The sequence below is a fragment of the Hevea brasiliensis genome, chromosome 9 (assembly GCF_030052815.1).
Source record: "Hevea brasiliensis isolate MT/VB/25A 57/8 chromosome 9, ASM3005281v1, whole genome shotgun sequence".
NCBI lineage: Eukaryota > Viridiplantae > Streptophyta > Magnoliopsida > Malpighiales > Euphorbiaceae > Hevea > Hevea brasiliensis.
Window position 1 is genome coordinate 59,590,763 of NC_079501.1, and position 72,089 is coordinate 59,662,851.

Below are 72,089 nucleotides of genomic sequence, written 5' to 3' on the forward strand. Positions count from 1 at the left end.
AATTGACCTGAAATTTTAACCATGAATAGTTAAGACCCATACCTACAAGTCTTATGAAGACACCAAAAGCCAGAAATTACCAGAAGCAAGTCAAAAAGCTTGCACAAGTTCGGGTCCAAAAACTGGCCGAACCAAAGTTGACCAAATTGACCTAAAATTGACCTAATTTGATGCCATTTGACCAGTAATAGTATAATGACCATAACTTGGTCTACTTAACTCGGATTGACCTGAAATTTTGCCCCGCATGCAATAAGACATAGATCTACAAGTTTGTAGTTTTGACCAAAACCCGAAAACCGAGGGAACTAGATCGTCCGGCTAGGTCAAACTAGTATCCCGAAATCCAGCAATTTACAATGAAATGCAAGAAAACGCAATATACATAGAATTGAGTTTGGTAACACGTACCAACCCTAAAACCCTATCGAATGTGACATATAAAGGACACTAAAACCTAATTTACCTAGAAAACATCGAGGGTCGGTATATTAGGTGATTAAGCAAATAAAGGTATTGAGTGAATTGTTTATCGAACATTATCGTTAGAGGCAAATTAATTTAGCACTGAAACACTTCAAATTGTGTTTCTCAGTTAACAAGGACTCAGCAAAAGGGAAAGAAATACTGAGTCAAGACCAGGAGACAAATATCAGAGGTTTGTGCACAACAACTGTTTCTTTTGAATTATTTTCAATTGAAATAAATATTGACTATTTGTATATTATTGTTTTAAATTGTGGAAATGTATTTGAATGAATATTTATTGCTTGAAAAGCATTGTAAATGATTTGAAACTGTGAGAAATTGTTTGAATGACATTGATGGATACTTATTGATTTAAAAGCATTGGAAATGGTTTGAAACCACAGCTATTATGTATATTGATTGTATTCCTCATTAGCTTGTCTAGTGGGACGAATTGAATTCCCTCTCTGGCTGAAGTGTTGAGGTGTGTGCCTGTTGAGGACGAATTGGATGAGTACTCATATTTTTGCTAGCTAGCCATGTTATTCCTCATTAGTCATCGACTTTTGGGACGAATTGAATACCTCATTAGCCATTTGCTTTTGGGATGAATTGAACTATGGATCATGATTAAGCTGTGTGTGATTTATTAATATGTATTGTGAGATTGTGAAATGGATTTAAACTCTCATTGACATATACTGTCTTTTGAATTCAAACATGATCTAACTTATGAAAATTATTGTGATATTGACAAATGGAGTTTAAATTCTTGTTGACAATTACTGTCTTGAATTTAACTATGATTTTAAGTATCCACTATTTACATGACTTATGAATTGTGAATTAAATTGTATTTGGTTAATGTTGTGCACCACTAAGACATTGTCTCAGCGATAGCTTTTTATTGCTGTCGCAGGTAGAGAGACAGACAAGGCAGCAGACTAGGCTGCATATACATCCAACGAGGGATTATCTGGTATAATGAGTATACCAATATTTTGCATTTTGTACTGTAATGTATGACACTGTATGTACATTTTGTTTTTGGTTTTGAGCAGTTATAAATTCAAATTGTACCTTGAAGTTGTAAATTAATTATGAGTTATTTGACTTGTGAAAATTGTATTATATTTTTCTTATCTCAGACTTTGAAAAATTTCTATGGAATTGAGTTGATAAATTGTTGTGTTGAGAAATGTATTGGAGTTGAGATTTGGAAAATTATTGAAGTGCTTTTTACAGGTTTTCTGAAGAACTGTTTTGTCCAAAATACAGATGGCACTCTGCCAAAATTTTTACAGAAATTCCAAATAAACCAAATGAGTTAGTTGTTTCACTTTAGTTCACCAAAGTCTTTAACACCTGTAAATAGTGCTAACCACTGTAAAAGAAGTAAGAAAAGTTTTTAAAATCCCTTGTAGTGTATTTAATGGGTTATCAGTAGACGAAGTTGGTAATTCATTAGGTATACTACGGGATCATGTTATGCCTTACAGAGGGGTAGGGTGTGACATGTTTTAGTGGTATCAGAGCAAAGTTTTTAAACTCTGTTTTCACCTGTTACTTGAATGTTCTGTCTTCATAGTACAACTGCTCAATATCATTTTTTGATACATACAGTACATTACATTATAAAAATGCACTAACAGGAGGAAATCTCTTTGTGTTATTTGTTCAGGAGATCTTAAATCCTCGCATTGAATATGGAAGAGGGTGATCATTCAGTCAATCAATCTATTGAGGCTGAGGTGCAAGGGGATGCCCCAGGCCTACATAATGTTAGTGGTTCAGTGACACCCCCTGATCAGCATTTCTGCTCGATTCGCTCGTCAGATGGTCGCAATGTTCCAACAAATGGTCGGCAATGTACCTACTCAAGTCCCAATACGACACACGATGGTACAACCACAGTCTCCTACTAGGCAGTATGATAAATTGATGAAGTATGGGGCTACAGAGTTTAAGGGGACAGTAGATCCTCTAGAAGCTAAACAATGGTTAGAGAGGATGGATAGGGTGTTCAAGAAGCTACATTGTACAGAAGAGCTTAGATTTGAATACTCAGTGTCCTTACTATAGGGGGATGCTTATGACTGGTGGAAAACCATTCCCCACAGTCTAGTAGAACCTGCAGTGCTAACATGGAATGACTTCCTCAGGGAATTCAGGCAGAAATATGTCCCTGATGCTTATGTAGACATGAAGCTGCAAGAGTTCCTAAGTTTGAAATAGGGGAACAGATCAGTGGCTAAGTAAGAAAGAGAATTTTCCCGCCTTAGCCATTATGTAGTGAGTCTACTCTCTACCAGCAGGGAGAGATGCAAGAGGTTTGAAACTGGCTTGAAGCCCAGTATCAGAGTACAAGTGATCGGCTTCAAACACACTAACTTCTCTAAACTTGTTTCTCAAGCCCTAGAGTTGGAAAGAGTTGAGTTTGAGACTGCTCCAGAGAAAAAGAGATCAGAGAAGACAGAGAAAGAGGGAAAGTCAGTAGAACAGAGTTCCAGTGGTCATACTGGGAAGAGGAAAAACTATGGGGGACATGGCAGAGGTGGCAAGAAATCTGGTAGGGGAAGATATTCAGGACAGAGACCTCCCCTATCTGGTCAGCAGAGTACCAGAGGTTCCTACCCTCCCCGCCAATGTGAAACTTGTGGAAAAAATCATGGTGGGATATGCTATAAGGCTATTGGAGCCTGTTATAACTGTGGAGGCACAGGACACTTTGCCAAGGACTGCACCAGTAGTCGCAGAGTTGGACCACCTCCTACTACTGCAGAAGGGTCAGTTCAGAGCCCTGTCACCAGAAGTTCACAACCACCCAGCAGAGGTAGAGGCAGGGGTAGAGGTAACCCAGCAGGCAGCCAAGGCACAGTAAAACATTCAGAGCAAGATAGTGCTCCAGTCAGAGTCTATGCCATGAGACAGAGGGAAGAGGCCGAGACATCTGATGTTGTGGCTGGTACCTTCTCAACTTTTAACCAAAATGTATTTGTGTTATTTGATCCGGGTTCTACCCATTCTTATGTGAGTGCTAGCATCATTGATTGCATTGCTGTTCCATGTACAAAAATGGACTTTGAGGTGCTAGTAACAAGTCCACTAGGACAGGAAGTCAGAGTTAATAGAATGTATAGAGATTGTCCTTTGGTGATCCAAGGACACACTTTCCTGTCTGATTTCATTGAAATGCCCTTCAGAGATTATGATATCATCTTGGGCATGGATTGGTTAGCTAGGCATCATGCCATGATTGACTGTAGGCTGAAGACAGTCACTTTTGGCCTTCCTCAGTACAGTGATGTGGTGATACAAGGGGAGAGGCAGTTATTGCCATCAAACATCATTTCGGCTGCACTAGCCAGAAAAATGATCAGAAAGGAGTGTGAAGCCTACTTGGCACATGTGATAGACACCCAAGTGGGGAGTCCAGCGTTGAAGGGCATCCCTACAGTACATGGCTTTCTAGATGTGTTTCCTGATGAATTGCCATGATTACCTCCGGAAAGAGAAGTGCAGTTTGAAATTAATGTTATGCCTGGTGTGGATCCAATCTCCATAACGCCATACAGAATGGCACCAGCAGAGTTGAAGGAGTTGAAGATACAATTGCAAGAATTACTTGAAAAGGGCTTCATCCGCCCTAGTGTGTCACCTTGGGGAGCACCAGTGTTGTTTGTTAAGAAGAAGGATGGTACTCTCCGCTTGTGCATTGACTATCGATAGTTGAATAAGGTGACAATAAAGAACAGATATCCATTGCCTCGCATTGATGATCTGTTTTATCAGTTGAAGGGTACAGCTGCATTCTCCAAAATTGATTTGCGATCTGGTTATTATCAGTTGAAGGTGCAAGAGCAGAGTATTCCAAAAACTGCTTTCAAAACTCGATATGGCCACTATGAGTTTCTAGTAATGCCATTCGGGTTAACAAATGCTCCAGCTGCTTTTATGGATCAGATGAACACTATCTTCAGACCATATCTTGATCAATTTGTGGTGGTGTTTATTGATGACATTTTGATATATTCAAGGAATACAGAGGAGCATGACAGACATCTGCGGATTGTACTGCAGACTTTAAGGGAGAAACAACTATACGCCAAATTATCGAAATGTGAATTTTGGTTGAAAGAAATCTCCTTTTTGGGACATCTTGTGTCAGCTGAAGGGATCAAGGTAGATTCCAGCAAGGTAGAAGATATCCTTAATTGGAAGCCGCACAGGAACATCACAGAAATTCGCAGTTTTCTGGGTTTAGCTGGATATTACCGTCGGTTTGTGAAGGGGTTTTCTATGTTATCTTCTCCACTGACTAAGCTGCTTCGGAAAGATGTAAAATTTCAGTGGACTGATATGTAACATCCTCCCGGTAGCAACTCCGTACAGTCTACTGTTCCGGTGACCGGTGTCGGTCCGGACAGCTAGAACGTCCGAAAAAATATTTAAACTAAAGTCAGGAATCATAATTAACTCAAATATTAATAAGAAAAATTTAGTAAAAATTTTAGAAATAAAATACAACTAAGTCAAATGAGCCGGTGCCCAAGCGATGGGTAACCCAGAGGTAAGTTGCGGTTCTCGCAACGAGGAGCTCTAGACCCGGAGAAAAATTCATAAAATAATTTTTAGGACTCCAGAGAAGGGTCATTGAGGTTCCTATGGCATTAGAATGCCAAGAAAATATTTAGAAAAAATTTCCAATCGGTACAAACAATGTTAACCCGTTAAGCCAAACGGAGGGCATTTTGGTCATTTCGCCTTCAGAGGTGATTTTTGGCCAACTTGTCCAGTTGAGTAAATAATTATTATGACATAAAATATGAATAAACATCACTAAAAATTGAATTGAAAATGAGTAGAGAAAAGAAGAAAAGAAAATGAAGGAAAATGCTTAGTTATGACATAAGGTGATGTCATTTAAAAGCTCTCCACCAATCACCATGAGACAACCATTTAATAAACAAATAAAAATGAGATAAATGAGTCAAAAAAAAATGAAAAGTCCATCTTCTTCTCCAGCATTCTCCCGTCCAACCCTCACTTTCTCCATTTCCTCTCAAATTCTTTCATTTTCCTATCATTAAAACACCATTTCAAGCTTCCAAATCATTACTTTCCTTCACAAAAATAGTTGGCAGCCTTGATAAACCTCCATAGCCAGCCATAAAACCCAAGGAAAGTGGGAAGAAAGGTGAAAAGAAAATCTGGTTGGCAACCCTACAAAGAGGTTAGTGCACATATGTATTTAAAACACATTAATTCCATGTTAGAGATGTGTAATAGGTAAGAAATTGTGGAATAAATGAACCAAACCCATGTGTATGAATGCCATGAATTTTGGCAGCCATATTGAAGGAATAGAAATGAGGGTTTTGTTGGACTTAGAGTGGATTAGAAATGATGTTTAAGATACATATACACAAGGATAATAAATTGGTATGCTAACTAAGGCATCTTGTAGAAAACATAAGGTGAAGCTAGGGTTTTGGGGGAGTGAAAATTGATTTAGCTTATGAAATTGTTAGAGCACATTTTAATGGTCAATTAGTGACCATTTTAGGTAAGTTGACCATATTATGGACTGAAAAATAGGATTGCAAAGTGAAGTTGTAGGTCGCCCTAGACAAGAGCAGAGGGACTGAAAATTCAGTCCACTTGCACTGCCATAACTTGGGCTGTGTTGGTCCAATTGGTGTTTGGCCAATTGGACATGAAACTAGGCTTATAAAGGCACATTTTTGCTGAAGAAACCATGCCCAAAAGACCAAAGCAAGAGGACCAAAAGTTGGCCCCAATCCGGATACCCTGCAAACAGCCCCTGCAGAAATGACCAAATGAACAGTATATTGGCCATAACTCACTGTAGATATGGTCAATTGACCTGAACTTTTTACAGAAACAAGTTAAGATATAGACAAACAACTTTCATGAAGAAACCTACCTCAAATTATGACCAGAACCTAATCAAATCATTGAGCGAAGTGAAGTTTACTGTACTGAGAATTCCAGAATTTTCATTTGAGCAGCAAGGTTTGGAGGACTATAACTCTCTCTAGAAAACTCAGATTTAGGCGATTCTTATACCGATGGAAACCTAAGGCATAGTAGAACATTTCATATGAAGAAATTTAGACCAAATTATGAACTTAACTTGATCAAATTACTGACCAAAGTTGGACCAAAAATCTGCCAGACCCAAAATCTCAGCATGAGCGATTGCGTGAACAGTAAACTTATTTTGGCCATAACTTGAGCTAAAAAACTCCAAATGGAGTGATTCAAAAAAGGAAATTCAACTAGACAAAATAAGGAACAACTTTCATGTTTACCATTTCCTCAAATTCCCACTGTAAAAATAACAAATGGAACAGTAAAAATGAAGCATGAAAACCGAAAATTTTGCTCAATTAGCATTAAGCTTAAAAATGGTATTGGCAACCAATACCAACAAGTTTGAAATACAAAATGTGGTATGTTTGAGGTGTTAAGACCAATACACCTATTTTCTATCCAAAAGTCAACATTTTTGTTGACCAATGAGGTGAATAGTGACACCAAAACCAAAAATTGGCAATTTTGCCAAAATGACCTAAGCTTTGAGAAAGTGACCAAAACTAACAAGTTTTGAATACAAAATGTGGTATGTTGGGAGTATTAAAACCAATGTACCTATTGTTTATGCAAAAGTCAACCTTTTAGTTGACTAATGAAATGAATAGTGACATGAAAACTTGAAATTCAAAAATTGTGAAACTTAAAAATGCAAAATGCCCTAGTAGGCCTAATGTGATTGGTTTGGATAGTTTGGCATGCCAATAGGGTATTGTTTTAGCAGTACTGCGAAAGGAAAGGCTTTATGCCTGTATTCATGGCTTTATGCCCGTATTCATGGCTTTTATGCCCGTATTCATGGCTTTTATGCCGATTATGTGATATCATGGCTTTTTAGCCATACTGACTGCATACGTGGTTGACGTTCTGCGTCCCATGGTATGATGGCCCGAGGCACCGCGGTGTCCAGTGCCAACGACCCGTTATCCAGTCCAGTCGTCCAGTATAGGTTACTTGGGCATGGAAAAGTATAACTGTGATTGAACTGATCATTAAAGAAAATACGAAAATTAAGTATCAGGAATGATTACAAAAGTACAAAGAAACTCAAGATCATGAAGAAAATAATTAACAAAATACATGAAGAAGTTAATATCATAAAACGTAATTAGCCCTCGACTAAACATTAAGTTGGTAATTATTCAGTTCTTATGAACACAATGGCTAAGAAATTATGATTTTTATTTGCATATTATATTTTCTTGTATTATTTGCACCACTAAGCTTTATGCTTAGCACGTCGCTTTTGCAACGCGTAGTAATCAAGATTTGGACAGAGGGCCCGGTAGACCACAGTTGGGTAAGGCCGTTCACGATTACGCATAGTGTCTGTGTCACCTCACATCTGCGATTGCATTGGTAGGACGCTAGATGTCATTTTGGTATTTTGTAATTGATTTTATTTTCTCATATGTATTTGAAACTTATGTAATGTATTTTGATATTCATGTAAATAATGAAAAGTGTGGTTGTAAATGGAAAAGTGAATGTTTATCTATGATATATGCATGGTATCATATGAGATGGATGAATGAGAACTGAGATTGAACATTGTTGAGAATTTGATAAATGGAGTTGAGATGATGGAAAATGAATATAGGAAGTGTTTTTCACAGGTTCCGAAGAACTGTTTTCTCCATTTTTAGCCGGTACTTTGCCGGATTTTCTATAAAATTCTCGGAACCTCAAATAAATTATAATTTCGATAAATGGCTTAAATAAATTATATTTGACAAGTTATATTCAAAAGGAAGAATAAAAATGAATTAAGAAAAAATAGAGTGCTCGGCACACTGAGTGGCATAACTTGCTCGGCTACACTGTAGTCGGGTAAGGGGTGTCACATTTAGTGGTATCAGAGCGCGGTTTAGGCGTTTCTGGACCTAGATAGATTGCATATCATGCATTGCATTCATAAGAGTTGAAGTGACACTATTGCAGATCTGTATTTCCTGTTTATTTTAGGTTAAGGTATGGAATAAGAGAGTGAAGAGACAATGAGATAGCGAATGGAGATGAGAAGGAGACTATATTTAAGATGAAAAAGGATGAGTACATAACTGTTTGAGGATAGGATTGAGACTAAGAAGAAAGTGAAGTAGGATAACACGGAAAGGTGAAGAAATAAAGAGGTATTAGCTCCTTGGCTATTTACATTGGGTAAATTTCGAGGACGAAATTTAAATAAGAGGGGAAGAGTTGTAACATCCTCCCGGTAGCAACTCAAATCTGATCTCATTCCGGTGACCGGTGTCGGTCCGAACAGCTAGAACGTCCGAAAAAATATTTAAACTAAAGTCAGGAATCATAATTAACTCAAATATTAATAAGAAAAATTTAGTAAAAATTTTAGAAATAAAATACAACTAAGTCAAATGAGCCGGTGCCCAAGCGATGGGTAACCCAGAGGTAAGTTGCGGTTCTCGCAACGAGGAGCTCTAGACCCGGAGAAAAATTCATAAAATAATTTTTGGGACTCCAGAGAAGGGTCATTGAGGTTCCTATGGCATTAGAATGCCAAGAAAATATTTAGAAAAAATTTCCAATCGGTACAAACAATTTTGACCCGTTAAGCCAAACGGAGGGCATTTTGGTCATTTCGCCTTCAGAGGTGATTTTTGGCCGACTTGTCCAGTTGAGTAAATAATTATTATGACATAAAATATGAATAAACATCACTAAAAATTGAATTGAAAATGAGTAGAGAAAAGAAGAAAAGAAAATGAAGGAAAATGCTTAGTTATGACATAAGGTGATGTCATTTAAAAGCTCTCCACCAATCACCATGAGACAACCATTTAATAAACAAATAAAAATGAGATAAATGAGTCAAAAAAAAATGAAAAGTCCATCTTCTTCTCCAGCATTCTCCCGTCCAACCCTCACTTTCTCCATTTCCTCTCAAATTCTTTCATTTTCCTATCATTAAAACACCATTTCAAGCTTCCAAATCATTACTTTCCTTCACAAAAATAGTTGGCAGCCTTGATAAACCTCCATAGCCAGCCATAAAACCCAAGGAAAGTGGGAAGAAAGGTGAAAAGAAAATCTGGTTGGCAGCCCTACAAAGAGGTTAGTGCACATATGTATTTAAAACACATTAATTCCATGTTAGAGATGTGTAATAGGTAAGAAATTGTGGAATAAATGAACCAAACCCATGTGTATGAATGCCATGAATTTTGGCAGCCATATTGAAGGAATAGAAATGAGGGTTTTGTTGGACTTAGAGTGGATTAGAAATGATGTTTAAGATACATATACACAAGGATAATAAATTGGTATGCTAACTAAGGCATCTTGTAGAAAACATAAGGTGAAGCTAGGGTTTTGGGGGAGTGAAAATTGATTTAGCTTATGAAATTGTTAGAGCACATTTTAATGGTCAATTAGTGACCATTTTAGGTAAGTTGACCATATTATGGACTGAAAAATAGGATTGCAAAGTGAAGTTGTAGGCTGCCCTAGGACAGCAGCAGAGGGACTAAAAATTCAGTCCACTTGCACTGCCATAACTTGGGCTGTGTTGGTCCAATTGGTGTTTGGCCAATTGGACATGAAACTAGGCTTATAAAGGCACATTTTTGCTGAAGAAACCATGCCCAAAAGACCAAAGCAAGAGGACCAAAAGTTGGCCCCAATCCGGATACCCTGCAAACAGCCCCTGCAGAAATGACCAAATGAACAGTAACTGTTCATTTGGCCATAACTCACTGTAGATATGGTCAATTGACCTGAAATTTTTACAGCAACAATTTAAGACATAGAAAAACAACTTTCATGAAGAAACCTACCTCAAATTATGACCAGAACCTAATCAAATCATTGAGCAAAGTGAAGTTTACTGTACTGAGATTTCCAGAATTTTCATTTGAGCAGCAATGTTTGGAGGACTATAACTCTAGAAAACTCGGATTTAGGCGATTCTTGAACCGATGGAAATTTAAGGCATAGTAGAACATTTCATATGAAGAAATTTAGACCAAATTATGAACTTAACTTGATCAAATTACTGACCAAAGTTGGACCAAAAATCTGCGGACCAAAATCTCAAAGCATGAGCGATTGCGTGAACAGTAAACTTATTTTGGCCATAACTTGAGCTACAAAACTCCAAATGGAGTGATTCAAAAAAGGAAATTCAACAAGACAAATAAGGAACAACTTTCATGTTTACCATTTCCTCAAATTCCCACTGTAAAAATAACAAATGGAACAGTAAAGATGAAGCATGAAAACCGAAAATTTTGCTCAATTATCATTAAGCTTAAAAATGGTATTGGCAACCAATACCAACAAGTTTGAAATACAAAATGTGGTATGTTTGAGGTGTTAAGACCAATACACCTATTTTCTATCCAAAAGTCAACATTTTTGTTGACCAATGAGGTGAATAGTGACACCAAAACCAAAAATTGGCAATTTTGCCAAAATGACCTAAGCTTTGAGAAAGTGACCAAAACTAACAAGTTTTGAATACAAAATGTGGTATGTTGGGAGTATTAAAACCAATGTACCTATTGTTTATGCAAAATTCAACCTTTTAGTTGACTAATGAAATGAATAGTGACATGAAAACTTGAAATTCAAAAATTGTGAAACTTAAAAATGCAAAATGCCCTAGTAGGCCTAATGTGATTGGTTTGGATAGTTTGGCATGCCAATAGGGTATTGTTTTAGCAGTACTGCGAAAGGAAAGGCTTTATGCCTGTATTCATGACTTTTATGCCCGTATTCATGGCTTTTATGCCGATTATGTGATATCATGGCTTTTTAGCCATACTGACTGCATACGTGGTTGACGTTCAGCGTCCCATGGTATGATGGCCCGAGGCACCGCGGTGTCCAGTGCCAACGACCCGTTATCCAGTCCAGTCGTCCAGTATAGGTTACTTGGGCATGGAAAAGTATAACTGTGATTGAACTGATCATTAAAGAAAATTCGAAAATTAAGTATCAGGAATGATTACAAAAGTACAAAGAAACTCAAGATCATGAAGAAAATAATTAACAAAATACATGAAGAAGTTAATATCATAAAACATAATTAGCCCTCGACTAAACATTAAGTTGGTAATTATTCAGTTCTTATGAACACAATGGCTAAGAAATTATGATTTTTATTTGCATATTATATTTTCTTGTATTATTTGCACCACTAAGCTTTATGCTTAGCACGTCGCTTTTGCAACGCGTAGGTACTGAAGATTTGGACAGAGGGCCCAGTAGACCACAGATTGGGTAAGGCCGTTCACAGTTCTGCATAGTGTCTGTGTCACCTCACTGTCTGCAGTGCATTGGTAGGACGCTAGATGTCATTTTGGTATTTTGTAATTGATTTTATTTTCTCATATGTATTTGAAACTTATGTAATTTATTTTGATATTCATGTAAATAATGAAAAGTGTGGTTGTAAATGGAAAAGTGAATGTTTATCTATGATATATGCATGGTATCATATGAGATGGATGAATGAGAACTGAGATTGAACATTGTTGAGAATTTGATAAATGGAGTTGAGATGATGGAAAATGAATATAGGAAGTGTTTTTCACAGGTTCCAAAGAACTGTTTTCTCCATTTTTAGCCGGTACTTTGCCGGATTTTCTATAAAATTCTCGGAACCTCAAATAAATTATAATTTCGATAAATGGCTTAAATAAATTATATTTGACAAGTTATATTCAAAAGGAAGAATAAAAATGAATTAAGATAAAATAGAGTGCTCGGCACACTGAGTGGCATAACTTGCTCGGCTACACTGTAGTCGGGTAAGGGGTGTCACATGATAAATGTCAGTAGAGTTTTGATGAGTTGAAGAGGTGTTTAACTGAAGCTCCAGTTCTCACTTTACCTACTCCGGGTAAAGAATACACAATTTATAGTGATGCTTCTCACAATGGGTTAGGCTGTGTACTGATGCAAGATCGGAATGTCATTGCTTATGCATCACGCCAGCTGAAACCGCATGAGAGGAACTACCCAACACATGATCTGGAGTTAGCAGCTATTGTTTTTGCTCTGAAGATCTGGAGACACTATTTGTATGGGGAGAAATGCTACATTTACACAGATCACAAGAGCTTGAAGTACTTAGGCACCCAGAAGGAATTGAATTTGAGGCAGAGGAGATGGTTAGAACTCATTAAAGATTATGATTGCTTAATAGACTATCAGCCAGGGAAAGCAAATGTAGTGGCTGACGCCTTAAGTCGCAAGACTATGGCAAGTCTCAGAGTTTTTGCTTTGTCCATGGTATATGAATTGAAAGCACAGCATGCCAGTTTAGAGATTGATGATGAGGGACAGACAGTAGTTGCTTGGCATGTACAGCCAGTGTTGATTGATCAGATCAGAATGGCTGCTCAGAGTGATGAAAAGTATCAGAAGCTACTGAAAGAAGTCCAGCAGGGCAAGAAACCTGAATTCTCTGTGAGAGATGATGGTTTATTGCTACATCAGGGCAGAATGTGCGTTCCTAGTGATGTGGAATTGAGACAAATCATTATGAAGGAAGCACATGAGTCTCCATTTGCTATGCACCCTGGTGGAACTAAAATGTCTGAGAGGGTGAAAGAGCATTACTGGTGGATGGGTATGAAGAGAGACATAGCTAAATTTGTTTCCAAATGCCTAACTTGTCAGCAAGTAAAGGCAGAACATCAAGTTCCAGCTGGTTTGTTACATCCTTTGTCAGTACCAGAGTGGAAATGGGAACGAATAACTATGGATTTTGTTACAGGACTTCCAAGGACACAGAGTAGTCATGATGCAGTATGGGTTATAGTTGACAGATTGACCAAGTCTGCTCACTTTTTGCCAGTTCAGAAGGATTATAGCTTGGAAAGATTGGCTAGATTGTACATATATGAAATTGTAAAACTGCATGGAGTGCCAGTATCAATTGTGTCTGACAGAGATCCTAGGTTCACTTCTAGATTCTGGGGTAGTCTTCAGAGAGCCTTAGGAACTAGATTGAACTTCAAAGACAAGATTCCACCCAGACGGATGGCGATGCGAGAGGGTTATTCAGATATTGGAGGATATGCTACGGGCTTGTGTGATTGAATTTGAAGGTAGTTGGGATACACACTTGCCTTTGATTGAGTTTGCTTATAACAACAGCTACCAATCAAGCATTGGGATGCCTCCATATGAAGCTTTGTATGGCAGGAAGTGCAGAACTCCCTTATGTTGGGATGAAGTAGGTGAAAGGAAGATGATTGGGCCAGAAATTGTCCAGTAGACAGAGGAAAAGATTAGATTGATTAGAGATAGACTCAAGGCTCCATCAGACCGTCAGAAGTCCTATGTTGATCTAAAGAGAAGAGATATTGAATATGTAGTGGGTGATAAGGTATTCCTCAAAGTTTCTCCTTGGAAGAGGATTATGAGATTTGGCAGAAAGGGGAAACTGAGTCCTCGTTTCATCGGACCATATGAGATTCTGGAAAGAGTGGGTCCTTTGGCATATCGGTTGGCATTACCTCCAGAGCTGGCAAGGATACACAGTGTCTTCCATGTGTCCATGTTAAGGAGGTACAGATCTGACCCATCTCATGTACTATCAGTTGAAGAGATTGAAGTAAATCTAGACCTCTCGTATGAGGAAGAACCCATAAAAATTCTGGCATATGAGGTGAAGCAGCTGAGGAACAAATAGATACACCTGGTTAAAGTGCTGTGGAACCATCATTCAGGCCAGGAAGCTACTTGGGAACGTGAAGAGGATATGAGGACACAGCACCCACAGCTGTTCAGAGACTAATGCCAGGTAAAATTTCGAGACGAAATTTATTTTAAGGGGGAGAGAGTTGTAACACCCCAAAGTTCGGTAGTGCGTTCTGCTACTTCGGTGACCAGTGTTGTCCGGACAGCTAGGATGCCTAGAACTACACTTTGACATGAGAGAGGAGACATAAAATAATGAAATACAAGAAAATAAAATACAAGAAAAACAAAGGAAAAATAATAGCAAAGAAAGGTAATCAAGTTAAACGAGCCGGGAAACCTAACGATGGGTGACCGCACTGGGAAGTCACGGCGTGGACCGTTGGTAGCCTGGACTGCGGGAACCTCAGAAACATTTTTAGGACTTAAATAGACCCTTATTGAAGAATAAATATCATTAGAAAGATCAAAGAAAAATTAAATAATTAGTACAAAGAAAAGTGAGAAATCGAAAAACAGACAAAACCCGGTGTTACCGAAAAATCGGGAATGCAACCCGAACAGGGGCATTATGGTCATTTGACATCCCGAAGTGTCTTTTGACCTAAATGTCCATTAAAAATAAATAATATTACACTTAGAAAATAAAATGAAAAATTAGTTTAGTGGTACCTAAAGTAAATAGCTAAAATCATGGGTTAATGTGGGATTAAGTGAACAATTAGATTATTATATGATTATTTGGAGTTAGTGGACCATTAATGGATTAATTAAACACTAAATGGGGGCTGATGTAAGTCCACTAACCAGATGAACTTCATCTTCCTCAAGGTTCTCTCAACATTGCCGAATTGAAGGGAGAGGAAACTCCATGGGCATTTTGCATGAGCTTACTTAACCTCTCCATTTTCAACTCCAATCCCTTAAGTGGCTTCATGAAAGTTTGTCTACTCATCACAAGGAAGAGTTTGATACCAAATTTGAGAAGTTTAAGCAAGGTTTAACAAGCTTCAACCATAAGGTAAGTTAGTATTTTTGAAGATAGCTTTGTTAAGTTTTGTCTGCATGTTATGGGTGTTGGATTTGTGAAGAAAATTTTTGAGTTTGAAGAGTTATTGTTGTGTTCATTTTGGACAGCCATGGAGTCATGTAGTTGATGAAATAATTGTGCATATATTTGATGAGAAATGGTGTTGATCATGATGATTTAATAACCTAGTGAATTACTTCATATTTATATGGTGATTTTTGGCACTTGGATGGGAATTGATGAATTGTAGGACAATTTGGTGTTGAAGAAGATTTTCGGCAGCTTGGGGACACTTGAATAAATGTATGTATTCATGGAAGTGTTGGCAGAATATTGACATAGAAGGATTGATGGATATGTATATGAACTTGTTGTGTAAAGAGTATGTAAAAACTAGTAATGTTATGTGTATGTGTAATTGTGTTTGGACTTTGGGAATTAGAGTTATATTTGGTGTATTGAAGATAAATGTAATCTGCCCAAAGTGATGTTAATGTAAAGTAATATATAGTTTTGGTAATGCACCAGAACAGATTTGGTAGGGAAGTAAACATATTGCAAGGTAAATGTGTGTAATTGATGTGTGTTAAGCAAAGTAACCAAGGGCAGTGTATATTTTAGCCAATAAGTTTAAATGTGTAACCTCAATTGGTATGAGACCAATTGGAGGTGGAACTAGGCACAAAATGTGCCAACTTTCATTGAGAAAACATACCAAAATTCTGCTTGCAAGGTGACCTAAGAAAATGACCAATTCGGATTAGGTACAATTAGGACCTGAAAAATGACCAATTGGGCAGCAATGAGTGTTTAGGCCATAACTCACTCAAAACAGGTCCAATTGACCTGAAATTTTAACCATGAATAGTTAAGACCCATACCTACAAGTCTTATGAAGACACCAAAACCCAGAAATGACAAGAAGCAAGTCAAAAAGCTTGCACAAGTTCGGGTCCAAAAACTGGCCGAACCAAAGTTGACCAAATTGACCTAAAATTGACCTAATTTGATGCCATTTGACCAGAAGTAGTATAATGACCATAACTTGGTCTACTTAACTCGGATTGACCTGAAATTTTGCCCCGCATGCAATAAGACATAGATCTACAATTTTGTAGTTTTGACCGAAACCCGAAAACCGAGGGAACTAGATCGTCTGGCTAGGTCAAACTAGTATCCCGAAATCCAGCAATTTACAATGAAATGCAAGAAAACGCAATATACATAGAATTGAGTTTGGTAACACGTACCAACCCTAAAACCCTATCGAATGTGACATATAAAGGATACTAAAACCTAATTTACCTAGAAAACATCGAGGGTCGGTATATTAGGTGATTAAGCAAATAAAGGTATTCAGTGAATTGTTTATCGAACATTATCGTTAGAGGCAAATTAATTTAGCACTGAAACACTTCAAATTGTGTTTCTCAGTTAACAAGGACTCAGCAAAAGGGAAAGAAATACTCAGTCAAGACGAGGAGACAAATATCAGAGGTTTATGCACAACAACTATTTCTTTTGAATTATTTTCAATTGAAATAAATATTGACTATTTGTATATTATTGTTTTAAATTGTGGAAATGTATTTGAATGAATATTTATTGCTTGAAAAGCATTGTAAATGATTTGAAACTGTGAGAAATTGTTTGAATGACATTGATGGATACTTATTGATTTAAAAGCATTATAAATGGTTTGAAACCACAGCTATCATGTATATTGATTGTATTCCTCATTAGCTTGTCTAGTGGGACGAATTGAATTCCCTCTCTGGCTGAAGTGTTGACGTGTGTGCCCGTTGAGGACGAATTGGATGAGTACTCATATTTTTGCTAGCTAGCCATGTTATTCCTCATTAGTCATCGACTTTTGGGACGAATTGAATACCTCATTAGCCATTTGCTTTTGGGATGAATTGAACTATGGATCATGATTAAGCTGTGTGTGATTTATTAATATGTATTGTGAGATTGTGAAATGGATTTAAACTCTCATTGACATATACTGTCTTTTGAATTCAAACATGATCTAACTTATGAAAATTATTGTGATATTGACAAATGGAGTTTAAATTCTTGTTGACAATTATTGTCTTGAATTTAACTATGATTTTAAGTATCCACTATTTACATGACTTATGAATTGTGAATTAAATTGTATTTGGTTAATGTTGTGCACCACTGAGACATTGTCTCAAATGATAGCTTTATTCTTTATCGCGGTAGAGAGACAGAGCAGGCGAGACTAGGCTGCATATACATCCAGCGAGGGATTATCTGGTATAATGAGTATACCAATATTTTGCATTTTGTACTGTAATGTATGACACTGTATGTACATTTTGTTTTTGGTTTTGAGCAGTTGTAAATTCAAATTGTACCTTGAAGTTGTAAATTAATTATGAGTTATTTGACTTGTGAAAATTGTATTATATTTTCCTTATCTCAGACTTTGAAAAATTTCTATGGAATTGAGTTGATAAATTGTTGTGTTGAGAAATGTATTGGAGTTGAGATTTGGAAAATTATTGAAGTGCTTTTTACAGGTTTTTTGAAGAACTGTTTTGTCCAAAATACAGATGGCACTCTGCCAAAATTTTTACAGAAATTCCAAATAAACCAAATGAGTTAGTTGTTTCACTTTAGTTCACCAAAGTCTTTAACACCTGTAAATAGTGCTCACCACTGTAAAAGAAGTAAGAAAAGTTTTTAAAATCCCTTGTAGTGTATTTAATGGGTTATCAGTAGACGAAGTTGGTAATTCATTAGGTATACTACGGGATCATGTTATGCCTTACAGAGGGGTAGGGTGTGACAATCCTTCATACCAATTACCCTCTTTCAAGGCATAAGGGTTCCAATAGCTGCCTGCTTAGAACTTGCTCTCCCTTCATGGTGTTTCAACTAGTTATTCCTCTATGTAAGGCTATTAATAAGTCACAAATAACCTGTTTCATCAGAATGGAATTAAGAAATACCTACTCCCTCAAATTGCCTCTATTATGGATAATTGTGATGAAGTGACTTAATTCCAACTCCATAGGCATATCCTAATTTTCTATCTCCACTAATGTAGCAAATACTTTTCAAAAGATCAAAAGGTCTTTAAAAGGGTTGTAATAGGGCTAAAGAGATAATGACTTGGTTGCCAATGAAAGGTTTTTAGGGAATGCAAATATGAGGATAACATGTATGCATAAAATATCAAGTATACTAAGTTTATTCTACTAATTTTGTATAGAGAGGAAGGGCTTTTGGTTTCTTATAGTGCCAAGCATGCTTCCATGATACTTATCTTGGGACTTCTTCTTCTCTCTCTCTCTCTCTCTCTCTTTTTCCCTTTTTTTTTATGTCCCTTTTCTCCTCTCCCCCAAACTCATTGCTTTTGTTGGGTTAGAAAGGCAAATTTTGATTTGATTTCAATTGCACACTTGCACTCTTTCCTGAGTTCTACATCCTCTCTCCATTTTTTTTTATTGCACTTAATATACTTTTTACTTATGCATTTAGCTTCCTCAAAAGGGTAGGGTAGGTGTTTAATCTAGGGGCTAGGTAAATAATATAGGTAAGCAATAAATTCTAAGGGATAGATATGGGTTTCAAATTGACTACAATGGATATATATTTTAATTAAGGGTGGCTAAGGCTTAGTGAGATTATATCAAAGAATGCCTTAATCATCTCTTCATCAAGCATATACTAGGATTTCACTTTAAAAGCTATGAAGGGGTTTAACTATTTTAGCTCCATTAAGGTGATTTAGTTTTTCACAAACAACATATTGAAGCCTTTTCATCAAGCATATAGTAGGATTTTACTTTGATAGGTCCAAGAGACATGTTCTAGAGCTGGTAAGGCATTTTTAGGTTTGCTTGTGTTTCAAAACTTTTCTCTTAATTTTACAAGTCCAATGTGATAAATTAATAGCTATGAAGGGGTTTAACTAGTTTAGCTCCATTAAGGTGATTTAGTTTTTCACATTGGACTTTTTGCCTATCCAGATATGTTCATTCCTCTATCCCATGGAGCCCAATTATTAGCTCACTAGAATTTTTAGTTATAATTCTAAGTTTTAGAAACTCAAGGTTCAAAATTTGCAAAATTTTTCTAGAATTTTGATACACAAGTATAATATATATAATTTTAGGCAATGTAATGATATGCAATACATGGAATGACCTTGTACCCCCAAACTCAAATTAGACAATATCCTAAATGTCAACACAATATGCAAAATTAAAAGATAGCATAGAAATTATGAGAAAGCATATTATGTATTAAAAATTTGAAAGTTAAAACAAAAAGCAAGTAAAGCAGACTTAAGAGTGCAGTTTAGGACTGTGGTATATGAAATTATACAATAAAGAAGCTATCCTATACTCCTAATGTAACACCCTCACTATAGGTAGTCCATTCGTTTTACTGTTCTGATAACTAATGTCTGTTCGGATAGTCAAAATGCAACACTCCTCACCCGTCTACAGTGTAGCAGAGCAAGGCATGTCACACTCAGTGCCGGAGCACTCTTTTTTTATCTTACTTTATTCCTTTAAAAATTTTGTTCTCGTTATATTTTAATATTAATTATTTTTCTATGGGGAAACCAGTAGAGTTTCCCTTGTTTCTATTACCATTTGGCGTATTTCACTATTCACCTGCTTGAAATTTCAACAATATTTTCACAACAAAATCTCATCAGTTATTTTTATAATTATCTCATCACACATTCAATTCTTGCAACTCATTTGCATACATATCCATTCATAATCAATTTATATATCAAAATTCTCAAACTTCATAATTTACATGATGTACAAATTAATTACAATACCATAATTTATATTACAATTAATAACTAATTATAAATACATAAAATAACTTTTGTAAGCCCTATCTACATGCATTGCTGAGGAGGTGACAACCTTGAGTACTTCTGACACTTCTGCAGATCTGGACTCCAAAAATCTCAGTCAAAGTACCTGCGCGAGGAAACAAATCCATCGCGCTAAGCATTGCTACTTAGTGGTGTAATAATATAATAAGAAAATAATATATACAAATTAAGAAAGAATCAAGCATTCTAAATATTCAAGTATCAATTTGATTTAAAATGATATTTCTAGTATTAACTATCTTATATGCTAATTTGTTCCTCTTTGGAAGTACTGAGTTTATAGGCTTACAGTAATAATATTCAATATACATTATATTTTAAGAGTATTGTATTTGAGGTCTCTCTACAATTCTGCAAATTGTATTTTTATTATGTTTCTATTGCTAATCTTTTTTTTTTCTCATTTCATTCAGTAATTTCTAATGTTTTTAATTACTAATGTTCTTAAATAATTTCAATAATTTACACTGTCCAGGTAACCTATAAAAGGCTAACGAAACTGGATAACAAGTCATTGGCACTAGACACCGCAGTGCCTTGGGCCGTCATACCATGGGACGTGGAACGTCAACCACGTATGCAGTCAATATGGCTAAAATGCTATGATAACACATAATCAGGCATAAAGCCATGAGTGCAGGCATAAAGCCATGAGTGCGGGCATAAAGCCATGAATACAGGCATAAAGCCTTACGCAGTATTGCTAAAATAATACCCTATTGGCATGCCAATCTATCCAATTTGACACACATGTCTAGGCAATACAATGGCAAATAATATCATTAAATATTAATATATTGTGTTTTATGACTTCATTATTTCATGACAAATTCCATAATTTATATATTCATTTGATCATTCATATGATCACAATTCTCATCAATTATCCTTATGTCCCATTGTACTCAAAGTATATTTCCTTTGTCTAATAATGAGAATTACTATTTCATTCATACATTAACATAATTCATTTATATAGTTTACTATTTATCAATCTTACTTTCTGTTTATCACTTACAATTTCTTATCTAATTTATTACACCAATTTACATATACCTATATTCAAGCAAATTTCATTTATATGTACCTAGATTCAAGCAAATTTCATTTATATTCATAAAAGGAATCTAAGTCTCAAATATTATTTGCACATCCTTTATACCTTTAATATTTCATTTATAGTCATTTATAAATCACATTTCAAATTAAATTAACAATATCCCCTAAGTTTTATTTGTGATGAGAATACAAACCTCATCTACACATTTACATAATTTAAACCTTCATTAAATAATTTAAGTGGAGTACCATTGACCCCATCAGCAACTTATGTTTTTGGTAGTTACTATTCACTTGACCATTTCCCTTCAAAAGTTGACTTTTTAATTCATAATATGCGACACCTCTTATCCGTCTACAGTGTAGCCGAGCAAGATATGCCATATAGTGTGCCGAAACATCATATCTTATCTCATTTATATATTTCTCATTTCTTAATTTATTTATTTAGGATCACTATGTGAAATTTATGAAATTGATATCATTTACATCATTTATTGAAATTATAAATTTATTGGAGATTCCAAAAATTTTATAGAAGATCTGGCAGAGTGCCGGCTAAAAATGGAGAAAATAATTCTTCGGAACCTGTAGAGAATACTCCCAATATTTGTTCAAATCCACAACTCCAAATATCACATCAATTCTCAATAATTTCTCAATTTGTCATTCATTCAATTCATATCATAATCATACTCAAATCATAAAAAAATACTCAAACTTTTATTTATAAACACAAATTTACAAGTAATTACATTAATACAAGATTACATTACAGAAGTTTCAAATATACATGATAAAATAAAAGTTTAATTACAAAGTTTGCAAAATTACAAAATACAAAATGTAACCTAGTGTCCTACCAATGCACTGTAGCCGTGAGATGACATAGGACATTCGTAGATCTAATCCTCACTCAGACTAGGGTCTACAGGAATCACGCTCTGTATCTCCAGTACCTACGCGTTGCAATAGCAACACGCTAAGCAATACTGCTTAGTGGTGCCAATAATAAAATAAAAAGAACTAAAAAGAAATAAACATGCAGTATATATATTGATTTCTCATACAAACAAATTTTTGGAAATTATTTGTAGTATTATTTATTTGGTACTTTTTATATCAATAATTGATTAAAATTTATCAATATTTATTTTTGATTGTCCAAGTAACCTATACCAATTGACTGGACTGAATAATGGGTAAACTAGCACTGGGTACCAAGTACCTCGGGCCGTCACACCATCGGTCCCAATGTGTCTCCCGGTGTGCAATAAAACAGCTAATAAGCTATAATAAATATTAGGCACAAGGCCAAGTATCACAATAGTGTCAAAATGGCTAAAAGCCATAAAATCACAGAATGGCCATTTAAGCCATGAATCACAGAATGACATGATGCCATATGCAGTACTGTTACCAGAACCCTATTGGCATGCCAACCTATCCAAACCAATCACACTAGGCCTACTAGGGAATTTAACATTTTTAATTATACAATTCTTTAAAATTGAATTTAATTATTACTATTCATTCAATCAGTCAACTAAAATGTTGACTTTTTCAAAGACAATAGGTATATTGGTTCTAATATCCCCAACATACCACATTTTGCATTCTAAAATTGTTAGCTTTGGTTGCCAATGCCATTATAAAGCTTAGTGTTAGTTATTTTAATATTTTTAGATTTCAAGCTCTAAGTTTACTGTTCCATTGGTCATTTGTACAGTAGGAATTTGATAAAATTCTCTTCATAAAAGTTGTTCCTTTATGTGTCTTCTTTAATTTCCTTTTTGAATCACTCCATTTGGAGTTTTCTAGCTCAAAATATTCCAATTTGAATAAGGCTGGCCGGATTGATATCTGCCCATAATTTCTAGGCAGAATCCCATTCTGCTAGATTTAGTAGTTCAAATTTGGCTAACAATTTCCTTTGGTTAAGTCCAGAATTAGAGTTTGTGTTCTACATGAAAGTTGTTGTAAATTGTCTAAGCATTTCATTGATAAAAATTTTAGGTCAATTAGACCTTTCTACACTGAGTTATGACCAAATGAATGAACACTGTTCATTTGGTTATTTTGCCCAGGCAGAATGTATACCATCTGGATTAGGTCAATTTTTTGGGCTACTTAGTTAGTTTTCTGGGACAAGTTCCTTTATCAAAGTTGTTGCATTTTGTGTCTAATTTAACCTCCAATTGGCCTTGCACCAATTGGAGTTACCTAGCTTGAGTTATAACCCTAAGAGTACACTGGACTCATAGGGTCCAGAATGCACACTTAGGGCAATCCACTTCTTTACCTTACTTAAGGTCACAATTCACTTAATTTCCTATTCAAACTACAACAAATGGTCTTTAATTGACCAATTAAACATCAATGGAATATCAATTCAAACAAACCCTACTTAGCTCAAAACCCTAAATTCCCAATTTTGAATTCTTGCCTTTCTACTCATAAATCAAGTTCTAACCTTGAAATTCATATCAAGGGCAGCCTAAATACCACATTTATTCAAAGGAAACAATCAAAACTCTAACCCACACATGGCTGCCAAAAATTGAAGGACATCAATCATGCACAATTTGTTTAATTTCTCTCAAATTCACACTCAATTTATACTCCCAATGATGCATACATAAAATTTTAAAGGGTTAATTGACACTAACCTTGTTGTGTGCCAACCCAAGCTTGACAAACTCCTTTGTTTTCACTTGTTTTTGCTGCCCAAGTCTTGCTCTAGTAGTGATGACCAATTTTTGTGAAGGAAAAATGGGGTTTTGAGGTGGTTTTGTAGGTGGAATCAAACTCAATCAAAGCTTTCATGGAGGTTTCTCTCCTCTCTCTCTCTCTCTCTCAATCATTTCGGCTGTCCACGTTAAAGATGGCAGCTGATTTTTTTTTTCTTTTTTTTTATCTTATTTTGTTTCACTTTTATCCCTTTAGTCATTTTGTTAAGTTGTGATTGGGTGGAAGTTTTTAATTACTTAGGCATGAGGTCATAATTCCCAATTTAACTCATATTCTCTTCTTTTCTTTTCTACTCATTTTCAAATTAATTTTTAGCAATACTTATTCATATTTTATGTAATAATAATTATTTATTTAACTGGACAAGTTGGCCAAAAATCATCTCTAAAAATGAAATGACCAAAATGCCATTCGTTTGACTTAGTGAGCCAAAATCGTCTGTACCGATCTAAAAATTTTTGTAACCATTTTCTTGGCATTCTAATGCCATTGAAACCTCAATGACTCTTCTCTGGAGTCTCAAAAATTATTTCACGAATTTTCCCCCCGGGTTTAGGGCTTCTAGCTGTGAAAACAGTAACTTCCAAGTTACCCATCACTAGGGCACCGGCTCATTTAACTTGGTTGTATTTTATTTTTAAAATTTTTCTTAGATTTTTCTTACTATTATTTGAGTTATTTATGACTCCTCACTCTAGTCTAGATATAGTTCTAGACATTCTGGCTATCCGGACCGACACCGATCACCGGAATAGTAGAATGTACGGAATGGCTACAGTGAGGGTGTTACAACTCTTCCCCTCTAATTTAAATTCCATTCGCGAAATTTATCTGATGCAAACAGTTGAGTGAACTGTTGCCTCATCGTCTCTTTGCTTTCCCAAGTTGCCTCCTTAGTGTTGTGGTGCCTCCAAAGTATTTTCACCAGTGGAATTTGCTTGTTCCTCAGTTCTTTCACTTCTCGAGCCAGGATCCGTATAGGTTCTTCTTCATATGTCAAGTCTGGTTGAATTTCAATCTCTTCCATGGAGATGACATGTGAAGGGTCTGATCTATATCTTCTCAGCATAGATACATGAAACACATTATGGATCTTGTCCAGCTCTGGTGGTAAAGCTAGCCTGTAGGCCACTGGTCTCACACGTTCAATGACTTCATATGGGCCAATGAACCTAGGACTTAACTTACCCTTTCTTCCAAACCTCAGTACCTTCTTCCACGGTGATACTTTGAGGAATAATTTATTGCCAACTGCATATTCTATCTCTTTTCTCTTCAAGTCGGCATAAAATTTCTGTCTTTCTGAGGCAACCTTCAAATTATCTTTTATCAGTTTAACCTTCTCCTTAGTCTGTTTCACCAGGTCTGGGCCTACTAGCTTGTCTTCACCCAATTTAGTACAACACACTAGGGTTCTGCACTTCCTCCCATACAATGCCTCATACGGAGCCATTTGGATGCTAGCTTGATAGCTATTGTTATATGTAAATTTTGCCAGTGGGAGGTATCTATCCCAACTTCCCTCAAACTCGATGATAAAACTCCTCAGCATATCCTCAAGGACCTAACATATATTTCATGTTATTATTATAATTTCAATTTAATATCTGTACTAATTCAATTGGTTTCGATGTTTACCTATATTACTCTTTCTAATTGTCCATCTGTTTGAGGATGAAAAGCTGTGTTAAAGTGGAGTTGTGTGCCTAAGGATTCTTGCAACTTCTTCTAAAATCTCGATGTAAACCTTGGGTCTCGATCAGATATGATGAAAAGTGGAATTCCATGCAGTCTAACTATCTCACTGATATACAATTCTGCTAGCTTCTTCAGTGAGTAGTCAGTCCTAACTGGCAGAAAGTGTGTTGACTTTGTCAATCTATCCACTATCACCCATACTGCATCATGCTTCTTTTGGGTGAGAGGTAGACTACTTACAAAATCTATGGTGACCCGGTCCCATATCCATTCAGGTATGCTTATAGGCTATAGCAATCCTGATGGTACTTGATGTTCTGCTTTAACTTGCTAACATGTGAAGCTCTTGGTAACATAGTCAGTTATATCCTTCTTCATACAAGGCCACTAATAGTGAGGTTTCAGATCATGATACATTTTTGTGCTTTCAGGATGCATAGCATAAGCAGTAGTGTGTGCCTCTTTCAGAATACTGGTCTTCAATTCTCCATCATCTGGTACACACACTCTTTCTTTGTAGTACAAACACCCATATGCTTTCACCTCATAGTCAGTTTCCTTCCCTTCTGAGATTTTACCTATAATAGCCATTAGCTTCTGATCTGCCTTCTGCCCATCTTGTATTTGCTGTAGTAGGTTTGGCTTCACTTGCAACTCAACCAAAATAGCTCCATCTCGACCCAAGGACAGATGAGCATTTAGTGATCTCAAAGTTGTGATGGACTTTCTGCTCAAAGCATTAGCAACTACATTTGCCTTCCCAGGATGATAATCAATCACACAGTCATAATCCTTCAGGAACTCAATCCATCACCTCTATCTAAGTTTGAGCTCCTTCTGGGTTGGCAAGTATTTCAGACTTTTGTGGTCTATGTAAATATAGCACTTTTCACCATACAAGTAGTGCCTCCGTATCTTCAGTGCGAAGATAATTACTATAAGTTCTAGATCATGGGTAGGGTAGTTCTATTCATGTGGCCTTAGCTGCCTGGAAGCATAGGCGACCACCTTTGCCTTTTGCACCAATACACATCCTAACCCATTATGCGAGGCATTACTGTAGACCACAAAGTCCTTTCTTGACACTGGCTATTTTAACACTGGTGCCTCTGTCAATATAGCCTTCAGCCTTTCAAAACTGGCTTGACACTTATCGTTCCAGTCAAATCTAACATTCTTATGTAACAACTTGGTCATTGGAGCAACTATTAGAGAAAATCCTTTCACAAATCTTCTATAATACTCAGCTAGCCCCAAGAAGCTTATGACCTTAGTTGTATTTCTGGGAGGCTTCCATTCCATTACTTCTTCTATCTTCTTGGGATCCATTCTAATCCCATCAGCTGATACTATGTATCTAAGGAATGCAATCTCACTTAACCAGAAGTCACACTTGGATAGCTTAGCATATAGTTTCTTTTCTCTCAGGGTTTGCATAACAATCCTCAAATGTTCATCATGTTCTTCCCTGGTCTTGGAATACACCAAAATATCATCAATAAAGACCACTATGAACCGATCTAGGTATGAATGGAAGATACGGTTCATAAGGCCTATGAATGCTGCTGGTGCATTTGTTAGGCCAAAGGGCATCACTAGAAACTCATAATGCTCATACCGGGTCCTGAATGCAATCTTTGGCACATCTGCATCCTTTAACCTCAGCTGATGATACCCTGATTTGAGATCAATTTTGGAAAATACTACTGCTCCCTTCAACTGATCAAATAGATCATCAATTCTAGGCAACGGATACTTGTTCTTCACAGTCATTTTATTTAACTACAGGTAATCAATGCATAGCCTTAAAGTCCCATCCTTTTTCTTCACAAACAACACTGGAGCTCCCCATGGTGACACACTGGGGCATATATACCCCTTGTCCAATAACTCCTGCAACTGGATTTTGAGCTCCTTCAATTCCATAGGTGCGATCCTATACGAAGCAATGGAAATTGGTGTTGTACCCAACAGCACCTCAATAGCAAATTCGACTTTCCTTCCTGGTAGTAACCCAGGCAATTCTTCAGGAAATACATCTGGGAAGTCTTTTACTATGGGTATATTACACAGGTTTGGCTTAGCCTATCTAGTATCAACCACATGTGCTAGGTAGGCTTCACAGCCCTTTTTCATTAGTTTTCTTATAGTAGTAGCTGAGATGACAATGGACAAGAAATTTTTCCTTTCCCCATAACTATAATCTCATTTTCCTCAGGAGTTCTCAAAGAAATCCTCTTCAGTTTACAGTCAACCATTGCCTAATGACGTGACAACCAGTCCATTCCCAAAATCACGTCAAACTCGTGGAAAGGCAATTCAATCAGGTCTGTCAAGAATTCATACCCCTGAATCCTTAATGGGCAACCTTTGTACACCTTATTCACCACCTCACTGTGGCCTAATGGATTAGTGACTAGAATGTCTTGGTCACTCTCCTCTTCTAGTATCCCCCTTTCTATAGGTAGCTTGATGCAGATATATGAATGGATAGATCCTAGATCCACCAATGCATGTATAGAGATGTTGTAAAGGAAAAACGTACCCCTGATGACATCTGGTGTATCTTGCTCCTCCTAAGCTCTCATGGCATAAGCCTTGGTAAGTACTCTGACCTCTGGCCTCTCGGCTGTCTTAGATGTAGGTCTCTATGATGGACCAGTTGCCTCAGATTTACTAGGCCTTCTACCCCTTTGAGGTGCATGGGCAGGCCTGTCTGCTTGTGCTGGAGCAGCTATAGTAGTTCTGCGTGAACAGTTTCTTAGCTGATGCTCTGTAGACCCACACCTTAGGCAAGCACCCATCACTCTCCAACACTCCCCCTTATGCCAATTCAGATAGTGTGGATAGGCAGAAGATGCTGGGGCTAGTCTCCTGAACACTATCCCTAGAGAGCTGCCCACTGATGCGGTGGACTGGCCTCTCCTAGGTTTGAACTGTGGTCTGGGCCCCTAGGACTGACCCTGACCTTGAGGTTGACCCAAACACTGAGCAGGTGGACCTCTAAATTTCTTCCCAGGTGTAGAGGATGAACTAGACTGACCTGGACCCCTCTTATACTGTCTCTCCCTTCTATTCTGCTCATTTATTCTGACTTTCTCAACTTTTAATGTAGCTTCAATTAATTTTATGAAGTTCGTAATCCCTAAGGCAGTGATCATGAGTTTAATATTGTCATTTAACCCCCTCTTCAAACCTTTTGCACCTTTTTGCTTCTGTGGAGACTATCTCTCTCCCATACCTACTCAGTCTCACAAATTCCCATTCATATTCTACTACAATCAGCTGTCTCTGCCTTAAGCTAATAACATCTCTTCTTCTATCTTCTAGGTACACACTTCCCACATACTTCTTCCTGAACTCAATGACAAAGAAATCTCAAGTTACCAGTTCTGGTCAGACTTCACTAGATACAGTGTCCCACCACTGATAGGCATCGTCTTGTAGTAGAGACACTGCACCCTCCAAGTTCTGCTCTGGGTTGCAATGCAGTTGCTTCAATACCTGGATGGTTCTGTCTAACCAATTTTCAGCTGCCACTGAGTCGTTTTCTCTCTTACCCAAAAAGTCCATAGCTCTAAATTTCCTCAGTTTTTCCAAGTGAGATTTCTATTGTGGAGGTGGTGGTGGTGGCATAACCCCAGCCATTTGTCTGAAGAAATTCGCCATGTGCTGGAACATAGCCGGTGGAGGCTGTGTAGGCACCTATGGTGCTGGTGGAGTAGGTTCTCTCTTGCCTCTAGTCTCAGCTACAGGTGGAGCATGACTTTCCACCTTCGCATCAACTGCTCTCTGTGATGTGATATCCATATCCTAATCAAAATAAGAAAAACAAACAGATCTGCATTAGTGTCACCTCAACTCTTACAAATACAATGCATGTTATGAACTCTATCTAGACCCAGAAACGCACTAAATCGTGCTCTGATACCACTAAATGTGACACCCCTTACCCATCTAGAGTGTAGTCGAGTAAGATATGCCACTCAGTGTGTTAAAACACCATATCTTATCTCATTCATATATTTCTCATTTCTTAATTTATTTATTTAGGATCACTATGTGAAATTTATGAAATTAATATCATTTACATCATTTATTGAAATTTTATATTTATTGGAGGTTGCAAAAATTTTATAGAAAATCCGGCAGAGTGCCGTCTAAAAATAGAGAAAACAGTTCTTCGGAACCTGTATAAAACACTCCTAATAATTGTTCAAATCCACAACTCCAAATATCACATCAATTCTCAACAATTTCTCAATAATTTCTCAATTTGTCATTCATTCAATTCATATCATAATCATACTCAAATCATAAATAAATACTTAAACTTTAATTTATAAACACAAATTTACAAGTAATTATATTAATACAAAATTACATTATAGAAGTTTCAAATATACATGATAAAATAAAAGTTTAATTAGAAAGTTTGCAAAATTACAAAATACAAAATGTAACCTAGTGTCCTACCAATGCACTGTAGCTGTAAGGTGACATAGGACACTGGCAAATCTGATCCTCACCCAGACTGGGGTCTACTGGAATCACGCTCTGTATCTCCAGTACCTATGCGTGGCAAAAGCAACGCGCTAAGCAATACTGCTTATTGGTGCCAATAATAAAATAAAAAGAACTAAAAAGAAATAAACATGCAGTGTATATGTTGATTTCTCATACGGACAAATTTTTAGTAATTATTTGTAGTATTATTTATTTGGTAATTTTTATATCAATAATTGATTAAAATTTATCAATATTTATTTTTGGTTGTCCAAGTAACATATACCAATTGTCTGGACTGGATAATGGGTAAACTAGCACTGGGTACCAAGTACCTCGGGCCATCACACCATCGGTCACAATGTGTCCCCCGATGTGGAACAGAACAACTAATAAGCTATAATAAATATTAGGCACAAGGCCAAGTATCACAATAGTATCAGAATGGCTAAAAGCCATAAAATCACAGAATGGCCATTTAAACCATGAATCATAGAATGGCATGATGCCATATGCAGTACTGCTACCAGAACCTTATTGGCATGCCAACCTATCCAAACCAATCACATTAGGCCTACTAGGGCATTTAACATGTTTAATTTTACAATTCTTTGAAATTGGAATTTAATTATTACTATTCATTTCATTAGTCAACTAAAATGTTGACTTTTTCATAGACAATAGGTATATTGGTTCTAATATCCCCAACATACCACATTTTGCATTCTAAAATTATTAGTATTGGTTACCAATACCATTATAAAGCTTAGTGTTGGTTATTTTAAAATTTTTAGATTTCAAGCACTAAGTTTATTATTCCATTGGTCATTTGTACAGTAGGAATTTGATAAAATTCTCTGCATGAAAGTTGTTCCTTTATATGTCTTCTTTATTTTGAATCACTCAATTTAGAGTTTTTTAGCTCAAAATATGTCACTTTGAATAAGGCTGGCTGGATTGGTATCTGCCCAGAATTACTGGGCAGAATCCCATTCTGCCAAATTTAGTAGTTCAATTTTGGTTAACAATTTCCTTTGGTTAAGTCCAGAATTAGAGTTTGTGTTCTACATGAAAGTTGTTTTAAATTGTCTAAGATTTTCATTAATATAAGTTTTAGGTCAATTGGACCTTTCTACACTGTGTTATGACCAAATGAATGAACACTGTTCATTTGGTCATTTTGCCTAGGCAGAATGTATACCACTCGGATTAGGTCAATTTTTAGGGCTACTTAGTTTAGTTTTCTGGGATAAGTTCCTTCATCAAATTTGTTGCATTTTGTGTCTAATTTAACCTCCAATTAGCCTTTCCCCAATTGGAATTACCTAGCTTGAGTTATAACCCCAAGAGTACACTGGACTCATAGGGTCCAGAATGCACACTTAGGGCAGTCCACTTCTTTACCTTACTTAAGGTCACAATTCACTCAATTTCCTATTCAAACTACAACAAATGATCATTAATTGACCAATTAAACATCAATGGAGAATCAATTCAAACAAACCCTACTTAGCTCAAAGCCCTAAATTCCCAATTTTGAATTCTTGCATTTCTACTCATAAATCAAGTTCTAACCTTGAAATCATATCAAGGGTAGCCTAAATACCACATTTATTCAAAGGAAACAATCAAAACTCTACCCCTCACATGGCTGCTGAAAATTGAAGGACATCAATCATGCACAATTTTTAATTTCTCTCAAATTCACACTCAATTTACACTCCCAATGATGCATGCATAAAATTTTAAAGGGTTAATTGACACTAACCTTGTTGTGTGCCAACCCAAGCTTGACAAACTCCTTTGTTTTCACTTCTTTTTACTGCCCAAGTCTTTCTCTAGTAGTGATGACCAATTTTTGTGAAGGAAAGATGGGATTTTGAGGTAGTTTTGTGGATGGAATCAAGCTCAATCAAAGCTTTCATGGAGGTTTCTCTCCTCTCTCTCTCTCTCAAGCATTTCGGCTGCCCAAGGTTGAAGATGGCTGTTGATTTTTTTTTCTTTTTGTTTTTATCTTATTTTATTTCATTTTTATCCCTTTAGTCATTTTGTTAAGTTGTGATTGGGTGGAAATTTTTAATTATATAGGCATGAGGTCATAATTCCCAATTTAACTCATTTTCTCTTCTTTTCTTTTCTACTCATTTCTCAATTTAAGTTTTAGTATATTTATTCTTATTTTATGTCATAATAATTATTTATTTAACTGGACAAGTTGGCCAAAAATTATCTCTGAAGATGAAATGACAAAAATACCCTCCGTTTGGCTTATTGAGCCAAAATCGTCTGTACCGATCTAAAAATTTTTCTAAGCATTTTCTTAGCATTCTAATGTCATCGAAACCTCAATGATTCTTTTCTGGAGTTCTAAAAATTATTTCACGAATTTTCCCCCAGGTTTAGGGCTTCTAGCTGTGAAAATAGTAACTTCCCATCAGGTTACCCATCGCTAGGGCACCGGCTCATTTAACTTGGTTGTATTTTATTTTTAAAATTTTTCTTAGTTTTTTCTTACTATTATTTGAGTTATTTATGACTCCTCACTCTGGTCTAGATATAGTTCCAGACATTCTGGCTATCCGGACTGACACCTATCACCTGAACTGTAGAATGTACGGAATGGCTACAGTGAGGGTGTTACATAATATGTACACAAATGTTTGATACATATTTATACTACATGTTGGGTTCTAAGTTTGTTGGCATTGATTGCCAATTGCAAATCAAAGCCTTCTAGAAGTATTTTCAAAAATTCAGTTTTTGTATCCTATGTTTACTGTTCCATGGATCTAAGTTACAGTGGAAATTTGGCAAACTTTTCTTCATCAAAGTTGTTCCTTTATGTATCTTATTTAATTTCCTTTTTGAATCACTCCATTTGGAGTTTTGTAGCTCAAGTTATGGTCAATTTACCATAACTGGCCGGATTGGTCCCTACCCAGATTTTTTGGGCAAATTTCGTTCTGCCAGATTTGGTGTCCTAATTTGGACTAGTAATTTAAATTGGTTAGGTTCATAATTTGAGTTTTTGTTCTTCATGAAAGTTGTTCTAAATTGTTGAATCTTTCTATTGATATAAAATTCAGATCATTTGGACATTTCTACACTGAGTTATGGCCAAATGAACAAACACTGTTCATTTGGTCAATTTCAAGGACCAGCAGGTTGGTTACCTGGATTTAGTCAATTTTTAGAGTATCCTAAGTTTGTTTTTTGGGCAAAGTTTCTTCATCAAAGTTGTGCCATTATGTGTCTAGTTTCATGTCCAATTGGCCTTGCACCAATTGAACCTACACCACTCAAGTTACAGCTGCCCAAACTTGCTAGACTCACATCCAGCCCTACAGGTCCTATGAGGCAGCATACCCAAGCTCAAACCCAAAGCTACAATTCACTTCAATTCCTCATCAAACGCACCCAAATGGTCTCTAATTTACCATTAGGACTTCCATTCACCAACACATGAGCAAAACCCTAAGTTTGCTCCAAACTCTAACTTCCATAATCAACTTCCATGCAACCTATACTCCATCAACCTATCCATCACATATATACACATCTCAAACCATTTCTAGGCAAGGTTAAGATCAAATAAACTCATCATACCCTCATATATCAAAGCTACCAAAATTTATGCACCCTCCCACATATATGTTTTGTTCAATTTTTTTCATCAATTTCACATTCAATTTACCTTACTAACAAAAATTCAAGAGAGAGGGAAGTGAATATATGCACTAACCTCTTTGGGAGTTAACCCCAAGCTTAATAACTTCTTGTTTTCTTCTCCTTCTTGCTGCCTAGAGGTTGTTCAAGGGATAAGGATAAGCTTTAGTGAAAGAAGCAAGTGATTTTAAGAGGTGTTTGTAAGGGAATTTTAGTGAGGAGGAAGAGCTTTAATGGAGTTCTCTCTCTCTCTCTCTCTCTCTCTCTCTCTCTCTCTCTCTCTCTATGGGTTTCGAATGGTCACTCAAGGAAGAAGGCAGATTTTGTTTTCATTTTTTTTCCATTTTATCTCTTTTTAATGACTTTAAGTATGCTTGTTGTGTTGTGATTAGTGGAGCTTTTTAAATGACATCATATTATGTCATAATTCTCATTTTAATTCCTTTTCTTTTCTTTTCTTTTCTACTTATTTTCAAATAAATTTTTAGCAATATTTATTCAAATTTTATTTCATAATAATTATTTATTTAACTGGACAAGTTGGCCAAAAATATCTCTGAAGATGAAATGACTAAAATACCCTTCATTTGGCTCAAGGAGCCAAAATCGTCTGTACCGATTGATAAAATTCTCCTAACCTTTTCTTGGCATTCTAATACTACCTAGGGCACCGTAACTCTTCTTTGGCATCCCATAAATTAGTTCACGGGATTCCCCTTGGGTTTAGTGTTACTAGCTGTGAAGATAGCAACTTCCCATTATGGTCACCCATCACTAGGGAACCGACTCATTTAACGTTGTTGTATTTCATTGCTTAAATTTTTCTAAATTTTTCTTTACTATTATTTCAATTATTTATGACTCCTCAATCTAGTTTACATATAGTTCCAGTCATTCTAGATGTCCGGACAGACATTAGTCAACGAAATAGTAGAATGTACAAACTAGCTAAAGTGAGGGTATCACACAGAATGCCTGGAACTACACTTAAATAATAGTGAGCAGATATAAAATAATGAAATACATGGTAAGAAAATACAAGAAAAATTAAGAGAAAATAAAAAAAAGGAAATGTAACTAGGTTAAACGAGCCGAACATTAAAAGTTTACTAAGGACCTAATTAAAAGTTTACTGAGATACGGATGACATTAAAAATGTCAAAAAAAAAATATTTAGTGAATCGGTACAGACGAAAATGAAAATTAAAGGACCCGTCGGATTAGGGATTAAATCGGTATTACCAAAAAAGTTTGACTATAACCTGAAGAGGGGCATTTTGGTCGTTTGGCACATAGAGTTGACTTTTGACCTAAATGTCCATTAAAAATGATTAGTATTAAATTTTGAAAACCCCATAAAAATATGAAATCATATGTACAGTGTAATTAAAGGAAGTATGGAGGAATAATTGCAAATATGAAAACTTGATTATTATAATTAATATTTAAATTATTTAGTGGGGTATAAAAGCCAAAAGAGGACAGAATTCTCCACTCACTTCATCACCTTCTTCAACCTTCCTTTCCATGGCCAAATGGTTCTCTTGAAAACCTCCATGGATGTTTTCATACAAAGCTCAAATCTCTCCCATTTTCACCATGATCCTCACAAGTCCCTTCACAAAAATTAATCTCCACATCATAAGGAAGCTATTGATAGTAATTTAAAGAGGTAGAATTGAAGTTTGGCAAGACAAGAATTCTCACAAGTTGAGGTTAGTGCATAATTTCTCCTTTTCCCGTAGTTAAACATTGAAATGAGTTGATATGATGAGGAATTTGATTGAAAATGATGAGTAATTGAGAACCCACAATTTGGCGGCCATGGGAAATTTGGGAATTTGATTTATTTTTACATGAAAATGGTGATTAGTAATGTTAATTAAGGTAATTACATGAATTAGGATATAATTGTACGTGTGTGTTTGAGGTTTGATCATGAATTGATTATGGGAAACCTATGCAATTGTTGAAATTTGGCCGTCTTAATTTCCTTAAGAATTTGATGAATTCCTAGTTCTAATGAGGACTGATGGTGTTAATTGACACACTTAAATGTATTAGAAGTGATATGTATGTGATATGTATAAATTAGGGGAAACTTGAATTAGGTTTGATCTTGAATTAGGATTTTGTGAATATTCTTAAGATTGACCAAATTGAGACTTGATAACATTGCTGGAATTTAATTGTATTGAGACTGATTGATGATATTAGAAGTGCTATGAATGGTATTTGAAGTAAGGAAGTTGGAGGAATGCAATTTGGGGGTGTTCTTTTGTGCAAGTTGTGAAAATTGTTGAAAACATTGTGTAATTTGAGCCATAATTGATCTTGTGTAACTCCAATTGTTATGAGGCCAATTGTAGGTAAAATATGACGTAAAACACTCATTTTCCATGTAGAATTCATGTCCAAATTTTGCCTAAAAAGTGACCAAAAGTTTGCCCTAATCTGGATTGCCATTTAGTAAACCCAGAAAATAACCAAATGAACAGTGTTCATTCATTTGGTCATATCTCACTATAGATAGGTCTAAATGACCTGAAATTTATACCATTGGAAAGTTTAGACATAGGGCTACAACTCTTATGAAGACGCCAAAGCCCAAAAATACCATTAAACAAGTCAAATTGCTTGCCTAAGTAGGGACACCAAAACTGTCCAGAATTGAAACTGCCCATAATTGCTAGACAAATGCAAACTGACTAGTTTTGGTAACGAGACCATAACTTGGTCCATAGAACTCCAAATGCTCTGAAACCAGTGCCAAAATTTCAATAAGACATAGGCCTACAATAATGGTATTTTGACCAAAACCAAGAAATTAAGGAAACTAGGCCAATTAGCGTGATTAAGTTGGCATACTAATTCTGGAAATGGTATAAATGACTATTAACTCTAGAATAGTGTCTTAAGAATATCTCCCACTAGAAACTTTCAATTGAAATGAGCCATACCATTCTGAAAAGCTAAGAAATAGGCCTTCAACTTTTTTGTAGACATTTATCTCAAATTATGAATGTAAGAAGCTTAAATTTTGGGTCAAAGCTACTGACCTAAATGGAAATCATCATGTTAGTATAGGACATTTGAGTCCAGGCCAATAATGTGGCTATAAGTAAATCTACATGACTTGAAAAAGTACAACTAAAAATTTTAAGTGACCATAAGACATAGGGCAACATATCCTATGAAGAACACTAGGCCTAAATGTTGCTACAACCTATCCAAATTATTTGACAAAGTATGATACCAAAACTACATAACTAAAGGAACTAGAATTTGCAACTGAACCAGTTATGGTTATTTGACCATAACTTGAGTTATACAAATCCAAATGACATGTTTCAAAAGGGTAAATAAAGACAAGACATAGAGGAACAACTTCCATTAAGGAAGTGTGGCTAAAAAGCAGCAAAAAATTGCTCAATTTGATATGCAAAGACAAAACAGTAAAATGGAACCTAAAGAAATGTTCTTGAAATAAATTATTGACTTATCTCTAATAAGTCACTACATGCTAAATTACATGAAATAGGTATATGGGACCTACTTTCCCACTACAAGGTGACATGAAATCATTTGATACATAAATTGTAAATGACTTAAATGGTTTGCTAAATACGTAAGTCATATGAAACACACTTGGAACCTATGTTTTCATTGTATACGAAATAATAATACTATAAATATGTATAATACATGACATAAAATAATGAGTCTTAAATTTAATTAAGTACCGAAAAGATGACAGATATGAGTAATAAGCTTTAAAAATTAAATAATTACATGAAGAGACCACTGATATGACTTTAAAAGATAGAGAAAGAAATAAATACACAGATAAGATACTGATAACTAAATTATTCCTAAAGTGCAATTGAAATATAGAATTGACCTAGAATTATGAAATTTTACATATTATTGTCATTTTAAATCATTTAGTTATTCTGCTTTAAGATTATGCACCACTAAGCAATTTGCTTAGCTCGTTGGATTTTTCATCGCGTAGGTACTGGAGACCAGACACAGCAGTAGCCATAGCAACAGCCGCCATAATAGTACTCTGATTTCAGTTGTCCAGATCTGCTATAGTCCAGAGCTCACCTCAGTAGTGTTTACTTTGGTTTAGGTTTTACATTTTGGTTCATGTATAATGAGATGTATATTAATTTTGAATATTGTAATTAAATGAATTTATATTTTGGACTGCAAATAAATCTAGTAATTTTTATATATAAATTTTCAAATGAATGAATTGAATTTCATTTTCTTAAATAATATGATATGGTACATGGAAAAATGATACAAATATGAAATTATTTTTAACAGGTAACTAGTGAAACCTGCCATGCTTTAATAAAATAGAGCAGACTCTGTCTCAATCTTCGTAAGAATGAAATGTAATAAAAAAAATATTACCACATGTTTTCTGCAAACTTTAAAAATTAAAAATGGACACGACAGGATAAGATAGGGTACTCTGGCACCGAATGTGCACTCCTTGCTCGGCTTCACTATAGACGGGTGAGGGGCGTCACATTTGAAGAAGCAAAAGCATGAAAATTGTTAGATTAGAATATTGAATTCAAAAAATTTTCTTCTAGTGTCTCATGCATCATGCAATATTCATTACAAACCTAATTGATTTCAATTTTCAATTGCATATTAAAACACATTTAATATGTATTAGGATCTACATTTGCCATTTTAGATTTTTTAATCAATAAATTAATTCATTAGAACCCTAGATTAATACAAGAATATGTGCACTAACCTTTTGATGTACTGTAGATGTGATTGGTACTTTTGAGAAGCACCTAGGACCCCAAATGTTGTCCTTCTAGTTTGTTCACACCAAGATCACTAATGGCAGCCCCTTGAACAGCTTCTCAAGCCTTGCTAACCAATTAGATATTAGGGATTTGCCTTTAAAGAGGTTATAGATGTATATAACTAGAAACAATTTCTAGCAATTTTAATTCAAGAGATTATGGACAATTCTCTTTGAATTGATAAGAGAAGAAGAAGAAGAGAGGAGAGGAGCTTTATGAGTGGCGGCACATAATGCGAAAAATCAGAATGTTATATTTAGTTTTCATTCTTTCCCTTTTATAATTAGGTCATCACTCAGAACCCTTGCCACATGTCATCTTCTGATTGCATCTTAGTTTAATTGACCTAATCACACTAAGTCAAGTGTCAAAGCTAGATTTAATGTTAACTTTGATCATCATGCATGATTGGAAGACAAATGGCAAGCTTATATGGTGCCATGTGTCACCATCTCATGGTGCCACATATCACCCTATGAAATGACCAAATTACCCTTGTGTTGTAATTTTGAGTTCTCAACCTGAAATAATTATTTCTCCTCTTTTAATCAATTTATATCAAATATAAATTAATTAATTAATATCTATTAATTAATTTCTCATAATTAAATTCATATTTAAACACTTTAAATATAAATTTAATTTAACTATACATCTAATAACCTAGATTTGGTTTCAAGTCATGCTAGGGACTTTGCAATCTTATTGCAAACCAAACCTATTTAATTAATCAATTAAACTCTCTAATTAATTAATTAAATCACATTTAACTTAGTGATTACTTGTGTATGTGTGTGACTCACTAGGTTCATCACTAATTGGCAATGAGATATGATATCAACTCTTAATATCATCAGAACCTTTTCTTACCATAAATGATTTCTCTAAATCATTTTAGGCACTTGATAAACCATGGTTAACACCTAGCATAGCATACCATAGCCACCCAATCAGTAATAAGGAATACCTTAAATGAACCTATAATCATATGTTACCATGTACTAGAATCTCTCTATTACAAAATCCCAATTCGAGCTGGAATCATGGTTTATGTCAAACCTCATTTCTATGAATATTATGTTCTCTTTTAATTCTAATTCTTAATTAAAAAGATTTTCTCATCAGAAACTCTTTTTTTATTAAATTTGTCTCTCCTGGCTAGGAACTTGAAACATCAAGAACAATTAAATAAACATAGGATTTTATCCCTATTTCCTTAGGGTAACAGATTCCATCTTGATCAATACCTACCTCCATATATAACTAGTAGGAGCCAACACATGCCTATATACCTATACACAGTACAAGTATGAAAGCAGTATCAAACTCAAACCACCTTTATACAAGATAACTGTGTTATCTTAGGTCTAAAGATTATATGCACTGATATGATTTATGACAATGTATTAACAAGAGTAAACTCCATGTGCTTGTCATAAGTGTCACTGGTTCGACCTACTTTCATATATAAGTGCCTATCATGTTTGTTATATGGTATGAGACTCACCATTCCATCTTATTTATATCTCATATAAATACCTTGGGAATAAACATGAATATAATCTTTTTGGATAAGTCATGTCCTATGTGAAGTATCCTTAATTGTGAACTAATTTATGATACTTTGTGCTAGAAATACTGTCACTCATATTCTTAACAACTTAAGAATAGAATTTCTAACAAAATATCAATGGACCTTTTCTATTACACATAAATATATTATGTAAATGGAAAAGTGAAATTGCCTTTTTATTAATAAAATATGTACAAAATACATACTAAATGATATGCTCTAGGGCATACTACTAACAATCTCCCACTAGCACTAGAACCATTCATTATAATACCTTAGACCCATCTTCTCAAGATATCGGTCTAACTGAGCTTGTGACATAGGCTTAGTGAATGGATCAGCTGGATTTTCAGCTGATGCTATTTTTTGCATGGCTACATCGCCTCGCCCAACTATCTCTCTAATCATGTGGTAGCGCATTTCTATGTGTTTGGATTTCTGGTGAGACCGGGGTTCCTTAACCTGTATGACTGCTCCAATGTTGTTACAGTAGAGTGGAACTGTTGATTCATTGAAAGGAACTACTGCAAGTTCTGTCACGAACTTCTTCATCCAAACAGCTTCTTTTGCAGCATCTGATGCAGCAATATACTTAGCTTCTGTAGTGGAATCTGTAGTCATACTCTATTTGGAACTCTTCCAACTGACTGCACCTCCATTACAAATGAACACATAACCAGAGGTAAACTTTCTATCATTGATATCTGATTAGAAATCAGAATCAGTATAACTATCCAATTGCAAGTCACTACCTCCATATATCAAGAATAAATCCTTAGTTCTTCTCAAGTACTAAAGGATATTCTTGACAGCTATTCAATGTTCCAAACCTGGATTGGATTGAAATCTGCTAGTCAAACTAACAGCATATGCGATATCCGGCCTAATACACAATGTTGCATACATTAAACTTCCAATAGCTGAAGCATATTGAATCCTGGCCATTTTATCTCTTTCTTCAGGTGTCTTTGGAGACATCTCTATAGAAAGGTGGATACCATGTCTCACTAGTAACAATCCTCTCTTGGAATCAAGCATGTTAAACCTTTTTAACACCTTTTCCAAGTATAGACTTTGGGATAAACCAATTATTCTTTTCGCTCTATCTCTATAGATGCGAATCCCAAGAATATAGGTTGCCTCTCCTAAGTCTTACATGGAGAATGTATTTGACAACCATACCTTTACAGTTGTCAACATGCCTATGTCATTACCCATCAATAAAATGTCATCCACATATAAGACAAAGAAAGTGACAGCACTATCACTAACCTTCTTATATACACATGGCTCATCCTCATTTTGGATAAAACTAAATGACTTAATGGCTTCATCAAAACGGATGTTCCAATTCCTCGAAGCTTGTTTCAACCCATAAATGTATCGCTTTAGCTTGCATACTTTGTAATCATCTTGGGATTCAAAACCCTTAGGTTATTCCATAAAAATGTTTCCTCCAATCTATCCATTGAGAAAGCTATTTTGACATCCATTTGCCAAATCTCATAATCATAGTATGCAGTTATTGCTAATAGAATCCTAATTGATTTAAGCATGGCAATAGGCAAGAAAGTCTCCTCATAGTTGATTCCTTGCCTTTGGCAAAACACTTTCGCTACTAGCCTTGATTTATAGGTCTCTACCTTTCCATCAAAACCAATTTTCTTCTTGAAAACTCATTTATTCCTTATAGGTATAATACCTTTAAGTGGGTCAACAAGATCCCAAACTTGATTCTTATACATGGAATCAATTTCGGATTTCATAGCTTCAATCCATTTTGAAGAGTCTATATTTGATATAGCTTCTTCATAAGTAAGTGGATCATCTCCATGATCTATTTCTTCATGAGTAAACAACTCTTATTCTTTTTCATGAAGAAAACCATATCTCACTGGTGGGTGAGATATCCTGGTTGATCTGCGAGGAATAGCTGTAGATGCTTCATCAATAGGTGTAGGTTAACTAGATGGATCTATATCCATCTGATTTGTTGGTTGGTCAGAATTCTCCAATTCTAGCTCTATTTGCCTTCTTTTGCCTCCTTCTTGAACAAACTGTTATTCAAGAAATGTGGCATCTCTACTTTCCATAACCTTTTATGATGTAGGCAAACAAAAATAATATCCAAAACTCTCTTTTGGATATCCAACAAATTGACCCTTTTCTAATCTGGTTTCCAATTTATCAGTGTTCAGCTTTTTGATATAAGCTAGACAACCCCAAATCTTAACATGCTTAAGACTTGGTTTTCTTCCATGCCATATCTCATAATGTATGAAAGATACTGATTTTGATGGAATCCTATTCAGAATATGCAAAGCTGATTCTAATGCAAATCCCTAAAATGAGATTGGCATATCAGTATAGCTCATCATACTACGTATCATATCTAATAGGGTACGATTTCTCCTTTCAGATACACCATTCAGCTGTGGTGTTCCTGGAGGAGTCAGTTGGGAAATAATACCATGCTCTTTCATGTATTCATCAAATTCAGTACTCAAGTATTCACCTCTACGATCTGATCGAAGAGCTTTAATACTTTTTCTTGTTTGATTTTCTACTTCAGATTTAAATTCTTTGAACTTTTCAAAGGATTCATGTTTGTATTTCATCAAATACAAATACCCAAACCTTGATTTAACATCAGTAAAGGTAATAAAGTAATGAAAACCACCTCTAGCCATTTCTTTAAATGGATCACATACATCACTATGTATTAGCTGCAAAATATTTTCAGCTCTTAGCCCTTATCCAACAAAGGGTGATCTAGTCATTTTGCCCTGAAGGCAGGATTTACAAGTTGGAGTAAGTTCAGAACCCAATGAGGATAGAATCCCCATTTTCTCCAGTTTTGCAATCCTATCTTCTGCAACATGACCTAATCTTAAGTGCCAAATATATTTTGAACTTGAGTTGATTTTCACCATGGCGTTGCATTCTTTTAGATTGCTTGCATTCATTTTGTGTTTATCATTATTATCCAAATAATAAAGACCATCCTGCATATAACCCAAGCCAATAAATTTATTTCCAAAATAAATATTACAAACATCATCTGTGAACTGAAATTCATAGCCATTTCTAGTCCAACTAGATATAGAAATGATGTTCTTAAAAGCATCAGGTACATATAAGATATTATTCAAACACAAAACATGTCCAGACATGTAAAAAGATTTAGATCCAATGGCTAAAACTTCAATAGTTAAGCCATCGCCAATCCAGAATCTAACATCTAGAGAACGCAAGCTGCTACTGTTTGCTAGTTTCTGCATATCATAAGAAATGTGAGAACCGGCACCAGTATCTAAAACCCAAGCTATAGATGAACTATGAGCATCATTAGCATCTAAATAACAAGATATAGACATACCTTCTGAAGGTGTATCCTTCTTGTCTTTCAGAGAAGCAAGATACTCTGGGCAGTTCTTTTTCCAGTGTCTATCCTTCTAGCAGTGGAAACACTTTCTTTTGCCTTCATCAGCTTTAGTCTTCCCTTTCTGTTTAGCTATCTTCTTAAAAGGACCAGGAATTTGAGGTTTTTTTTTCTTATTGCCCTTTTTCTTATTGGACTTTCCAGCATAAGAAGATACAATCAAAGCTACATCTTTTCCTTTATTGCCCGATTTATTCTTTTGGGCAATAACTAGCATGTTAAGTAGACCAGCCAAGGTGTATTCCTGCTTAGTCATATGGAAATTTGTCACAGAATTCCGACATGACTCAGGAAGGGACTGAAGGATCAAATCTGTCTGCAGTTGAAAATCCATGTTAAAGTTAAGATGTTCCAGCTGCTTAATAAGCCAAATCATCTTGTGGACATGATCTCCAACATTTTATCCCTCAGACATCCTTATGCGAAATAGCTGCCTAGATACCTCATACCTGGCATTCCTACTATGTTCACCATATAACTCTTGTAGGTGAAGGAGGATCTCACTTGCATATTGCATGTTCTCATGTTGCTTTTATAACTCATTACTCATAGAAGCAAGCATGTAACACTTAACTCACATATCATGCTCCTTCCACTTGTCCAAAGTTTCATGTTCCTCTTGAGTGGCCTCTGGAGGTAAGGGACTAGGAACCTGTGAGTCTAGAACATATCATATATGTTCAAGGTTCAGGAAAAGTTTCAAATTTCTAAGCTAATCAGAAAGATTAGGTCCTGTCAACCTATTGTGATCAAGTATGCTCACAAGGATATTGGATGGTGGTGGTTATTGTGTGCTTATTATTTTCAAAAAATTAACTGCAAAAAATAACTAGATTAATTAGTAAATGTATCATGTATTTAACCAAAATGATTATAGTCTTTTAATCAAATTGGTCCTCCCACTAACTTAGCGAATCCTACACTTCCAAAGTAGCAAATGAAAATCCTAGTTGGATGGATTTCTAGTGGGTGATTGAATTCTTATAGTCTTATTGATCATCCTCAGGCACATCCATTATTGGAATTACAATAAACTATAAGTAAGCAACTCCTTGCCCATCACATCTCATGTGAGGTTCAATCATTTACCTAGCCCCTAGTGCTCAAAATCTCAGGCACATCTATTATTGACTTATCTTGCATTAGTTAAGTTGATCCTATTGAGCCAGTAAACATGCAAATAATTTTAATGTCCTCAGGCACATCCATTACTGGCCACCAAACCATTTACATATTTACAACATCCCATGCTTAATAATTATTCTTAAGGAAATCTCTTAAATTAATTGCATCATATGCAAGTATTTAAAATTTCTTAAAATAATTGCCTCAATAGAGGGCCCATGATATAATTATTTTAATTATACCATTTCCAACTTAATCATTTGTTTGGAAGATTTTGTGGTCAGCTTAATTACTATTATGGTCTCACTTTGCACATTATCCAATTAGCATGCATATATCATATACTTGCATACATTCCCATACATCTCATGCATACATGGATAAACAATAAATATGGTATGATCATGGGCTTTCTAAGCGATTCAATTCTGAGCCACCAAGAATTGAATCAGGGCATTCCTAGGTGCATTTCATTCATTCATTTTACAAGAGTTGCTGAAGGAGTACATAATCAACACTTGATCTTGAATTCCTCCCACTGGTCCCACCAATGCTCTTGACCTCCTTGATCTTCTTGCAATCCATTACATTGTAATCCTTAGCATGCCAAGGCGAATTTACAAGAACATGGACTTTAAAGTCCTCAAATAAATGAAATTACAACCCAAAAATATTACAACCTTTATAATATATGCCACCAAAATAAATTAATTATTTTACAACTCAAAGAAAAATAAAAGAAATAAATCCAATCACATTGGTCTTTTATTGTCTATGATCATCCATCATGCATATTACCATTTAACAATTAAATAAAGCATACATACTAAAATAAAATTGAATATCTCATATTCAACTAAAAAAATCCATATTTGAATATCATTCAAACAAATTTAAAAATTCAGATTTGAATCACATTCAAACAAATTTAATTGTGATTATAATTCCTAATTAAATAATTTAATTAGTCATAGGCATAAATATGCGCATCAAAGCATACAACAATTGCACAATTGAAGTCCAATACAATGTGCACCATGGCGGTGCTCAAACCATGCGCACCAAGGTGCACAACCAAGCATGCCGCCACACTCTTTGAAGCAACCAGCAATGAATCAATCATCTTATGATCAAATCACACATTTAAATCATATATTAAACTATCTAAATGGCAAATATAGTGGCTCTAATACCAATTGAAGGAGCGGAAGCATAAAAATTGTTAGATTAGAACATTAAATTCAAAAAAATTTCTTTTAGGGTCTCATGCATCATGCAATATTCATTATATACCTAATTAATTTCAATGTTCAATTGCATATTAAAACACTTTTAATATATATTAGGGTCTACATTTGCTATTTAAGATTTTTGAATTAACAACTTAATTCATTAGAACCCTAGATTAATACATGAACATGTATACTAACCTTTTGATGCACTATAGATGTGATTGGTACCTTTGGGAAGCACCTAGGACCCCAAATGTTGTCCCTCTAGTTTGTCCACACCAAGATCACCAATGGAAGCCCCTTGAACAGCTTCTCAAGCCTTGCCAACCAATTAAAAATTAGGGATTTGCCTTTAGAGAGGTTGTAGATATATATAGGACACTAGAAACAATTTCTAGCAATTTTAATTCAAGAGAATATGGACAATTCTCTTTGAATTGATAAGAGAAGAAGAAGAAGAGAGGAGAGGAGCTTTATGGGTGGCGGCACATAATGAGAAAAATCAGAATGTTATATTTAGTTTTCATTATTTCCTTTTTATAATTAGGTCATCACTCAAAATCCTTGCCACATGTCATCTTCTTATTGCATCTTAGTTTAATTGACCTAATTATATTAAGCCAAGTGTCAAAGCTAGATTTATGTTGACTTTGATCATCATGCATGATTAGAAGACAAATGGCAAGCTTATATGCTATCATGTGTCACCATCTCATTGTGCCACATGTCACCCTGTGAAATGACCAAATTACCCTTGTGCTGTAATTTTGAGTTCTCAACTCAAAATAATTATTTCTTCTCTTCTAATCAATTTATATTAAATATAAATTAATTAATTAATCTCTATTAATTAATTTCTCATAATTAAATTCATATTTAAACACTTTAAATATAAATTTAACTTATACTATATATCCAATAACCTAGATTTGGTTTCAAGCCATGTTAGGGACTTTGCAATCTCATTGCAAACCAAACCTATTTAATAAATCAATTAAACTCTTTAATTAATTAATTAATTCACATTTAACTTGGTGATTACTTATGTATGTGTGTGACTCACTAGGCTCATCACTAATTGGCAATGAGATATGATATCAACTCTTAATATTATTAGAACATTTTCTTATCATAAATGATTTCTCTAAATCATTTTAGGCAACTCATAGACCATGATTAATACTTTGCATAGCATGCCATGGCCACCCAATCATTAATAAGGAATACGTTAAATGAACATATAATTATATGTTACCATGCACTAGAATCTCTCTGTTACAAAATCTCAATTCAAGCTGGAGTCATGATTTATGTCAAACTCCATTTGCTATGAATATTATGTTCTCTTTTAATTCTAATTCTTGATTAAAAAGATTTCTCATCAGAAACTCTTTTCTGACTAAATCTGTCTGTCTTGGCGAGGAAATTGAAACATCAAGAACAATTAAATGAATATAGTATTTTATCGCTATTTACTTAGGGTAACAGATTCCATCTTGATTAACACCTACCTCCATATATAACTAGTAGGAGCCAATACATGTCCATATACCCATACACAGTACAAGTATGAAAGCAGCATCAAACTCAAACCACCTATATACCAGATAACTAACTCAAACCACCAATATACATGATAACTATGTTATCTCAAGTCTAAAGATTATATGCACTGATATGATTTATGACAATGCATTGACAAGAGTAAACTCCATGTGCTTGTCATAAGTGTCATTAGTTCGGCCTACTTATCATGTATAAGTGCCAATCATGTTTGTTATATGGCATGAGACTCACCATTCCATCTTATTTATATCTCATATAAATACCTTGGGAACAAACATGAATACAATCTTTCTATATAAGTCATGTCCTAGGTGAAGTATCCTCGATTATGAACCAATTTATGATACTTTGTGCTGAAAATACTGTCACTCATATTCTTAATAACTTAAGAATAAAATTTCTAACAAAATATCAATGGACCTTTTCTATTACACATAAATATATTATGTAAACGAAAAAGTGAAATTGTCTTTTTATTAATAAAACATGTACAAGATACATACTAAATGATATGCTCTAGGGCATACTACTAACAACATTTAGTGGTATCAGAGCAAAGGTTGACCTAGATAGATAGAAAGAAATAGTTGCATCACACATGCATGGGCCTTTAAATAGAGTCGAGGTGACACTAATGCATATCTATTTTCTCTGGTTATTTTAGGTTAAGATATGGGTCTCGGTCCACAGAAAGTCATATATTCAAAAAGGATAAGTATAGGAAAAATCTTATCTATTGGGATATACCGTGGTAACTATGCAATGTTCTCGATATTTGTGCTGTAAGCTACAGATTACAGTACCGACTTGGGACTATTATATAGAGCTACGTATTTTCGATAGTAAATTGAGAGGAGGATAAGATTGTATACCTGGGACTAGTAAGACAGACTAAAGAGAAAGCAAAGTATTATAACATGAAAAAGTGAAAAGACAAGGACATAGCAGTCCTTCGATTATCTACACTGGATAAATTTTGAGGATGAAATTTTATCTAGAGGGAAAAAATTGTAACACCCTCACCAGAGGTAGTTCGTACGTTTTATTGTTTCGACGACTAATGTTTGTTTGGACAGTCAAAATATCTGAAACTACATTTAAATAATAGTGAGGAAATATAAAATGATGAAATACAAAGTAAGAAAATACAAGAAAAATTAAGAAAAAATAAAAGAAAGGAAATACAACGAGGTTAAACGAGTCGGAACTGTAGTGATGGGTGACCGCACCGGGAAGTTACTGTGTATATAGTTGACAACCCCAGACCGCGGGGAAACCCCGAGAAATAATTTTAAGGACCTAATTAAAAGTTTACTGAGATACAGATGACATTAAAAATGTCAAATAAAATTTAGTGAATCGGTACAGAAGAAAACGAAAATTAAAGGAATCATCGGATTAGGGATTAAATCGGTATTACTAAAAAAGTTCGACTATAACCCGAAGAGGGGCATTTTGGTCATTTGGCACCTAGAGTTGACTGTTGACCTAAATGTCCATTAAAAATGAATAGTATTAAATTTTGAAAACCCCATAAAAATATGAAATCATATGTGTAGTGTAATTAAAGGAAATATGGGGGAATAATTATAAATATGAAAACTTGATTATTATAATTAATATTTAAATTATTTTGTGGGGTATAAAAGCCAAAAGAGGACAGAATTCTCCAATCATTTCATCACCTTCTTCAACCTTCCTTTCCATGGTTGAATGGTTCTCTTGAAAACCTCCATGGATGCTTTCATGCAAAGCTCAAAACTCTCCCATTTTCACCATGATCCTCACAAGTCCCTTCACAAAAATTAATCCCCACATCATAAGGAAGCTATTGATAGTAATTTGAAGAGGTAGAATTGAATTTTGGCAAGATAAAAATTCTCATAAGTTGAGGTTAGTGCATAATTTCTCCTTTTTCCTTAGTTAAACATTGAAATGAGTTGATATGATGAGGAATTTGATTGAAAATTATAAGTAATTGAGAACCCCTAATTCGGCAGCCATGGGAAATTTGGGGATTTGATTTTTTTTTTTTTTACATGAAAATGGTGATTAGTAATGTTAATTAAGGTAATTACATGAATTAGGATATAATTGTATGTGTGTGTTTGAGGTTTGATCATGAATTGATTATGGGAGACTTGTGCAATTGTTCAAATTTGACAGTCTTAATTTCCTTAAGAATTTGATGAATTCCTAGTTGTAATGAGGATTGATGATGTTAATTGATACACTTAAATGTATTGGAAGTGATATGTGTAAATTAGGGGAAACTTGAATTAGGTTTGATCTTGAATTAGGATTTTGTGAATATGCTTGAGATTGACCAAATTGAGACTTGATAATATTACTAGAATTTAATTGTATTGAGACTTATTGATGATATTAGAAGTGCTATGAATGGTATTTGAAGTAAGGATGTTGGAGGAATGCAATTTGGGAGTGTTCTTTTGTGCAGGTTGTGAAAATTATTGAAAATAGTTTGTAATTTGAGCCATAATTGACCTTGTGACACTCCAATTGGTATGAGGCCAATTGGAGGTAAAATATGACCTAAAACACTCCATTTTCCATGAAGAAGTCATGTCTAAATTCTGCCTAAAAAGTGACCAAAAGTTTGCCCTAATCTAAATTGCCATTTAGTGAACAGTGTTCATTTATTTGGTCATATCTCACTGTAGATAGGTCCAAATGACCTGAAATTTATACCATTGAAAAGATTAGACATAGGGATACAACTCTTGTGAAGACAACAAAGCCTAGAAATGCCATTAACCCAGTCAAATTGCTTGCCTAAATAGGGATACCAAAACTGTCTAGAATTGTAACTGCCCAGAATTGCTAGACAAAGGCAAACTGACCAGTTTTGGAAAAGAGATCATAACATGGTCCATAGAACTCCAAATGCCTTGAAACCAGTGCCAAAATTTCAATAAGATATAAGCCTATAGTAATGGTATTTTGACCAAAACCCAAAATTTAAAGAAACTAGGTCAATTAACTTGATTAAGTTGGCATACCATTCTGGAAATGGTATAAATGACCATTAACTCCAGAATAGTTTCTTAAGCATATCTCCCACTAAAAATTTTCAATTGAAATGAACCATACCATTCTGGAAAGCTAAGAAACAGACCTTCAACTTTGTTTTAGACATTTACCTCAAATTATGAATGTAAGAAGCTTAAATTTGGGGTCAAAATTATTGACCTAAATGGAAATCATCATGTTAGTATAGGACATTTGAGTCCAGGCCAATAATGTGGTTATAAGTAAATCTACATAACTTGAAAAAGTGCAACTAAAAATTTTGAGTGACCATAAGACATAGGGCAACGTATCCTATGAAGAACACTAGGCCTAAATGTTGCTATAACTTATCCAAATAATTTGACAAAATATGATACCAAAACTGCCTAACTAAAGGAATCAGAATTTGCAACTGAACCAGTTATGGTTATTTGACCATAACTTGAGTTATACGAATCCAAATGACATGATTTAAAAAGGAAAATAAAGACAAGACATAAAAGAATAACTTCCATTGAGGAAGTGTTGCCAAACAGTAGCCACAAATTGCTCAATTTGATATGCAAAGACAAGATAGTAAAATGGAACCTAAAGAAAGGTTCTTGAAATAAATTATTGACTTATCGCTAATAAGTCACTACATGCTAAATTACATAAAATAGGTATATGGGACCTACTTTCCCACTATTAGGTGACACGAAATCATTTGATACATAAAATGTAAATTACCTAAATGGTTTGCTAAACACGTAAGTCATATGAAAATACACTTGGAACCTATGTTTCCATCGTATATGAAATAACAATACTATAATTATCTATAGTACATTGTAACACCCCTATGTTCGATAGTGCGTTCTACTGTTCCAGTGACTAGTGTTGTCCGGACAGCTAGGATGCCAAGAACTACACTTCGATATGAGTGAGGACATATAAAATAATGACATACAAGAAAAACAAAGGAAAAATAATAGCAAAGAAATGTAACCAAGTTAAGCGAGCCGAGAACCCTAGCGATGGGTGACCGCACCGGGAAGTCAAGGCGTGGACCGTTGACTAGCCCTAGACCGCGGGGAGCCCTGGAAAATATTTTTAAGACTTAAAGAGACATCAATTTAAGTATAAATACCATTAGAAATATTAAAGAAAAATTAATTAATTAGTACAAAGAAAAGTAAGAAATCGAAAAACGGACAAAAACCAGTGTTACTGGAAAATCGGGAATGCAACCCGAACAGGGGCATTGTGGTCATTTGACACCCCGAGTTGTCTTTTGACCTAAATTTCCATTAAAAATAAATGATATTACACTTTAGAAATGTCATGAAAAATTAAATGGTGGTACATTATGTAAATAGTGAAGGAAATGAGATAAATGTGCAAATTAGGAAAATTGGAATATTTAATCATTAAGTTAAAGTGAGTGCTCCACTAACTCAAGTTTTGGGACACTTAATTAAGTCATTTTGGACAGAAATTCAGTCCATCTTCTTCCTCCCAAATGACCAGCCGTAAGCCTCCATTGAAGAACCTCCATGGCCATCCATTGCCAAGCTCCATGCATGCTTGAAGTAAGCCAATTTCTTCCTAAGTTCCTTCATCAAAGTTAGTCTACACCACTTGGGCAATAGATAGGCAGCAAGAAATTTAAGTTTTGGTGAGGTTTTGAAGAATTTCAAAAGTGGTAAGTATGTATTTTTTATGCTTGCTTCATTAAAGTTTGTGTGGATGTTATGGGTACTTGAATTGTGGAAAGAATTTTGAGGTTTGATGTTTAAAGGGAGAGCTGTATTTTTGGCAGCCATGGAAACTCTTTAAAGATAGTTTATTTTTGCTTGTAAATGGTAGATTAAAGTATTGATTAAATGTTTATGTGTGTAGGAAATCATTTGGGTGATGTATACTTAGTATATGTGAATGTGTATTGAAATTTGAATGCTTGGAAATTAAGGGAATGTAATGCATGAAATGGCAGCCTGGCTTGGTGAACCATAAGGATGTTATTTCATGTTTGATTTATGGAATATTAATGTTGAATTGCAGTAGTGGTTAGTGGTTAAGGCAGCTTGGGTATATGTATGATGGTGTAAGGTTAGACATGTAAATGAGCATGAATAGGTGATTAAATTATTGTAATTTTGACAAATTCTGCACTTATTGGTGTATGTTGGATGTGATTATAAGCTGCCAAAATGATCAACAATATGTGGTAAAATATGTTTAGGTTATGGTACAAACCAGAATGGGCATGAATGTGAAGTTTGGTAAGTGTTAAAAGTGATCTTTGATGAGTATGAATAAAATGCAATAGGGCAGTTTGTGTTTTGGGCCTAGAACTTTAAGTGTGTGGCTCCAATTGGTATGAGACCAATTAGAGGTGAAACTAGGCACAAAATGTGCCAAATTTCATGAAGGAAGCTTGCCAAAATTCTGCTTGCAAGGTAGCTTGAAAAATGACAAAATCCGGATTAAGTGCAAATAAGGCCTGAAAATTGACCATTTGGGCAGCAATTAGTGTTTAGGCCATCACTCACTCAAAACAGGTCCAATTGACCTGAAATTTGGACCATGAATATTAAGACCTATATCTACAAGTCTTATGACGACACCAAAGCCCAGAAATGGCCATAAGCAAGTCAAACAGCTTGCACAAGTTCGGATCCAAAAACTGGCCGAACCAAAATTGACCTAAAATGACCTAAAGTGACCAATTTTGATGCAATTTGACCAGCAATAGTAAAATGACCATAACTTGGCCTACATAACTCAGAATGACCTGAAATTTTGCCCGCGTGCAATAAGACATAGATCTACAAGTTTATAGTTTTGACCAAAACCCGAAAATCGAGGGAACTAGGTCGTCCGGCTAGGTCAAACTAGTATCCCGGAATCCAGCAAATTGCAAGAAAATGCAAGATACATGGAAATGAATTTGGTAACATGTAACAACCCTAAAAGACTATCGAATGTGACATATTAATAACATTAAAACCTAATTTACCTAGAATGCATCGAGGGTTGACATATTAGGTTGACTAAGCAAATAATAGAATTCAGTGAATTAATTATCAAGTATTATCGTTAGAGACAGTTTAAATAAGTACTGAAACACTTCAAATTATGTTTCTCAGTTAGCAAAAACTCAGGGAAGGGAAGGAAACACTGAGTCAGAGCCAAGAGACAGTTATCAGAGGTTTGTGCACAATAAATATTTCTTTTGAATTTTTCAATTGAAATAAATTATGATTATTTGTATGTTATTATTTTAAATTGTGTTTGTGCACAATAAGTATTTCTTTTGAATTTTTCAATTAAAATAAATTATGATTATTTATATGTTATTGTTTTAAATTGTGTTTGTGCAGAATAGTTATTTCTTTTGAATTTTTCGATTGAAATAAATTATGATTATTTGTATGTTATTATTTTAAATTGTGTTTGTGCACAATAATTTTTACTTCTCATTTTCTACTTAAAAATTTAATTGAACATTATAGTTTTAAATTGTGTCCGTGCACAATACTTTTATATTCACTGCTTTTACTAGCAAATTTATTTAGAGAATGAGTTATGAATAATTTTTTATTGTTTTGGTTTTGGGAATATTATTTGGAAATTATTGTGTTGTCTACTTTGTAAATGGAAATTTTGAGATAAATTTTGTTTAGTGGTATTGGAGCAAAGTAGGGATGGCGATACGTAACGCCTACGATTCCTGGGAACTCTCACGAGTGAACCCAGGAGCTTGCAGGGATGGCGATACGTAACACCTGCAAGTGCTCTGATAAGTACACTATATTCCTCCCTCTTTGACTTGTCAGTCTGAGGTGAGTGTGGATGAGTACTCATTATTCAGCTAGCTTCCTCCCTCATTGATTTCGATTATTGAGGTTAGTGTGTCTTGTCGTGGTGTACAACACGACATGTGTGAAAATTGTGTCATGGCCTAAAATGATGTTATTGATGGGCAAAACTGTATTCTTCAGTTATTTGATCAAATTGTGTTATTGATTTGTAAAACTGTATTGTTCATTTATTTGATCAAATTGTGTTATTGATTGGCAAAACTGTATTGTTCAGTTATTTGATCAAATTGTGTTATTGATTGGCAAAACTGTGCTACTCAGTTATTAGATCAAGTTTGTGTTTTATGAATTTTGTAAATTGTGAAATGGAATTATGAACCATTTGATTTGTGAACTGTCAATAAAAGATGTATATATCGCATTTCAAATTGTTATTATGCACCACTGAGTAAATTTTACTCAGCGATAGCTTTTCATTGCTATTGCAGGTAGACAGACTGACAAGGCAGCAGACTAGGCTGCTAGTACTACATTAAGAGATCATCGGGTATATTGAGTATACCACATTTTGCATTTTGTACTGTAATGTATGTTCACTGTATGTATATATTATTCTTGGTTTTGAGCAGTTGTAAATTAAAATTGTACATTGAAGTTGTAAAGTAAATTATGAGTTGTTTTGGCTTGTAAAATTTGTACTGTATTTCTTTTATCTCAGTCTTTAAAAAATTATTGTGGATTTGAGTTGAAAAACATATTGTGTTGAATTATGTTGGAGTTTGAGATTGAGAAAACTATTGAAGTGCTTTTTACAGGTTTTTGAAGAACTATTTTGTCCAAAATACAGATGGCACTCTGCCAAAATTTTTACAGAAATTATTAATAGTCCAAATGTGTTAGCTGTTTCACTTCAGTTCAAAAAGGTTTTTAACACCTGTAAATAGTGCTCACCACTATAAAAAGAAGTAAGAAAAGTTTTAAAATCCCTTGTAGTGTATTTAATGGGTTATAAGTAGATGAAGTTGGTAATTCATTAGGTATACTACAGGATCATGTTATGCCTTACAGGGGGGTAGGGTGTGACATGCTTAAGTGGTGTCAGAGCTAATTTTTAAATTTTGTTTTCACCTATAATTTGAATATTCTTTCTTCATAGTACAACTGCTCAATATCATTGTTTGATACATACAGTACATTACATTATAAATATGCACTAACGAGAGGAAATCTCCTTGTGTTATTTGTTTAGGAGGTCTAAGATCCTTGCATTGACTATGGAAGAGGGTGATCGTTTAGTCGATCAATCTATAGAGGCTGAGGTACAAGGGGATGCCCCAGCCCTACACAATGTCAGTGGATCAGCCACACCAGCCTCCGCAGTACCGCCGTTTCCTGCTCAGTTCGCTCAGCAGATGGCTACAATGTGAAGGAACGGAAGCGTGAAAAACACAAGATTATACCATTGAATTCAAAAATTTTCACCTAGGGTCACACGCACCATGCAAGATTTATTTTTTATCTATTTGATTTCAATGATAAACAACATATTAAAACTCTTTTAATATGTTTTTGGATCTGTATTTGCCATTTAAGATTTTAAAATTAATCAGATTAATTTTAGAACACTAGATTAAATCAAGAACGATTACACTAACCTCTTGATGCACTGCAGCGTGTCTGCGCCTTTGAGATTCGTCTTCAGGACACCAAATGTTGTCCCTCTAACTTGTCCACACCAAGAACACCTATGGCAGCCCTTGAACAGCCTCTAAAGCTTTTTCTATTAATTAGAAATTCAAGTTCTGCCTTTTAAGAGATTAGAGATGTAAACAGGACACTAGAAACAATTTCTAGTGTTCTTAATTCAAGAGATTGATGGCTAATCTCTTTGAATTGATGAGAGATGAAGAGAAATAGCTGGAGAGGCTCAAAGTGGCGTGACAAATGAGAGGAGAGGCTGCTGGTTATTTTTTCTTTTCATAACCACACTTAAATAGCTAGGTTAGCACATTAAACCCTAGCCACATGTCACCTTTTGATTAGCTCTACGTTTAAGTGACCCAATCACATTGTGCTAAGTGTCAAACCTATATTTAATCTTGATTTTAATCATCTTACATGATTAAAAAACATTTGGCAAGCTTATGTGTAATCCCATGTGTCACCATCTCATGATGCCACGTGTCACACTGCAAAATGACCAAAATGCCCCTGTGTCTTAATTTTGAGTTCTTAACCCAAAATAATTATTTTCTTCTTCTAATTAATTTATATCAAATATAAATTAATTAATTAATCTCTATTAATTAATTTCTCATCAATTAAATTCTTATTTAAACACTTTAAATATAAATTTAATTTATACTACACATCCAATAATCTAGATTTGGTTTCAAGTCATGTTAGGGACTTTGCAATCTAATTGCAAACCAAACCTATTTAATTAATCAATTAAACTCTTTAATTAATTAATTAAATCATATTTAATTAGGTGATAACTTGTGTATGTGTGTGACTTACTAGGCTCATCACTAATTGGCAATGAGACATGATATCAACTCTTAATATCATCAGAACTCTTTCTTACCATAAATGATTTCTCTAAATCATTTTATGAACCTCATAGACCATGGTTAACACCTAGCATAGCATGCCATGGCCACCCAATTAGTAATAAGATTTATCTTAAATGAACCTATAATCATATGTTACCATGCACTAGAATCTCTCTGTTACAAAATCCCAACTCAAGCTGGAGTCATGGTTTATGTCAAACTCCATTTGCTATGAATATTATGTTCTCTTTTAATTCCAGTTCTTGATTAAAAAGATTTTCTCATCAGAAACTCTTTTTGAATAAATCTATCTGTCCTGGCCAGGAACTTGAAACATCAAGAACAATTAAATGAACATAGGATTTTATCTCTATTTACTTAGAGGAACAGATTCCATCTTGATCAACACCTACCTCCATATATAACTAGTAGGAGCCAACACATGCCCATATACCCATACATAGTACAAGTATGAAAGCAGATCAAACTCAAACTACCTATATACAAGATAATCGTGCTATCTCGTGTCTAAAGATTATATGCATCGATATGATTTATGACAAAACATTGACAAGAGTAAACTCCATGTGCTTGTCATAAGTGTCACTGGTTTGGCCTACTTATCATTTATAAGTGCCTATCATGTTTGTTATATGGCATGAGACTCACCATTCCATCTTATTTATATCTCATATAAATAACTTGGGAACAAACATGAATACAATCTTTCTGGATAAGTCATGTCCTTATTATGAAGTATCCTCGATTGTGAACCTATTTATGATACTTTGTGCTAGAAATATTGTCACTCATATTCTTAACAACTTAAGAATAATATTTCTAACAAAATATCAATGGACCTTTTCTATTACACATAAATATATTATGTAAACGGAAAAGTGGAAATGCCTTCTATTAATAAAATTATGTACAAGATACATACTAAATGATATGCTCTAGGGCATACTACTAACAATCTCCCACTAGCACTAGAGCCATTCATTACAATATCTTAGACCCATCTTCTCAAGATGTCAGTCTAACTGAGCTTGTGACAAAGGCTTAGTGAATGGATCAGCTGGTTTTTAGCTGATGTTATTTTTCTGCATGACTATATTGCCTTGCCCAACTATATCTCTGATAATGTGATAGTGCCTTTCTATGTGTTTGGATTTTGGGTGAGACCTTAGTTCCTTAGCCTGTATGACTGCTCCATTGTTGTCACAGTTTAGTGGAACTGCTGACTCAATGGAAGGAACTACTGTAAGTTCTGTCACGAACTTCTTTATCCAAACAGCTTCCTTTGCAAAGATCTCGATGCAGAATATACTCGACCTGTAGTGGAATTTGCAGTCGTGCTCTGTTTGGAACTCTTCCAACTGACTGCACCTCCATTACAAATGAACACATATCCAGAGGTAGACTTTCTATCATCGATATCTGATTGGAAATCAGAATCAGTATAACCATCCAATTGCAAGTCTTCCACCTCCATAAATCAAGAATAAATCCTTAGTTCTTCTCAAGTACTTAAGGATATTCTTGATCGCTATCGATGTTCCAAACTGGATTGGATTGATACCGCTAGTCAAACTAACGAGATATGCGATATCCGGCCTAGTACACAACATTGCATACATTAAACTTCCAATAGCCGAAGCATATGGAATCCTGGCCATCTTATCTCTTTCTTCAGTTGTCTTTGGAGACATCTCTTTAGAAAGGTGGATACCATGTCTCACTGGTAACAATCCTCTCTTGGAATCAAGCATGTTAAACCTCTTTAACACCTTTTCCAAGTATAGACTTTGGGATAAACCAATTATTCTTTTCGCTCTATCTTTATAGATGCGAATCCCAAGAATATAGGTTGCCTCCCCTAAATCCTTCATGGAGAATGTATTTGACAACCATACCTTTATAGTCGTCAACATACCTGTGTCATTACCTATCAACAGTATGTCATCCACATATAAGACAAGGAAAGTGATAGCACTGTCACTAACCTTCTTATATACACATGGCTCATCCTCATTTTTGATAAAACCAAAGGATTTAATGGCTTCATCAAAACGGATGTTCCAACTCCTCGAAGCTTGTTTCAACCCATAAATGGATCGCTTTAGCTTGCATACCTTGGAACCATCTTGGGATTCAAATCCCTTAGGTTGTTCCATGAAAATGTTTTCTTCAATGTATCCATTGAGAAAAGTTATTTTGACATCCATCTGCCAAATCTCATAATCATAGTACGCAGCTATTGCTAATAAAATCCTAATTGATTTAAGCATGGCAACAGGCGAGAAAGTCTCCTCATAGTCAATTCCTTGCCTTTGGCGAAACCCTTTCGCTACTAGCCTTGCCTTATAGGTCTCTACCTTTCCATCAGAACCAATTTTCTTTTTGAAAACCCATTTGTTCCCTATAGGTACAATACCTTTAGGTGGGTCAACAAGATCCCAAACTTGATTCTTATACATAGAATCAATCTCGGATTTCATAGCTTCAATCCATTTTGAAGAGTCTATATCTGATATAGCTTCTTCATAGGTAAGTGGATCATCTCCATGATCTACTTCTTCATGAGTAGACAACTCTTGTTCTTCTTCATGAAGAAAACCATATCTCACTGGTGGGTGAGATACCCTAGTTGTTCTACGAGGAACAGCTGTAGATGTTTCATTAACGGGTATAGGTTGACTAGATGGATCTATATCCATCTGATCTGTTGGTTGGTCAGAATTCTCCAATTCTAACTCTATTTGCCTTCCTTTGCCTCCTTCTTGAACAAACTGTTGTTCAAGAAATGTGGCATCTCTACTTATCACAACCTTTTGTGAAGTAGGCAAATAAAAATAATATCCAAAACTATCTTTTGGATATCCAACAAATCGACCTTTTTCTGATCTGGTCTCCAATTTATCAGTGTTTAGCTTTTTGATATAAGCTGGACAACCCCAAATCTTAACATGCTTAAGACTTGGTTTTCTTCCATGCCATATCTCATAAGGTGTGGAAGAAACTGATTTTGATGGAATCCTATTCAGAATATACAAAGCTGATTCTAATGCAAATCCCCAAAAGAAGATTGGCATATCAGTATAGCTCATCATACTACATACCATATCTAATAGGGTACGATTTCTCCTTTCAGATACACCATTCAGTTGTGGCGTTCCTGGAGGAGTCAGCTGAGAAACAATGCCATGCTCTCTCAAGTATTCATCAAATTCAGTACTCAAATATTCACCTCCACGATCTGATCGAAGAGCTTTAATACTCTTTCCTGTTTGATTTTCTACTTCAGATTTAAATTCTTTGAACTTTTCAAAAGATTCATGTTTGTATTTCATCAAATACAAATACCCAAACCTTGATTTATCATCAGTAAAGGTAATAAAATAATGAAAGCCCCCTCTAGCCATTTCTTTAAATAGACCACATACATCACTAAGTATTAATTCCAAAATATTTTCAGCTCTTAGCCCTTGTCCAACAAAGGGTGATCTAGTCATTTTGCCTTGAAGACAAGATTCACAAGTTGGAGTAGGCTCAGAGCCCAATGAGGATAGAATCCCCATTTTCTCCAATTTTGCAATCCTATCTTCTGCAACATGACATAACCTTAAGTGCCAAATATATTTTGAACTTGAGTTGGTTTTCACCATGGCATTGCATTCTTTTAGATTGCTATGCTCTAGCCAGTGGAAACACTTTCTTACTGGCAATGGAAACACTTTCCTATTGGCAGTGGAAACACTTTCCTTTGCCTTTGTCAGCTTTGGTCTTCCCTTTCTGTTTAGCTATTTTCTTGGAAGGACCAGGAATCTGAAGTTTCTTTTTCTTATTGCCCTTCTTCTTGTTGGACTTTCCAGCAGAAGAAGATGCAACCAAAGCTACCTCTTTTCCTTTATTGCCTGGCATATTCTTTTGGGCAATAACCAGCATGTTGAGTAAACCAGCTAAGGTGCATTCCTGTTTAGTCATATGGAAATTTGTCACAAAATTCCCAAAAGACTCAGGAAGGGACTGAAGGATCAAATCCGTTTGTAGTTGGAAATCCATGTTGAAGTCAAGATGTTCCAACTGCTCAATCAGCCGAATCATCTTGTGGACATGATCTCCAACATTCTGTCCCTCAGACATCCTCATACGGAATAGCTGTCTAGATATCTCATACCTAGCATTCTTGTTGTGCTCACCATACAACTCTTGTAGGTGAAGGAGGATCTCACTCGCACTCTGCATGTTCTCATGTTGCTTCTGTAACTCATTACTCATGGAAGCAAGCATATAACACTTAGCTCTCATATCATGCTCCTTCCACTTGTCCAAAGTTTCATGTTCCTCTTGTGTGGCCTCTGGAGGTAAGGGACCAGGAACATTTGAATCTAGAACATATCCTATATGTTCAAGGTTCAGGACAAGTTTCAAATTTCTTAGCCAATCAGACAGATTAGGTCCTGTCAACCTGTTGTGATCAAGTATGCTTGCAAGGATATTGGATGGTGGTGGTTGTTTTGTGCTCATTTTTATCAGAAAATTAACTGCAGAAAATAACCAGATTAATTAGTAAATGTATCATGTAATTAACCAAAATGATTATGGTCTTTTAATCAAATTGGTCCTCCCACTAACTTAGCGAATCCTACACTTCCAGAGTAGAAAACGGAAATCCTAGTTGGATGGATTTCTAGTGGGTGATTGAATTCTTATAATTCTATTGATCATCCTCAGGTACATCCATTATTGGAATTACAATAAACTATAAGTGAGCAACTCCTTGCCCATCACATCTCATGTGAGGTTTAATCCTTTACCTAGCCCCTAATGCTCAAAATCGTGTACATCCATTATTGACTTATCTTGCATTAGTTAAGTTGATCCCATGGAGCCAAGAATTATGCAAATAATTTTAATGTCCTCAGGTACATCCAATATTGGCCACTAAACCATTTACATATTTACAACATCTCATGCTTAACAATTATTCTTAAGAAAATCTCTTAAATTAATTGCATCTCATGCAACTATTTAAAATTTCTTAAAATAATTGCCCCAATGGAGGGCTTATGTTATAATTACTTTAATTATAGCATTTCCAACTTAATCATTTGTTTGGAAGATTTTATAGCCATCCTAATTACTATTAAGGTCTCACTTTGCACATTATCCATTTAGCATGCATATATCATATAATTGCATACATTCCCATACATCTCATGCATTCATGGATAAGCGATAAATATGGTATGATCATGGACTTTCTAAGGGATTCAATCGAGCCACCAAGAATTGAATCAAGGCATTCCTAGGTGCATTTCATTCATTCATTTTACAATAGTTGCTGACGGAGTACATAATAAACACTTGATCTTGAATTCCTCCCACTAGTCCCACCAATGCTCTTGACCTCCTTGAACTTCTTGCAATCCAATATTACATAGTAATCCTTGGCATACCAAGGCGAATTTACAAGAACTTAAATAAATGAAATTACAACCCAAAAATTATTACAAACTTAATAATACATGCCCAAAATAAATTAAAATAAATTAATTAATTTACAATCCCAAAGAAACATAAAAGAAATAAATCCAATCACATTGGTCTTTTATAGTCCATGATCATCCATCATGCATATCACTATTTAACAATTAAATAAAACATACATACTTAAATTAAATTGAATATCTCATATTCAACTTAAAAATTCAGATTTGAATATGATTCAAATAAATTTAAAAATTCATATTTGAATCTCATTCAAACAAATTTAAAAATTCAGATTTGAATCACATTCAAACAACTTTAAAAATTCAGATTTGAATCACATTCAAACATTTTTTAAAAAATCAGATTTGAATCACATTCAAATATTTTTTAAAAAATCATATCTTAATTTTATTCAATCAATTTTAAAAAATCAGATTTAAATATGATTCAAACAACTTTAAAAATTCAGATTTGAATCACATTCAAACAACTTTTAAAATTCAGATTTGAATCACATTCAAACAATTTTTAAAATTCTGATTTGAATCATAATTTAATTGTGTGATAAAAACTACTAATTAAACACTTTAATTAGTCAAAGAATAGGCCTTAGATCATACAACAATTGCAGAATTAAAAGCCAAACCTTAAACCACCCATGGAAGCCAAACCATGCGCACCATTGATGGTGTTTTTTTCAAGTATGCCGCCAACTTGCTTTGCAACCAGCAATGAACTTTTGATCTCATGATCAAACACACAATTAAATCATATAAACATCAATCTAAATGGCAAATATAGTGGCTCTGATACCAGTTGAAGGAACGGAAGCGTGAAAAACACAAGATTATACCATTGAATTCAAAAATTTTCACCTAGGGTCACATGCACCATGCAATATTTATTTTTTTATCTATTTGATTTCAATGATAAACAACATATTAAAACTCTTTTAATATGTTTTTGGATCTGTATTTGCCATTTAAGATTTTAAAATTAATCAGATTAATTTTAGAACCCTAGATTAAATCAAGAACGATTACACTAACCTCTTGATGCACTGCAGCGTGTCTGCGCCTTTGAGATTCGTCTTCAGGACACCAAATGTTGTCTCTCTAGCTTGTCCACACCAAGAACACCTATGGCAGCCCTTGAACAGCCTCTAAAGCTTTTTCTATTAATTAGAAATTCAAGTTCTGCCTTTTAAGAGATTAGAGATGTAAACAGGACACTAGAAACAATTTCTAGTGTTCTTAATTCAAGAGATTGATGGCTAATCTCTTTGAATTGATGAGAGATGAAGAGAAATAGCTGGAGAGGCTCAAAGTGGCGTGACAAATGAGAGGAGAGGCTGCTGGTTATTTTTTCTTTTCATAACCACACTTAAATAGCTAGGTTAACACATTAAACCCTAGCCACATGTCACCTTTTGATTAGCTCTACGTTTAAGTGACCCAATCACATTGTGCCAAGTGTCAAACCTATATTTAATCTTGATTTTAATCATCTTACATGATTAAAAAAAATTTGGCAAGCTTATGTGTAATCCCATGTGTCACCATCTCATGATGCCACGTGTCACACTGCAAAATGACCAAAATGCCCCTGTGTCTTAATTTTGAGTTCTTAACCCAAAATAATTATTTTCTTCTTCTAATTAATTTATATCAAATATAAATTAATTAATTAATCTCTATTAATTAATTTCTCATCAATTAAATTCATATTTAAACACTTTAAATATAAATTTAATTTATACTACACATCCAATAATCTAGATTTGGTTTCAAGTCATGCTAGGGACTTTGCAATCTAATTGCAAACCTATTTAATTAATCAATTAAACTCTTTAATTAATTAATTAAATCATATTTAATTAGGTGATAACTTGTATATGTGTGTGACTTACTAGGCTCATCACTAATTGGCAATGAGACATGATATCAACTCTTAATATCATCAGAACTCTTTCTTACCATAAATGATTTCTCTAAATCATTTTATGAACCTCATAGACCATGGTTAACACCTAGCATAGCATGCCATGGCCACTCAATTAGTAATAAGATTTATCTTAAATGAACCTATAATCATATGTTACCATGCACTAGAATCTCTCTGTTACAAAATCCCAACTCAAGCTAGAGTCATGGTTTATGTCAAACTCCATTTGCTATGAATATTATGTTCTCTTTTAATTCCAGTTCTTGATTAAAAAGATTTTCTCATCGTAAACTCTTTCGAATAAATCTATCTGTCTGCCAGAACTTGAAACATCAAGAACAATTAAATGAACATAGGATTTTATCTCTATTTACTTAGAGGAACAGATTCCATCTTGATCAACACCTACCTCCATATATAACTAGTAGGAGCCAACACATGCCCATATACCCATACATAGTACAAGTATGAAAGCAGTATCAAACTCAAACTACCTATATACAAGATAACTGTGCTATCTCAAGTCTAAAGATTATATGCACTGATATGATTTATGACAAAACATTGACAAGAGTAAACTTCATGTGCTTGTCATAAGTGTCACTGGTTTGGCCTACTTATCATTTATAAGTGCCTATCATGTTTGTTATATGGCATGAGACTCACCATTCCATCTTATTTATATCTCATATAAATAACTTGGGAACAAACATGAATACAATCTTTCTGGATAAGTCATGTCCTTATTATGAAGTATCCTCGATTGTGAACCTATTTATGATACTTTGTGCTAGAAATATTGTCACTCATATTCTTAACAACTTAAGAATAATATTTCTAACAAAATATCAATGGACCTTTTCTATTACACATAAATATATTATGTAAACGGAAAAGTGGAAATGCCTTTTATTAATAAAATTATGTACAAGATACATACTAAATGATATGCTCTAGGGCATACTACTAACATAATGTTCCAACAAATGGCTGGTAATGCGCCTACTCAAGTCCCAATATAGACACCAGTGATACAACCACAGTCTTCTGCAAGGCAGTATGACAAATTGATGAAATATGGGGCTACAGAGTTCAATGGGACAGTAGATCCTCTAGAGGCAGAACAGTGGTTAGAGAGAATGGATAGGGTATTCAAGAAGCTACATTGTATATAGGAGCTCAGATTTGAATACTCAGTATCTCTGCTACAAGGGGATGCATATGACTGGTGGAAAATCGTTCCCCATAGTCTGGTAGAACCTTCAGTGCTAACATGGAATGATTTCCTTTGGGAGTTTAGACAAAAATATGTCCCTGATACTTATGTGGACCAGAAGCTGTAAGAGTTCCTAAGTCTAAAACAGGGGAGTAGATCGGTGGCTGAATATGAAAGGGAATTTTCCCGCCTAAGCCATTATGCAATAAGTCTACTTTCTACCAGTAGGGAGAGATGTAAGAGGTTTGAAACCGGCTTGAAGCCTAGTATCAGATTACAAGTGGTCGGATTCAAACATAACAACTTCTTTGAGCTTATTTCTCAAGCACTAGAATTAGAAAGAATTGAATCTGAAGCGGCCCCTGAGAAAAAGAAATCAGAGAAGACAAAAAAGGAGGGAAAGTCAGTAGAACAAAGTTCCAGTGGTTCTACTGGAAAGAGGAAAAACTTTGGGGGACACAACAGAGGTGGTAAGAAGTCCGTTAGAGACAGATCTTCTGGACATAAACCGTCCCGATCCGATTAGCAAACTCAGCAGAAACCCAGAAATGCACTGTCAGATCGAATTTGTAAAACTTGTGGTAAACCACATAGTGGGGTATGTTATAGAGCCGTAGGAGCATGTTTTAATTATGGAGAGACTGGTCATTTTGCTAGGGATTGTGTAAATCCATGTCGTTTTGGATCATTTACTACACCAAAGGGATCAACCCAAGTTTCTACCCCAAAGAGTTCACCATCAGTTAGTAGAGGCAGAGGTAGAGGTAGGGGTAGTACACTTAGAAGTCAGAGTACTATGAATCAGCCAGAACAGGGTGATGCTCCAACTGGAGTATACGCTGTACAGCAGAGAGAAGAGGCTTAAACTTTTAACATTATTGCTGGTACTTTCACAAATAGTAACTAAGATATATATATGTATTGTTTGACTTGGGGTCTGCATACTTTTATGTTAGTGTTAGAACTATATGTTCTATTGTTATTCCTTTACAGAGGGAATAAATTTTGATGCATTAGTGATTAGTCCTTTAAGATAAGGATTGTGATAATAAGTGAAATTAGTTTTGAAAGAGTTTAGCGGCGAAAAGTATGTTCTAACACACCATAAATTATAAAGCTAAACGGCAAGCCTACTTAATGTAAGGCAAAAGGACGTAAAAGTAAGATACAGTAATGGAATTGCTCTAGATGAGAGCAAGGATATTACTGTTAGTAATTGCTAATGGATATTGTAATCAGAATAAGATTCAAATATCAGTAAATTCGAAAAGGATAAAATATTAGAAAATTTGATCTATTGGGACGTATCATAGTAACTATGCAATATTCTTGATGTTTATACTGTAAGTTGCAGATTACAGTACTGACTTGAGATTATTGTATAGAGCTGTGTACTACTCGATAATACACCAAGATGAGAATAGTTGCCAACGGCATCTGTTTTGGTGTAGTTATGCCAGGACAGAATTTTTTTTTGTTGGAAATAAGTTTGAAAATCCTACTTAGGGATTTAAAACTCAAAAGTTAGAATATCGAAAGGTTATAGTTTAGTACAAAAGGGAAGTAAGTTATAGACTATTGACAGATAAAAGGAGTTATGGAAGTAAAAATTCGAACAGTTGGTTCAGATATAACAAAAAAAAAATGTTACGAATGTGAGGAAGACTATTGACTAGAATGGTCAGAGGACCAATGACTAGATAAATCATTCTAACATGACCTCAAGGGTCATTCAAGAAGGAACATGAACTGAAATATTAGACAGGACAATAGTAAGAGAATATTGGTGTTATACAAACAAATTAAACGTTGTATTAGATTGTTAAAAGTCTTATACAAATTTGAGGAAAAGAAGATTATACGATCATATAGAAAGGAGAAAATAAACGTATGACTATTGTAAGATGGCTATTGGGTAAAATTTCGTGGACGAAATTTATTTAAGGGGGAGAGAATTGTAACACCCCTGTGTTCAGTAGTGCGTTCTACTGTTCCGGTGACTAGTGTTGTCCGGACAGCTAGGATGCCTAGAACTACACTTCGATATGAGTGAGGAGATATAAAATAATGAAATACAAGAAAAGTAAATACAAGAAAAACAAATGAAAAATAATAGCAAAGAAATGTAACCAAGTTAAGCGAGCCGAGAACCCTAGCGATGGGTGACCGCACCGGGAAGTCATGGCGTGGATCGTTGACTAGCCCTGGACCGCGAGTGTAACACCCTCACTATAGCAATTCCGCACAGTCTACTGTTCCGGTGACTAGTGTCAGTCCGAACAGCTAGAACTTCTGGAAAAATATTTAAACTAAAGTGAGGAGTCATAAATAACTCAAATATTAATAAGAAAAATTTAGGAAAAATTTTAGAAATAAAATACAACCAAGTTAAATGAGCCGGTGCCCTAGCGATGGGTAACCCAGTGGGAAGTTGCGGTTCTCACAACTAGGAGCCTTAGACCCGGGGGCAAATTCATAAAATAATTTTTGGTACTCCAGAGAACGGTCATTGAGGTTCCTATGGCATTAGAATGCTAAGAAAATACTTAGAAAAATTTTTCAATCACTACAGACAATTTTCGTCTGTTAAGCTAAACGGAGGGCATTTTGGTCATTTCTTCTTCGGAGATGATTTTGACCAACTTGTCCAATTGAGTAAATAATTATTATGACATAAAATAGGAATAAATATTGATGAAAATTAAATTAAAAAATGAGTAAAAGAAAGAAGAAAGAAAGATAAACCGACAACTCGGTAAGAGCAAAATTTGGTCAATTAAATTTGAGGGTCCAATATTGACCAAAAATGATGATTATTAATTTAATGAAGCTAAATTAATTTAATTAATTGAAATTATGAAAATTAAAAATAATTATTGAAAAGTCAAATTATAATGATTATAAACTTCAAAATAATTTCAAATTTGCCATTCTACTTATTTACCATAATGCCATTAAATATTTAATTATTATATAGGTTAATTATTGAACAAAAATCTGCATTTTTTCCCTTCTTCTTCCCGTCCACTTGCCTTCTTCCCTTCTTCTCTAAAATTTTCCATTAAAACCTAAAATCCAAAGCTTAAAACCCTAAGTCACAACCAAATTTTTTCTTGGAAAAATTATAGCCCACCCTAAACTAAAGCCTAATTAGTAGAAAGCACTCAAGAAAACAAAAAAAAAAAAAAATTGAGTTTGGGGCAAGAGGAATTTCAGCCAAGGTGGACCAAGAAGGAGCTTCAAGTTTTTGATTGATTAGAAGGTTGAATTGAAGTTGAGTGAAGCTAAGGAATAAGGTTAGTGCTAGAAATTCTCTTGGAACTTAAAATTTATGCAAGTTGATTTAGGGTTTGCTCAAATATGGAATTTTTTGTTGTGACTTGAATTTGATGATGTTGAGGTTGATTATTGACTATTAGAAGTGTTATAAATGTGAATTGAAGTTTGGAAGTTGGGTGAAATTGAAAATTGGGAGTGCTTCTCCTATGCAGGAAATTTGGACCTATGAGTCCAGGGTATTGTTTGACATATAACTGAGGTTGTGTGACTCCAATTGGTATGAGGCCAATTGGAGGTGAAACTAGACACATAATGGCACAAATTTGGTGAAGAAACCATGCCCAGAAAACAAAACCAACTTGACCAAAAGTTTGCCCTAATCCGGGTGACCTGCAATCTGCCTGGGCAAAATAACCAAATAAACAGTATTTAGTCATTTGGCCATAACTCAATGTAGTAAGGTCCAATTGACCTGAAAGTTTACCAGAAACAAGTTGAGATATAGACCAACAACTTTTATGAAGAAACCTGACCCAAATTATGATCATAACCTAGTCAAATTGCCAACCAAACTTGAGTTACCAAATCTGGCAGAAACAATTTTACCCAGAATTTTGGGTTCTGCCCAATCCGGCCAGTCATGGTTTTTAGGCCATAACTTGAGCTAAAAAACTCCAAATAGAGTGATTCAAAAAAGGAAATTCAACTAGACAAAATGAGGAACAACTTTCATGTTGATCAGTTTGCCAAATTCCCACTGCAAAATTGACTAATGGAACAGTCAAAACAAGGCATGAAAACTGAAAATTCTGCCCAATTAACATTAAGCTTGGAAATGGTATTGGCAACCAATACCAACAAATTTTGAATGCAAAATGTGGTATCTTGGAGAACTTGGGTTCAATAAATTTATTATGTATTAAAAAGTCAACAATTTGAGTGAATAGTAATGTGAATAGTAATACAAAGACACAAAGTATAATAACTAAATTGGTAGAGGAAATTAAGGTATGAAATTTGGAATCCATGAAACATTCATGGATTACTTGGAATAGAAATAGTAATTTACCTAAATAACTTAATAAATATTTAAGTTATGAGAGTATATGATTAAGATTTGTATTCCCCTTACTAGTAGGTCTAATAAAACATAAGTAACACCACTTGAATATGAAATGAAATTAAACTAGATGGATTGTTGAGTATAAATAGGATGAGGTTTACATTAGGATTTATGTTTCCATTACAAAGAAGATAATAACACCTTGTATGAGTTATGAATTCATATAAATATTGTAATGAATAAATGAATCACATGAAAATATGAATGGAATATTAGTTTTCTGTATAAGGGAAATGAAGAACGTTTTGAGTACAATGGTATATGAACACCATTGTTATGAATTGTGATCAATATGAATGATGTAAGGAATGTATGAATATTATGATGAATGTAAAAATTATGAAATTTATCATGAAATAACAAAGTCATAAAACACAGTATATTAATATTTAATGATATTATGTGCCTTTGTATTGCCTAGACATGTGTGTCAGATTGGATAGTTTGGCATGCCAATAGGGTATTGTTTTAGCAGTACTGCGAAAGGCTTTATGCCTGTATTCATGGCTTTATGCCCGTATTCATGGCTTTATGCCTACACTCATGGCTTTTATGCCCGATTATGTGTTATCATGGCTCTTTAGCCATACTGACTGCATACGTGGTTGACGTTCTGCGTCCCATGGTATGACGGCCCGAGGCAATCGCAGTTGTCCAAAGCCAACGACCGTTATCGATTTAGTCAGCCTGTCATAGGTTACTTGGGCAGTGAAATTTATTGAGATAAGTTAAGAATATTAGCAATTTAAAATATTAGAAATTAAATAAAATAAATGAGTAAGATGACCTAAAATAAATTAGAATAGTTATTTATTAGAAAGAATCAAAATGAACTGGACCGATATCAAAATTTACTTATTATGAAATAATCTGAGACAACCTAAAAAGTATTGAGAAAATGCTAAAAGATTAGCAAAGAAAATTATAACGTACATAAATATTGCAAATGTAACTTACATGATAATATAAGCATAAATTTATCATTTTTAGATCATTTTTCTTTGTACATTATTACTGTACATTGGCAAAATAAACACTTCCAAAGAAGACTAAATTAGGATAAAACATTTTAAATTTTAGAAACTGTATGTGAAGTATAAATAAATCTTAATTACTTGAATTATGTTCTATTTTTATCTTTATTTGTATATTATTTCTTTGTTATATTATTGCACCACTAAGCAGCAATGCTTAGCGCGATAGAATTGTTTCCTTCGCGCAGGTACTGAAGCTAGAACCCAATGAACGTTTGACTGAGAATTTTGGGAGTTTTGATCTGCAGAGTGTCAAAGTTTATCACCTCCTCAGCAATGCATGTAGATAGGGCCCATATAGATCATATTTTGTATTTTGTATAAAATGCTAGATATTGTATTATGATGTAAATTATGAAATTTTGTAATTATTTTGTAAATTATGTAAATTAAGGAAATTTGAAAATTTTTCTTATATAATTTGAGAATGTTTACATATGAATTGAGTATGAATGGAAATGATTATGAAATTGAAATGTATGGATGAGATTTGAAATATGAGATAATTATGATTAGCATGGATAAGATTTTATTTTAGAAATATTGTTGAGTTGAATTTCAAACAGGTGAATATTGAAATACGCCAAACGATAATAAAATAGGGAAAACTCCGCTGGTTTCTCCGTCGAAAAATAATTGATATTAAATTAAATGAATTCAAAATTATTTATAAAAAAAAAATAAAGTAAGATAAGTTATGGTGCTCCGGCACCGATTATAGCATGCCTTGCTCGGCTACACTGTAGTCGGGTGAGGGGTATTACATTTATTGGTATCAGAGCCTGGCTTAGGCATTCCTAGGCATAGACAGATAGAATAAGATTGTGTGCATGACATGCATTGCATTCATATGAGTCTAGGTGACACTAATGCAGATCTATTTTCTTGGTTATTTTAGGTTAAGGTATGGACTCAGAATCGCAGAGGGGAGTTGAAGAAGAAGTAGTAAGCCGTATTCTGACTGGGA